The 67,063-nt window shown below is 46.3% G+C and overlaps 1 protein-coding gene across 1 annotated transcript; it reads left to right on the top strand.

Annotated features, from left to right (window-relative positions):
• The first annotated feature begins 16,064 nt into the window (after positions 1 to 16,064).
• LOC129865876 (arylsulfatase J-like) lies at positions 16,065 to 43,535 on the top strand. Its single transcript, XM_055938945.1, has 2 exons — positions 16,065 to 17,101; positions 41,506 to 43,535. The coding sequence occupies exons 1-2, from the start codon at positions 16,797 to 16,799 to the stop codon at positions 42,872 to 42,874; spliced, it is 1,674 nt and encodes a 557-aa protein (XP_055794920.1). The 5' UTR covers positions 16,065 to 16,796; the 3' UTR covers positions 42,875 to 43,535.
• The last annotated feature ends 23,528 nt before the right edge of the window (positions 43,536 to 67,063 follow it).

Genomic DNA, 67,063 nt, shown 5'->3' with positions numbered 1-67,063 from the left:
TCTCTCCTCTAATCTCTCTCCTCTAACCTCTCTCCTCTAACCTCTCTCCTCTAATCTCTCTCCTCTAACCTCTCTCCTCTAACCTCTCTCCTCTAACCTCTCTCCTTTAATCTCTCTCCTTTAACCTCTCTCCTTTAATCTCTCTCCTCTAATCTCTCTCCTCTAACCTCTCTCCTCTAATCTCTAATCACTCTCCTCTAATCTCTCTCCTCTAAACTCTAAACTCTAAACTCTCTCCTCTAACCTTTCTCCTTTAATCTCTCTCCTCTAATCTCTCTCCTCTCTCCTTTAAGCTCTCTCCTCTCTCCTCTAACCCCTCTCCTCTAACCTCTCTCCTCTAACCTCTCTCTTGCACGTTTGCCTTTCTCTCCATTCTCTCTTCTCCAGACTCTTTTTCCCCCTCCTTTCCTGTGCCTCCTCTCTTCTCCATTCTCTATTCTCCTGCCTGCTGCTGGAGTGGAATCAGGACCCCAGGACCCACCTGGAGCTCCAGACATCGCTTCTCAGCCAGGAACAGCTTTCTCTCTCTCTTTCCTTCTCTCTCTTTCTCTAGCTCTCTGATGGGGCCTACTGTATGTTTGTTTATTTGTTATACTTTGCCACCAGAGAGAGAAAGAGAACGAGAAAGAAAGAAAGAGAGAGAGAAAAAGAAAGAGAGAAAGAGACAGGGAGACAGAGAGAGAGAGTAAGAAAGAAAGAAAGAAAGAGAGAGAAAGAGAGAGAGAAAGAAAGCAATATAGCGCTCCTGAGATCCCAGACCTTTTTGAGGAGGAGAGCAGAAGCTCCTCCAGACCAAACACTGGGCCAAAAGCCAGCAGTACGTCGCTCCAGTCTTCAAGAGCGACCCTAAATGTTTTCCCTATCAATCCATCTCTCTCTTCTCTGCTTTCTCTTGCTAGGTAGACATTAAAATTACAGGAAGGTTGTATCATCCATAAAGCTGGACAGATTTTAGAACCTTGTTTAGGAACCGTGACAACTCTCCGGTGGGTACTGCTGGCGAAGGGGGTTGCTGGCGAAGGGGGGTCGCCCTAATTCATCGTACGGACAGAGGAAACAGGTCTTGTTGATACAGTCATTCGAGTCAACTGGATAACACATTAGACCATACTAACTGGAGCTGTGCACGTGGCCAAAATAAACCATGCTGACTTAACAACATGAGCCCCCTAATAGATATTGCATAGCCGTATTGGGAAGTGATTTACCTGAGCGGTGTGTAAACTTAATTATTAACCAGTCAACTTTGTTTAAGATATTAGGTATTATTTCGATAGGTCGTTGATTTTAGTTGGGTTTTGAGTTCCAACAATAGCCTATGACATACTGAACTATGTGTACTTCTAACACCACCTGTGTTTTTCTTCAACACAGGAGCCCTATTCTGGCCGGACATGTTGAGAGATTAAGGTCAAATTGGGGCTAATATGGTCTTCGAATCAGAACACAGGGAACTGTCCTCTCTCTTCTTCTGCCAATGCTCTCCTCCTCATCCTTCAATCATTTGCCCATTTGTCTCTTTTCCTTCAATATCATCCTCACTGACTTTGTCAGGTTGTAGTTATCCATTCTTCTTACCTCCACCCCTCACACCTCCACCCCTCACACCTCCATCCCTCACACCTCCACCCCTCACACCTCCACCCCTTACACCTCCACCCCTCACACCTCCACCCCTTACACCTCCACCCCTCACCCCTCCACCCCTCACACCTCCACCCCTCACACCTCCACCCCTCACACCTCCACCCCTCACCCCTCACACCTCCACCCCTCACACCTCCACCCCTCACCCCTCACACCTCCACCCCTCACCCCTCACACCTCCACCCCTTACACCTTCACCCCTCACACCTTCACACCTCCACCCCTCACACCTCCACCCCTCACACCTCCACCCCTCACCCCTCACACCTCCACCCCTTACACCTTCACCCCTCACACCTCCACCCCTCACACCTCCACCCTTATCTTGATGTGAGATTACAAACAGAACCCACATGATCTAATAAAATGAATGGCGCCGAAGAGGATGGCAGCCGTTTTATCGGCTCTTATCCAACACTGCTACTTTGTGTGTTTTTTCACATTGTTTGTAACTTATTTTATACATAATGTTGCTGCTACCGTCTCTTATGACCGAAAAGAGCTTCTGGATATCAGAACAGTAATTACTCACCTTGAACTGGACAAAGATTTATTCTTTAATGAGTCGGACGAGAGGGATTTACTCCAAACACCCGAACAGGCCCTCATCCCCGTCATTCGCAGGAGAAAGTGACAGAGATTTCGCGGAACGAGATCGGGGTGCCTTGTGAGGATCAGGAGACGAGTGGCTATTCTGCCCTTGCCATCCGTCCTGCTAGCTAACGTTCAATCGCTGGAAAATAAACGGGATGAACTGAAAGCACGTATATCCTACCAACGGGACATTAAAAACTGTAATATCTTATGTTTCACCGAATCGTGGCTGAACGACGACATTAATAACAGCTGGCGGGTTATACACTATCGGCAGGATAGAACAGCAGCCTCTGGTAAGACACGGGGCGGGGGCCTATGTATATTTGTAAACAACAGCTGGTGCACGATATCAAAGGATGTCTCAAGGTTTTGCCCGCCTGAGGTAGAGTAATTTAAGATAAGCTGTAGACCACACTATCTACCTAGAAAGTTTTCATCTGTATTTTTCATAGCTGATGCTGGCACTAAAATCGCACTCAATGAGCTGTATACCGCCATAAGAAAACAGGAAAACGCTCATCCAGAGGCGACACTCCTAGTGGCTGGGGACTTTAATGCAGGGAAACTTAAATCAGTTTTACCAAATTTCTATCAGCATGTTAAATGTGTAACCAGAGGGGAAAAAAACTCTAGACCACCTTTACTCCACACACAGAGATGCGTACAAAGCTCTCCCTCGCCCTCCATTTGGCAAATCTGACCATAATTCTATCCTCCTGATTCCTGCTTACAAGCAAAAACTAAAACAGGAAGCACCAATGACTCGGTCTATAATAAAGTGGTCAGATGAAGAAAACAGGTCAACATTCACAAGGCCGCAGGGCCAGACGGATTACCAGGACGTGTACTCCGAGCATGCGCTGACCAACTGGCAAGTGTCTTCACTGACATTTTCAACCTGTCCCTGTCCGAGTCTGTAATACCTACATGTTTCAAGCAGACCACCATAGTCCCTGTGCCCAAGAACACTAAGATAACATGTCTAAATGACTACCGACCCGTAGCACTCACGTCTGTAGCCATGAAGTGCTTTGAAAGGCTGATCATAGCTCACATCAACAATATTATCCCAGAAACCCTAGACCCACTCCAATTTGCATACCGCCCAAACAGATCCACAGATGATGCAATCTCTATTGCACTCCACACTGCCCTTTCCCATCTGGACAAAAGGAACACCTATGTGAGAATGCTATTCATTGATTACAGCTCAGCATTCAACACCATAGTGCCCTCAAAGCTCATCACTAAAGACTAAAGACCCTGGGACTAAACAGCTCCCTCTGCAACTGGATCCTGGACTACCCGACGGGCCACCCCCAGGTGGTAAGGGTAGGTAACAACACATCCACCACGCTGATCCTCAACAAGGGGACCCCTCAGGGGTGCGGGCTCAGTCCCCTTCTGTACTCCCTGTTCACTCAAGACTGCACGGCCAGGCACGACTCCAACACCATCATTACGTTTATCAATGACACAACACCGACAATGATGAAACAGTCTATAGAGAAGAGGTCAGAGACCTGACCATGTGGTGCAAGGACAACAACATCTCCCTCAACGTGATCAAGACAAAGGAGATGATTGTGGACTACAGGAGAAGGAGAACTGAGCATTCCCCCATTCTCATCGAAAGGGTTGTAGTGGAGCAGGTTGAGAGCTTCAAGTTCCTTGGCGTCCACATCACCAACAAACTAACATGGTCCAAACACACCAAGACAGTCGTGAAGAGGGCACGACAAAACCTATTCCCCCTCAGGAGACTGAAAAGATTTGGCATGTGTCCTCAGATCCTCAAAAGGTTTTACAGCTGCACCATCGAGAGCATCCTGACAGGTTGCATCACTGCCTGGTATGGCAACTGCTTGGCCTCCGACCACAAGGCACTACAGAGGGTAGTGCGTACGGCCCAGTACATCACTGGGGCCAAGCTTCCTGCCATCCAGGACCTCTATACCAGATGGTGTCAGAGGAAGGCCCTAAAAATTGTCAAAGACTCCAGCCACCCAAGTTATAGACTGTTCTCTCTGCTACCACACGACAAGCGGTACCGGAGCGCTATGTCTAGGTCCAAAATGCTTCTTAACAGCTTCTATCCCCAAGCCATAAGACTCCTGAACATCTAATCAAATGGCTACCCAGACTATTTGCATTGCCCCCCTCTTTTATGCTGCTGCTACTCTGTTATTATCTATGAATAGTCACTTTAATAACTCAACCTACATGTACATATTACCTCAATTACCTTGACACCGGTGTCCCCGCACATTGACTCTAAACCGGTACCCCTGTATATAGTCTCGCTATTGTTATTTACTGCTGCACTTTAATTATTTGTTATTCTTATCTCTTACTTTTTGGGGGTATTTTCTTTAAACTACATTGTTGGTTAAGGGCTTGTAAGTAAGAATTTCACTGTAAGGTCCTGTTGTATTCGGCGCATGTGACAAATACAATTTGATTTGATTTGATTTAATCAGGTCTTTTGGTTATTGGCTGAAAGCTAGCTATGCTTCTACAGCCTCTTGTCTTCGTCTCGTATTCCCAATGCACAACACAGCTAAGGAGATTGTGCAGCAAGCACAATGAGGGAGATGAAACAACTGAACCTGCTGATCTCAGATCAGATAACACCAGCATGTGTGTCCACTTAGCAGGGATTACTTTCACACAACACCCAATACCTGAGTGGGCAACCAGACATTGCTGTCAAGAAAAAATGGACATTTCTCAATTTCGGTTGAGTAGACAAAGACTTTGTTGCAAGTAACACCTCCAACTCAACCGACCTTACAGGTGGGACTTCGTGCTTGTTCTCGTCCACCACCATAGTAATAATCACAGCCAGACAGTGATTCTATTAGGAAAATAGCATACCTGAATTCACCAGAGCACGACCAAACAAGGCTTTTTCCTCTCAGCCCGGTCGGTGAGTCGTCTAGTCTATGCTGGGGCATGTCTGACACGCCAACAAAGCAGTAGGGAGCTGGCTTGGACAGCCGCCCATCGATGGAAAGGAGAAAACAAGCATCATGTCACCATCGTGTCTCATTAAACACCATCTATAGAGGTGGGTGACACCCTCAATCTCCTTAACAGGTCTGAATATCAACAGGTCTGAATATCAACAAGTCTGAATATCAACAAGTCTGAATATCATATCTACAGTATATTGATAACGTCATAGAGAAAACTTAATTTCCATTTCTCTGCTCCTGACTAGAACAGGAAACTTCTTAAGTTTTCTCCCCATTTTCAGATGGGGATGATTGGCGCGTTTGGCGGACAGGAAGCGCTCCACAAAACAGCTAGTTTTGGCCCATTAAACCCAGGAGCTGGCCTGTGATTGGTACTGAGAGGAAATAAACTCTGTGTTCCTACTGCTGTTTTTAAATCAGCCCTGTAGTGTGCCTGTAGCCCATTATAACCATAATGATCTGTGATTGGATTAGCCAGCCATTTTGAATGGATAGCCACAGGGGTCAAGCTCAGTCAGGAGATCAGCTGACTGACTCATTACATTTGTCGGAGGGATGGATAAGTTATTTCCAGATGATCGGGTCAGCCGCTTGACCGCACACCGTCTCTTTTGATGAAGGCGGTTCACATTCCCTCCATATCGGCAGATCAGGGATAGTTCTATACAGGACATATCGCCGTAGGGACCTTCACCTCCCACATTGGTATTTCCCATAACACACTCTGGAATGTCTGACAATGACAGTCCTGCTGGCTGAGTGCTTCAGGTCATGTGGGTCACACTCAGTCACTGACGGACCCATCTGTAATCTCAATGTCAACACCTGAGCATGAAAATAACATGGAGATTTATCTCCTCTTTACTGTTAACAAAAAGGGTCATTTCAGTGTTAGCCCTGTTAGACTAAACATTTTGAGTGTAAGTTATTATTAACGATGCAACTTGGTAAAAAGTCTCACAGCTATTCAAAGGCAGGAAATCATGAATGTCTTGTGTAAATGTCTATAATTGTTGGTGCAGAGAGCTATCAGAAGGTGGGCCGGATTATCACAGAACCTGTCGTTCCGCGAATCAAATACGCTTTCTTCAAAGCCTCAGCAGGAAGCTTCATTATTCTTTGGCAGTTTGGGGAGGCTTTTTTCATCCTCCCCTCCATATGTAAAATGAGTCACCTCAACAGGGAGGCAATTATGCAGGAAGACAGCTCAGTGGGAATGTGCTGAGAGGTTGGTTCCTGGAACAGAGATTGTGGGCTGGCAGCCCCCAGCATCTGCCAGTGTCTGTGTGGGGTGGCAGGCCCCAGCATCTGCCAGTGTCTGTGTGGGGTGGCCTACATGCATGGGCATTTGCACTTTAAGTCTAAAATTCGCCATAAAACAAATCCCTTGGAAATAGGACTTGCAAAGTCTTCCAATCTTCCAAAGCCAAGGGTATTTTTCCTCACACACACACACACACACACACACACACACACACACACACACGTCTGGCTCCTTGCATCCTGTATGCCATTGCATCATCATTGTGGGCCGGTCCGGCTGGTGCATCATCATCGTGGGCCAGTCCGGTCGGTGCATAGAGTGGAAGCAAGTACAGTCACCGTTTGTGCCTAGTTACATCCACATTTGGATTGCTAGACATTCTGGAGCCATTCTCCTATTTACACTAAGTCGTTGGTGTCTGTCAACCTTGTTTGCCAAGCAGAAAAGGAATTCACGTCTCAGACACCTTCTCTCGCAGTCGTTATGTGGGTACATGCATTAACTCTCACTGGATCCTAGAAAGTCAGAGTCTGTTTCAGAGGCTTTCATGGACACACACGCACGCACGCACACACACACACACACACACACACACACACACACACACACACACACACACACACACACACTACAATCCCACCACTGCCTCCTCCCCAGACACCTCTGGCCCAATTCACAAACTCACCAGCTCTTTATATAAAACTCAGTCAGTATCATAATACTAACACTAGTTTCGTAGTACTACTTGATTTAACCGGCAGCTGAGTCCCTCTAAGAAAATAAACAGTTTTTCTCTGACACCAAGTCTACTCCAGCCAAGTGGGCTGCACATTATGCCCTAGCACTACACAGCTGATTCAAATAATCAAAGCTTGATGATAAGTTGGTTATTTATAATGTCGCCCGGAGGAGATGGCTGCCGTTTTACGGGCTCCTAACCAATTGTGCTATTTTGTGTGTTTTTTCGCGTTGTTTGTAACTTATTTTGTACATAATGTTTCTGCCACCATCTTTTATGACCAAAAAGAGCTTCTGGATATCAGAATGATTACTCACCTCGAACTGGACAAATATTTTTTCTTTAACGAGTCGGACGCGAAGGATTTACTGCTGATAGCGGACCAGGCCCAAATCCACATTATTCACATGAAGAAGAGACGCCTATACAGGGGACGCAGGTCGGGGTACCTTGTGTGTCACGGCCGTCAAAAGAAGTGGACCGCAGTGCAGCGTGGTAAGCGTACATTTCTCTTTTTATTAAAAATGTCGCCAACAAAATAACAAACGAAACACCACCGTGAAGCTTACAAGGGCTACAGTACCCAAACAAAGACAACTTCCCACAATGACACAAGGGAAAAAGGCTGCCTAAGTATGATTCCCAATTAGAGACAACAATGGACAGCTGTCCCTGATTGAGAACCTTACCCGGCCAAAACATAGAAATACACAAACCTAGAAAACAACATAGAATGCCCACCCCAAATCACACCCTGACCAAACCAAATAGAGACATAAAAAGGCTCTCTAAGGTCAGGGCGTGAAAGTACCCCCCCCAAAGGTGCGGACTCTGGCCGCAAAACCTGAACCTATAGGGGAGGGTCTGGGTGGGCATCTATCCGTGGTGGCGGCTCTGGTGCGGGACGTAGACCCCGCTCCACCTCTAGCTCACCCCACTTTGGTGGCAACTCTGGTGCAGGGATCCTCGTCGCCGACCCCGGACTGGGGACCCTCGTTGCGGGCCCCGGACTGGGGACCCTCGTTGCGGGCCCCGGACTGGGGACCCCCGATGGCGGCTCCGGACTGGAGGCCGTCGCTGGAGGCTCCGGACTGGAGGCCGTCGCTGGAGGCTCCGGACTGGGAACCGTCGCTGGAGGCCTGGTCCTTGGAGGAGGCACAGGATGAACCAGGCTGGGGAGACCTACTGGAGGCCTGGTTCTTGGAGGAGGCACTGGATGGACCGGGCTGTGGGGGAGCACTGGAGATCTGGTGCGTATCCCTGGCACCACTCTTCCCGGCTGAATGCCCACTTTAGCCCGGCACCTCCAGAGCGCAGGCACAGGTTGAACCGGGCTGTGGGAGAGCACTGGAGATCTGGTGCTTACCACTTGCACATCTCCTCTTGGCTGAATGCCTACTTTAGCCCGGCACGGGCGGAGTGCAGGCATAGGACGAACCAGGCTGTCACGGCGCACTGGAGACACAGTGCGCAGAACTGGCGCAGGATACCCTGGGCCGAAACAGCGCACCGGAGACCAAGCACACTGAGCTGCCACAATCTGCCCTGGCTGGATGCCCACTCTAGCGTGGCACTTGCGGAGAGCTGGCATATAGCGCACCGGGCATAGAAAACATAGAAATACACAAACCTAGAAAACAGAACATAGAATGCCCACCCCAAATCACACCCTGACCAAACCAAGAGACATAAAAAGGCTCTCTAAGGTCAGGGCGTGACATTGTGAGAATTCGTCGGCGAGTGGGTAACCCGCCTCGACCATCTATACTATTGACCAATGTGCAATCACTGGAAACTAAACTGGATTAGCTCCGTTCAAGACTATCCTACCAACAGGACATTAAAAACTGTAATATCTTATGTTTCACTAAGTCGTGGCTGAACGACGATATGGATAATATACAGTTGGCTGGGTTGTCCGTGCATCGAGGGGTGGAGGGTTGTGTCTATTTGTCAATATCAGCTGGTGCACCAAATCTAATATTAAGGAGGTCTCAAGGTGTTGCTCGCCTGAGGTAGAGTATCTCATGATAAACTGTAGACCACACTATTTACCAAGAGAGTTTTCATCTATGTTTTTCGTAGCTGTCTATTTACCACCACAGATCGATGCTGGCACTAAGACCGCACTCAACGAGCTGTATAAGGCCATAAGCAAACAAGAAAATGCTCATCCAGAGGCGGCACTCCTTGTTGCTGGCGACTTTAATGCAGGGAAACTTAAATCTGTTTTACCTAATCTCTACCAGCATGTCACATGTGCAAAAGCCTTGAGACAATTGAGACATGGATTGTGTATGTGTGCCATTCAGAGGGTGAGTGGGCAAGACAAAAGATGTAAGTACCTTTGAACAGGATATGGTAGTAGGTGACAGACGCACCGGTTTGTGTCGAGAACTGCAACGCTGCTGGGTTTTTCATGTGTATCAAGAATGGTCCACCACCCAAAGAATGTCAAGTTTTATTTAATCCATTTTAGAATAAGTCTGTTACGTATCAAAATGTGGAAAAAGTCTGGGGTCTGAATACTTTCCGAATGCCCTGTATCTACAGTTGAAGTCGGAAATTTACATACACTTAGCTTGGAGTCATTAAAACTCATTTTTCAACCACTGCACAAATTTCTTGTTAACAAACTATGGTTTTGGCAAGTCAGATAGGACATCTACTTTGTGCATGACACAAGCAATTTTTCCAACAATTGTTTACAGACAGATTATTTAATTTATAATTCACTGTATCACAATTCCAGTGGGTCAGAAGTTTACATACAGTAAATTGACTGTGCCTTTAAACAGCTTGGAAAATTCCAGAAAATTATGGCTTTAGAAGCTTCTGATAGGCTAATTGACATCATTTGAGTCAATTGGAGGTGTACCTGTGGATGTATTTCAAGGACTACCTTCTGTCACGCTCGTCTGAATGAATGGATCAAGGCGAAGAGTACTTAGAGTTCCACATGTTTAATAAATATGAAACTCACCAAAAAAAAACAATACAGAAGAAAAACTAAACGTGACGTTCTGGGCTGCTCACAGGCAGCTACACAAAAACAAGATCCCACAAACAGCAGGTGGCAAAAGGCTGCCTAAATATGATCCCCAATCAGAGACAACGATAGACAGCTGCCTCTGATTGGGAACCATACCAGGCCAACATAGAAAATAAAAAACTAGACTACCCACCCCAGTCACACCCTGACCTAAACAAAAGAGAGAAAAAAAGGTTCTCTAAGGTCAGGGCGTAACAGGTTCATCGTTGGGAGCGATTTCCAAACGCCTGGAGGTACCACCTTCATCTGTACAAATATTAGTACGCAAGTATAAACACCATGGGAGGAAGCAGCCGTCATACCGCTCAGGAAGGAGACACGTTCTGACTCCTAGAGATGAACGTCCTTTGATGTGAAAAATGCAAATCAATCCCAGAACAACAGCAAAGGACCTTGTGAAGATGCTGGAGGACACAGGTACAAAAGTATCTATATCCACAGTAAAACGAGTCCTATATCGACATAATCTGAAAGGCCGCTCAGCAAGGAAGAAGCCACTGCTCCAAAACCGCCATAAAAAAAGCCAGACTACGGTTTGCAACTGCACATGGGAACAAAGATTGTACTTTTGGAGAAATGTCCTCTGGTCTGATGAAACAAAAATAGAACTGTTTGGCCATAATGACCATTGTTATGTTTGGAGGAAAAAGAGGGAGGCTTGCAAACCAAAGAACATCATCCCAACCGTGAAGCACGGGGTGGCAGCGTCATGTTGTGGGGGTGCTTTGCTGCAGGAGGGACTGGTGCACGTCACAAAATAGATGGCATCATGAGACAGGAAATTATGTGGATATATTGAAGCAACATGTCAAGACACCAGTCAGGAAGTTAAAGTTTGGTCTTCCAAATGTACAATGACCCCAAGCATACTAGTTGTGGAAAAATGTCTTAAGGACAACAAAGTCAAGGTATTGGAGTGGCCATCACAAAGCACTGATCTCAATCCTATAGAACATATGTGGGAAGAACTGAAAAGTGTGTGAGTAAGGAGGCGTAGAAACCTGACTCAGTTACACCAGCTGTGTCAGGAGGAATGGGCCAAAATTCACACAATGTCACGATCGTGTGGCGGATTGACGGACCAAAACGCAGCATTTGGAAAATAAGCCATCTTCTTTTATTTTAAAGACGACGAAAAATAAACACGAAACACTTAATACAAACTAACAAAACAACAAACGATCGTGAAGCTAATAAACGATGTGCACACACAGGCTACAAACGTATCACATAGACAAAGACGAAAACGAACTATACTGGATATAACTAACAAAATAACAAAACGATGTAGACCGACCTGAACAAACGAACTTACATATACACGAAGCACGCTGACACAGGAACAGACTACATAAATGCACGAAACAAACCGAAACAATCCCGTATGGTGTAACATCGACACAGACACAGGAGACAATCACCCACCAACAAACAGTGAGAACACCCTACCTAAATATGACTCTTAGAGGAGAACGCAAAACACCTGCCTCTAATTAAGAGCCATACCAGGCAACCAAACCCAACATAGAAACAGATAACATAGACTGCCCACCCAAAACACATGCCCTGACCTAAACACATACAAAAACAACATAAAACAGGTCAGGACCGTTACAGAACCCCCCCCTCAAGGTGCGAACTCCGGGCGCACCAGCACAAAGTCCAGGGGAGGGTCTGGGTGGGCAGTTGACCACGGTGGTGGCTCCGGCTCTGGACGCTGTCCCCACACCACCATAGTCACTCCCCGTTTCTGTCTTCCCCTCCCAATGACCACCCTAAAACTCACATCCCCTAAATAAACGGCCAGCACCAGGAGAAGGGGCAGCACCGGGACAAGGGGCAGCACCGGGACAAGGGGCAGCACCGGGACAAGGGGCAGCACCAGGATAAAGACCAGCACTGGGATAAGGGGCAGCACCGGGACAAGGGGCAGCACCGGGACAAGGGGCAGCACCGGGATAAGGGGCAGCACCGGGACAAGGGGCAGCACCGGGATAAGGGGCAGCACCGGGACAAGGGGCAGCACCGGGACAAGGGGCAACACCGGGACAAGGGGCAGGTCCCGGCTGATATACTCTGGCAGATCCCGGCTGTGGGACTCTGGCAGGTCTATGCAGGCTGACGGCTCTCGACGCTCATGGCAGGCTGACGGCTCTCGACGTTCATGGCAGGCTGACGGCTCTCGATGCTCATGGCAGGCTGACGGCTCTCGACGCTCATGGCAGGCTGACGGCTCTCGACGCTCATGGCAGGCTGACGGCTCTCGACGCTCATGGCAGGCTGACGGCTCTCGACGCTCATGGCAGGCTGACGGCTCTCGACGCTCATGGCAGGCTGACGGCTCTCGACGCTCATGGCAGGCTGACGGCTCTCGACGCTCATGGCAGGCTGACGGCTCTCGACGCTCATGGCAGGCTGACGGCTCTCGACGCTCATGGCAGGCTGACGGCTCTGGCTGCTCATGGCTCGCTGGCGGCTCTGGCAGATCCTGTCTGGTTGGCGGCTCTGGCAGATCCTGTCTGGTTGGCGGCTCTGGCAGATCCTGTCTGGTTGGCGGCTCTGGCAGATCCTGTCTGGTTGGCGGCTCTGGCAGATCCTGTCTGGTTGGCGGCTCTGGCAGATCCTGTCTGGCGGGCGGCTCTAGCGGCTCCTGTCTGGCGGGCGGCTCTAGCGGCTCCTGTCTGGCGGACGGCTCTGTAGGCTCATGGCAGACGGGCGGCTTTGCAGGCTCATGGCAGACGGGCGGCTTTGCAGGCTCATGGCAGACGGATGGCTCAGATGGCGCTGGGGAGACGGATGGCTCAGATGGCGCTGGGGAGACGGATGGCTCAGATGGCGCTGGGGAGACGGATGGCTCAGATGGCGCTGGGGAGACGGATGGCTCTGGCCGGATACGGCGCACTGTAGACCTGGTGCGTGGTGCCGGAACTGGAGGCACCGGGCTAAGGATAAGCACCTTCCTACTAGTGCGGGGAGCAGGGACAGGGCACACTGTATTCTCAAAGCCCACTCTATACCTGATGCGAGGTACCGGCACTGGTGACACCGGGCTGAGGACAAGCACATCAGGATTAGTAGGGGGAGAAGATACAGTGTGTTCAGGGCTCTGGAGACGCACAGGAGGCTTTGTGCGTGGTGCCGGAACTGGAGGCACCGAACTGGATACACACACTACAGAGAGAGTGCGTGGAGGAGGAACTGGGCTCAGGAGACGCACTGGTAGCCTAGTGCGTAGTGTAGGCACTGTAGGTACTAGGCTGGGGCGGGGAGGTGGCGCCGGAAATACCGGACCGTGGAGGCGTACTGGCACTCTTGAGCATTGAGCCTGCCCAACCTTACCTGGTTGAATGCTCCCGGTCGCCCGACCAGTGCGGGGAGGTGGAATAACCCGCACCGGCCTATGTAGGCGAACCGGGGAAACCATGCCTAAGGCCGGTGCCATGTATGCCGGCCCGAGGAGACGCACTGGAGACCAGACGCGTTGAGCCGGCCTCATGACACCTGGCTCAATACCCAATCTAGCCCTACCAGTGCGGGGAGGTGGAATAACCCGCACTGGGCTATGCACTCGTACAGGAGACACCGTGCGCTCTACTGCGTAACACGGCGCCTGCCCGTACTCCCGCTCTCCACGGTAAGCCTGGGAAGTGGGCGCAGGTCTCCTACCTGCCCTTGGCCCACTACCTCTTAGCCCCCCCCCAAGAAATTTTTGGGAATTACTTACGGGCTTTTTGGGCTTCCGTGCCAGACGCGTTCCCTCATAGCTCCGGTTCCTCTCTCCGGTAGCCTCTGCTCTCCTTAGTGCCTCCAGCTGTTCCCATGGGAGGCGATCCCTACCAGCCAGGATCTCCTCCCATGTGTAGCAACCCTTTCCGTCCAATATATCGTCCCATGTCCATTGCTCCTTCTTTTCCTGTCCCTTACTCCAATTACTCCGCTGCTTGGCTCTATATTGGTGGGTGATTCTGTAACTGCGTTCCTCTCTCTCTTCATACGAAGAGGAGGAGTAGTGATCGAGCCAAGGCGCAGCAGGTTGTGAATACATAATGATTTATTAAATAAATAAAATAGACAAAGACGAAAACGAACTATACTGGATATAACTAACAAAATAACAAAACGATGTAGACCGACCTGAACAAACGAACTTACATATACACGAAGCACGCTGACACAGGAACAGACTACATAAACGCACGAAACAAACCGAAACAATCCCGTATGGTGTAACATCGACACAGACACAGGAGACAATCACCCACCAACAAACAGTGAGAACACCCTACCTAAATATGACTCTTAATTAGAGGAGAACGCAAAACACCTGCCTCTAATTAAGAGCCATACCAGGCAACCAAACCCAACATAGAAACAGATAACATAGACTGCCCATCCAAAACACATGCCCTGACCTAAACACATACAAAAACAACATAAAACAGGTCAGGACCGTTACACACAACTTATTGTGGGAAGCTTGTGGACGGCTACCCGAAACGTTTGACCCAAGTTAAACAATTTAAAGGCAATGCTACCAAATACAAATTGAGTGTATGTAAACTTCTGACCCACTGGGAATGTGATAAAAGAAATAAAATCTGAAATAAATCATTCTCTACTATTATTCTGACATTTTACATTTTTAAAATAAAGTGGCTATCCTAACTGACCTAAGAGAGGGAATTTTTTGGATTAAATGTCAGGAATTGTGAAAAACTGATGTATTTGGCTAAGGTGTATGTAAACTTCCGACTTCAACTGTATCTGATATTGGCAGAGAGCTTAAATTCTTGTTAATTTAACTCCACTGTCCAATTTACAGTAGCTATTACAGTGAAAGAATACCATGGTATTGTTTGAGGAGAGTGCACAATTTTGAACATGAAAAGTTATTAATAAACAAATTAGGCACATTTGGGCAGTCTTGATACAAAATCTTTAACAGAAATGCAAGGGTTCATTGTATCAGTCTAACACTTTGCAAATACACTGATGTCATCTAGTGGTCAAAATCTAAATTGCATCTGGGCTGGAATAATACATAATGTCCTTTCTCTTGCATTTCAAAGATGATGGTACAAAACAAATACAAAAGAACGGTTGGTTTTTCCTTTGTATTATCTTTTACCAGATCTGTTGTGTTATATTCTACTACATTCCTTTCACATTTCCATAAACTTCGAATGGTACCAAGAATGTGCATATCCTTGCTTCAGGGCCTGAGCTACAGGCATTTCGATTTGGGTATGTCATTTTAGGCGAAAATTGAAAAAAAGGGGCTAATCCTTAACAGGTCAAGTCAGCCATATCAGTTATGTTTTTTTAAGGCAGTAAATAAGGCTGAATTAACTGTTTCGCTGCCAGACAAGGCTCCGCTGATAACCAGGTGTAGCAATAGTAAAGTGTTGGGACTCTGCTGTTGGCCCTAACAGTTTGTGGGCACCATTTGTCACCGTTATAATGAAATTCATGTATTGTTTGTGTTGTGTTGTCTAGTGGCTTTGCTGGCATGCATCTAAAACATTTTTGTTCGAGTTTGCCCCTCCAAGATGTACATGCTAAAATCGCCAATGCAAATGTCACTCCTTGCAGGTCTGAAAATCCAGAGAAGTAAAACATGTTGCTTTCCACTAGAAGTTATGGGGAAACAAATCAATTCTATTCGACAAGACAGTTGAAATGGATCCCATTATTTGCATTGACACTGTCACTCACAACCCAATAGGTTGACGCAGATGTTTTATCGTAGCCCACTGCCCAACTCCCATTTACATATGTGGACTTTGGGAGAGAGAGTCAAACAGGGATGTTGAAATGACAGAACGCAGAGGTAGTGTCAAAATGCTGCAGGAATTGAGCTTTCAGTTCTGCGGTGTTGAGCAGTTGACAGTGGAGAGCGAACACACGGAACAGCCCCCCGAGCTGGCAGTGCGTGCTGGCATGTCAGGGTGGTTCTTGAAAAGCAGATTCGCCGTTGCTGAGAGAGGAGGACCATTCGGATGGAAAGAAACTGAGCTCCAAAAACCAACCTGTCGAGCGATGTCCCACGTCCCAGACGAAACAATCAGGTTCGTGATTGCTTTTTGGACTGTTTGCAGAGCATGACAGGGACGTAAATCCAATGACTTTGGTAAGAACCACGTTTCAAACGAGGAATAAAACATTACGACGGAAAGATGTGTTTTACATTCCACAAGTTTAGATGAACGTTTAGGTGACTTCAAAGAGACTAATTGCAGAATTTGAAGTGACTGGACTGGTATATCGTCGGCTTCCGAACATAAACACTATCATTTGTCTAGAGTAGGAGAATAGTCTATTGAGAACAATGCGAACCCACTTCTGTTATCCCGGAACATGTGCAGCGCGCCACTGCACTCACGCTGTGTCCATTATGACAACCAGCAACTTTGTTGCAATGTGCAATGTAGCAAACAATAATGCTTTTCTTTTTTCGAGAGAGTGATACAATAATTCGAATGTTTTGGTTTTGATGCAGCGTAAACCGAGGGGGTGAAAATGTTTCTCTTCAGTGTCCTGGCAAGTTTATTCGCGTTTACTTCACCAACATGTGGCTATCAGATGTCATGGGAAAATCGGAATGGCAATTTGCAAAACCGAGTGAATGAACTTGACAGTCCAACTACTCAACCTCACATCATTTTCATCCTGGTTGATGACCAAGGCTTCCGGGATGTTGGTTACCATGGGTCCGAGATCAGAACCCCAACTCTGGACAGGCTGGCAGCGCAGGGAGTGAAACTGGAGAATTACTATGTGCAGCCTCTCTGCAGCCCCTCCAGGAGTCAATTAATGACTGGCAGGTACGTTTATCCTACTGTCTAGTGGCCATTCAGTTGTGGTCAATGCACAATGCAAGTGTTATAAAAGTGTTAAAAATGTGTTATAAAAGTGTTATAAATGTGTTAAAGTCAAGAGGTGAGTAACATCACGTGCATGTTGATCTTGTCCATCCACACCAACACCATCATGACAGGTTAAAATATCAAAACCAACCGTGAACCAACTACATTCATTTGATGGCAGGTCGAAACACACTTGAAACATTCATGTACATTTAGCTAGTTAGCTGTTGCTAACTAGTTTGTCCTAGGAGATGAACAGTGCATTGTTATTTCATTTGACATGCATATGGGCCTCTTTTTAGCTGGTTATTTGTCTAACTTTTACCAGGAGTCATAAAAAAAATAGTGTGTTTTTCTACTTCCATGATTAATCAACATATAAAAAGGGAAACCTAGTTTGTTTTTAGATAGTGGTCTTTAATATTTCCCGAGTGGTGCAGAGGTCTAAGGCTAGTGTGCTAGAAGTGTCACTAAAGACCCTGGTTCGATTCCAGGCTGTATCACAACCGGCCGTGATTGGGAGTCCCATAGGGCGGCGCACAATTGGCCCAGCGTCGTCCAGGTTAGGGTTTGGCCGCCGTAGGCCGTCATTGTAAATAAGAATTTGTTCTTATCTGACTTGCAGAGTTAAATAAAGGTTAAATAAAATAATAAAAAATAATCTTTCAAGCATCCATGAGGGCTTGTATCTTCCTGAAGTTCTATTTTAGCGCTTAGCTATGCAGGCGCTCGGTCATGCGCATGAGCGGTGTGGGTAAAATGATTGAATAACATGTATGTGTGGGTAAAATGATGGAATAACATGTATGTGTGGGTAAAATGATTGAATAACATGTATGTGGACGCAACGTGGCTGGTGAGGTTTAATCCATCGTCATCCCAGGCCGTGTCTGGTAATTGTGTCCTCTCATTCAAACCTATTAACTAATTTCCACAAATTCTACCTTAATACAGGCGAGGCGGTCGAACGGTCTACATGTAGTAGTGTATCGAAGGCATAATTATTTTAGACTTGATTACTAGAGAGTTAAAATCCCTTGGAGCATTAGAACTGTTTTGCACTGGAGTTTAATAGAAGGGCCCTGAGAAATGCAATGTGACTTGAAAGTCTATGCAGACCGCCTGCAGAGTCACTGTATGTTTTCAACACACTGAAATGCAAAAGCACACCGTATAAAAATGCTGGAAGCGCAACAAGATTAAAGCAAATTAAATTACAAAACACATAATTGGATGCCGGAGAACAAAGGTGCATGTCAGCACAGTAACAACTGAACTGTTTGCAAGTGGAGCCACTCTTGGCTTTCTCTATAGCAACCACTTTGCGTTTTGGGTCCACGGAAGGCAACGCTACAGATATATTAAAGAGCAGGGGTGAATACATTAGGGTAGCCTGATTGCGGTTTCACTTTGTAGTGTAGTTTATATACCCCCCTTTATTTATCATACAATGTTTCACATCAGCATTTGTTTCACACACACACACACACACACACACACACACACACACACACACACACACACACACACACACACACACACACACACACACACACACACACACACACACACACACACACACACACACAGGACTGTCCCTATAGAGATGCCTGCCTACACCAGCATCTGTTTTGCTCCTTAGGAAACGGGAAGGTTGCTAGGCACCTCTTCTGGCTAGCGTCCGGGAAAATAAGGAGAAAAGTGTCTCCCCTTTTGCCCACTCCACTCAACCCCTCTTGTACAGTAAAAAGGGCTGATACTGTGGTAGTAGCATCCATATGGAAATTAAGGTGTATATTCCATTATGTTACCAGGTTACTTCTGGGAGGATGATTGCAAGAGAGTGGTGGTGGGGGGGTTGTATCTATGATTCAAAACAGAAGGAGATTATGGGCCCTTTAGAAGTGGTGTGTGTGTGTGTGTGTGTGTGTGTGTGTGTGTGTGTGTGTGTGTGTGTGTGTGTGTGTGTGTGTGTGTGTGTGTGTGTGTGTATGTGTGTGTGTGTGTGTGTGTGTGTGTGTGTGTGTGTCACTAATGTGGTCAGAAATGTGTGGACAGCTATGTTAATGCAGTGTGCTATATGTTGTAGGGACCAGACTGTGTTGATTTACCCTCCATGCCTTGCGGTGGGACTTCAGCAGATTGTCTGGCCAATGATCCGTTCAAATGGGGGGGGGGGGGGGGGGTTCAAATGTCAAGCTGTTCATGCTTTTCCCCGTTTGCGGACTACAATAAAGTACCTTGAATATAGTGCTGAACATATGGTTAATGTGATCTTTAAACTTTTGCTCGACACTTATCCTCTGTATTGTACTGTACTCTACTGTACTGTATTGGACTCTACTGTACTGTATTGTACTCTACTGTATTGTACTGTACTGTATTGTATTGTACTGTACTCTACTGTATTGTACTGTACTCTACTGTACTGTATTGGACTCTACTGTACTGTATTGGACTCTACTGTATTGTACTGTACTGTATTGTATTGTACTCTACTGTACTGTATTGTACTCTATTGTACTGTACTCTACTGTACTGTATTGTACTCTACTGTACTGTATTGTACTCTACTGTACTGTACTCTACTGTATTGTACTGTACTCTACTGTATTGTACTGTACTGTACTCTACTGTACTCTGTTGTATTGTACTCTACTGTATTGTACTGTACTGTACTCTACTGTACTCTATTGTACTGTACTCTACTGTATTGTACTGTATTGTACTGTACTCTACTGTACTGTATTGTACTCTACTGTACTGTATTGTATTGTACTCTACTGTACTGTACTGTACTGTATTGTACTGTACTCTACTGTATTGTACTGTACTGTACTCTACTGTACTCTGTTGTATTGTACTCTACTGTATTGTACTGTACTGTACTCTACTGTACTCTATTGTACTGTACTCTACTGCATTGTACTGTATTGTACTGTACTCTACTGTATTGTACTGTACTCTACTGTATTGTACTGTACTCTACTGTATTGTATTGTACTCTACTGTATTGTACTGTACTGTATTCTATTGTACTCTACTGTACTGTATTGTACTCTATTGTACTGTACTCTACTGTATTGTATTGTACTCTACTGTATTGTACTCTACTGTACTGTATTGTACTCTACTGTATTGTATTGTACTCTACTGTATTGTATTGTACTCTACTGTATTGTACTCTACTCTACTGTATTGTACTCTACTGTATTGTACTGTACTGTATTGTATTGTACTCTACTGTACTGTACTCTATTGTACTGTACTCTACTGTATTGTACTGTATTGTACTGTACTCTACTGTACTGTATTGTACTCTACTGTACTGTATTGTATTGTACTCTACTGTACTGTACTGTACTCTACTGTACTCTGTTGTACTGTACTCTACTGTACTGTACTGTACTGTACTCTACTGTACTCTGTTGTTTTGTACTCTACTGTACTGGACTGTACTCTACTGTACTGTATTGTGCTGTACTGTACTGTACTGTACTCTAATGTACTCTACTGTATTGTACTGTACTTGTACTGTACTCTACTGTATTGTACTCTACTGTACTTTATTGTACTGTACTCTACTGTATTCTACTGTACTGTATTGTACTGTACTCTACTGTACTCTACTGTACTCTACTGTATTGTACTGTACTCCACTGTACTGGACTGTACTCTACTCTACTGTACTGTACTCTACTGTATTGTACTGTACTCTAATGTACTCTACTGTACTGTACTCTACTCTACTGTACTGTATTGGACTGTACTGTACTGTATTGTACTGTACTCTACTGTACTGTATTTTACAGTACTGTACTGTATTGTACTGTACTGTATTGTATTGTACTCTACTGTACTGTACTGTATTGTACTGTACTCTACTGTACTGTATTTTACAGTACTGTATTGTATTGTACTCTACTGTATTGTACTGTACTCTACTGTACTGTATTGTACTCTACTGTATTGTACTGTACTGTATTGTATTGTACTCTATTGTACTGTACTCTACTGTATTGTACTGTATTGTACTGTACTGTATTGTACTCTACTGTACTGTATTGTACTCTACTGTACTGTATTGTATTTTACTCTACTGTACTGTATTGTACTCTACTGTACTGTACTTTACTGTATTGTACTGTACTCTACTGTACTGTATTGTACTCTACTGTATTGTACTGTACTGTATTGTATTGTACTCTACTGTACTGTATTGTACTCTATTGTACTGTACTCTACTGTATTGTACTGTATTGTACTATACTCTACTGTACTGTATTGTACTCTACTGTACTGTATTGTATTGTACTCTACTGTACTGTACTGTACTCTACTGTATTGTACTGTACTCTACTGTATTGTACTGTACTGTACTCTACTGTACTCTGTTGTATTGTACTCTACTGTATTGTACTGTACTGTACTCTACTGTACTTTATTGTACTGTACTCTACTGTATTGTACTGTATTGTACTGTACTCTACTGTACTGTATTGTACTCTACTGTACTGTATTGTACTGTACTCCACTGTACTGGACTGTACTCTACTCTACTGTACTGTACTCTACTGTATTGTACTGTACTCTATTGTACTCTACTGTACTCTACTGTACTCTGTTGTACTGTACTCTACTGTACTCTACTGTACTGTACTCTACTGTACTCTGTTGTATTGTACTCTACTGTACTGGACTGTACTCTACTGTACTGTATTGTGCTGTACTGTACTGTACTGTACTCTAATGTACTCTACTGTATTGTACTCTACTGTACTTTATTGTACTGTACTCTACTGTATTCTACTGTACTGTATTGTACTGTACTCTACTGTACTGTACTGTACTCTACTGTATTGTACTGTACTCCACTGTACTGTACTGTACTCTACTGTATTGTACTGTACTCTAATGTACTCTACTGTACTGTACTCTACTCTACTGTACTGTATTGGACTGTACTCTACTGTACTGTATTGTACTGTACTCTACTGTACTGTATTTTACAGTACTGTACTGTATTGTACTGTACTGTATTGTATTGTACTCTACTGTACTGTACTGTATTGTACTGTACTCTACTGTACTGTATTTTACAGTACTGTATTGTATTGTACTCTACTGTATTGTACTGTACTCTACTGTACTGTATTGTACTCTCCTGTATTGTACTGTACTGTATTGTATTGTACTCTACTGTACTGTATTGTACTCTATTGTACTGTACTCTACTGTATTGTACTGTATTGTACTGTACTGTATTGTACTCTACTGTACTGTACTCTACTGTACTGTATTGTATTGTACTCTATTGTACTGTACTCTACTGTATTGTACTGTACTCTACTGTACTGTATTGTACTCTACTGTATTGTACTCTACTGTACTGTATTGTACTCTACTGTACTGTATTGTACTCTATTGTACTGTACTCTACTGTATTGTACTGTATTGTACTGTACTCTACTGTACTGTATTGTACTGTATTGTATTGTACTCTACTGTACTGTACTGTACTCTACTGTATTGTACTGTACTCTACTGTATTGTACTGTACTGTACTCTACTGTACTCTGTTGTATTGTACTCTACTGTATTGTACTGTACTGTACTCTACTGTACTCTATTGTACTGTACTCTACTGTATTGTACTGTATTGTACTGTACTCTACTGTACTGTATTGTACTCTACTGTACTGTATTGTATTGTACTCTACTGTACTGTACTGTACTCTACTGTATTGTACTGTACTCTACTGTATTGTACTGTACTGTACTCTACTGTACTCTGTTGTATTGTACTCTACTGTATTGTACTGTACTGTACTCTACTGTACTCTATTGTACTGTACTCTACTGTATTGTACTGTATTGTACTGTACTCTACTGTACTGTATTGTACTGTACTGTATTGTACTGTACTCTACTGTATTGTACTGTACTCTACTGTACTGTATTGTACTCTACTGTATTGTACTGTACTGTATTGTATTGTACTCTACTGTACTGTATTGTACTCTATTGTACTGTACTCTACTGTATTGTACTGTATTGTACTGTACTCTACTGTACTGTATTGTACTCTACTGTACTGTATTGTACTGTACTGTACTGTACTCTACTGTACTCTGTTGTACTTTACTCTACTGTACTGTACTGTACTGTACTCTACTGTACTCTGTTGTATTGTACTCTACTGTACTGGACTGTACTCTACTGTACTGTATTGTGCTGTACTGTACTCTACTGTATTGTACTGTACTCTAATGTACTCTACTGTACTGTACTGTACTGTACTGTACTCTAATGTACTCTACTGTATTGTACTCTACTGTACTTTATTGTACTGTACTCTATTGTACTGTACTCTACTGTATTGTACTGTACTCTACTGTATTCTACTGTACTGTATTGTACTGTACTCTACTGTACTCTACTGTATTGTACTGTACTCTAATGTACTCTACTGTACTGTATTGGACTGGACTGTACTGTATTGGACTGTACTCTACTGTACTGTATTGTACTGTACTCTACTGTACTGTATTTTACAGTACTGTACTGTACTGTATTGTACTGTACTCTACTGTATTGGACTCTACTGTACTGTATTGTACTCTACTGTATTGGACTCTACTGTACTGTACTGTACTGTATTGTACTGTACTCTACTGTATTGGACTCTACTGTACTGTATTGTACTCTACTGTATTGGACTCTACTGTACTGTACTGTACTGTACTGTATTGTACTCTACTGTATTGTACTGTACTCTACTGTACTGTATTGGACTGTACTATACTGTACTGTATTGTACTGTACTCTACTATACTGTACTGTACTGTACTGTATTGTACTCTACTGTACTGTACTGTATTGTACTGTACTGTACTGTACTCTACTATACTGTATTGTACTGTACTGTATTGTACTGTACTGTATTGTACTGTACTGTATTGGACTGTATTGTACTGTACTGTATTGTACTGTATTGTACTGTACTGTACTGTACTGTATTGTATTGTACTGTACTGTATTGTACTGTATTCCGATAGTTGCAGTAATTCCGTTACAGATTGTTTTGCTCCCCCATTGTAAACCACCCTTATACACCAGAGAGCCATAGATTTGAAATGTGTTTTTCTCAACTGTCACTATATGTACAGGTTGTCTTGCCTCATAAATATTCAACTCTTGCTATTCAACTCTTGCTCTTCAACTCTTGCTAGAATATGACTGACAGGTCAAGGTAAACATCCAGATATCCCAGGGCACGTTGACATGTACGGTAATGAAGTTCAAGTAGAGCGAATATCAGCCATTTCTTCATTCTTATTCCCCATGTCACTGCCACTGACTGGCCATTACAGGGAAGAGGTTAGCACTTTATTCTGGTGAGAAAGAAATAGATTACCGTGTGTTTCATCTACTGTGTTTGCATAGTAGGAGCTGGCGTTGAGGCCTTTCAGTGGAAAGACCAGCTGAAGAAACATCCTTGCATGAAGCCCGATAAAGCATATTTCTGGCCTGTGAAGCACTCTCTATTGAATATGCGTTTTAGTTCAGGAGTAGGTCTGCACAATCATCCCAAAATCTCTCTCAACCCTCTTGTTCAACCCCGATGCTCTCCCTCCCCCTACGACCATGCCCACACACTATCATTGCGGTCGCAGATCCTAAAAAAGAGAAGCTATCATTGTGACGGTGACAATGTTCTATGGTTAGCAAGGGTTTTTCTCAGAATCAACTGGTTCAGTAGAGTTAGAGATGGTCAGATCGGATGTTTTCTGTCCCACTCAACCTGGACACCAGAAAGAAGCTCAGCTTGATCCTTCACACAGACACAGGTGCCCACTGTCTCCTGCCCTCTGGGCCTTCTTTATCAGACATCAGTGACCTGCTGACAGCATGCAAGACTGCCCCTGCTCCTTTAAAAAAAAACGTATTTCAGTCTTCACCTCCTTCAACCTCATCAGGTTATCTAGACTGAGATAACGTTATGGAGTCAGTCATGGAGAAGAGTAGGAGACAGACAAGTGAAACCTCATTGTGCTGCTGAGGTAAAGCACTTAAAACGTCCCCCATGACAGGAGCTGCAGAACAGATTGGTATGGTACCTGACCCCTCGGCAGCAGCTCTGAACGCGAGCGCCACAACCTATTAGACGATTGGAGGCTGTAGTGGAGCGTTTTCCTCCAAGTTCAACGACTAATTTGACTCTTCAAACCCTGTGAACTCTCGCTGTACTCAGTTATTCACTGGTCTCCCGGAGAGTCCAACGAGTTATGCCAAGGAAAAGGCAGAGGTTGCATTGGCCTGGCAGTGGGTCTGGTGTTCTTTTAAAGTTGAAGAATGTGGACTATGTCTGCGGAATGCGAGAGACATGGCAAGACAATGGATGATGCTGAAGATCAGTTTCTCTGAAATACCTTCTCAGCGAAACAAGGCGGCTGGGACAAAGGAACTTTGTAAACACTTCTGTCAGTGTCAAAGATTGAGTATTTTAACAGCTTGAGAGACGACAACAAACGTGTCCAGACAGAGCAGACGTGTGGCCTCCGTCGCAGGTTTTTAGAGCACGGATGTGGATTAAGGCATTCAGAAAACACACCTCATTTACTTTGTCAAAACTTTGGAAACTTCGAACAGATGTAGGATTTTAACTTGATCACCCTGTTGCTGATGAACTTCCAGGGTGGCACTGCGTCTCAGTGCAAGAGGCGTCACTGCAGTCCCTGGTTCGAATCCAGGCTGTATCACATCCAGCCGTGATTGGGAGTCCCATAGGGCAGCGCACAATTGGCCCAGCATCGTCTGGGGTACGCCGTCATTGTAAATAAGTAATGTTAAACTTGTAGTGTGAGGTTTTAAAAGGCTTCTGACGTTTGTAATTTCCACTTTGAAATTTCAGACTTTATTTTTACCTTACGAAAAATGGTCAATCCCAACAAAAATTTCAATTAATTATAATCCACATAATAATTCACATTTCCTGTTGCTGCAGGATTATGTTCCTGCTGTAGCAAACTGGTTCAAATTAAGATCCTACATCTGTATAACTCCACATGGACATCCTCAGACACACTCCTTTAATATCGATTTATACGTGGCCAGCCTAATAAAAACGATTGTAAAGGGAGCCAGAAGACCTTCCCTCCTCCATCTCCTGAAACATATACTCCCCCCTCTTTCTATCTCTCACTCCCTTCCCCCTCTCTCTTTCACTCCCTCACTCCCTGCTTCCCACGGGGGACGACTCAGCGGTCACTCTTGACAACCTGCCAAGCAGGAGGAATCGACGTAAAGCTAAATGAAATATTCCTATCAAAGGCCCACATCTCTGATGAACCGCTGTCAGTCAACAAACAAATAATTAGGAATGCACCGCAGGTGCCTTCTGGGTCATGTGGAGGAGATTGCCAACGTAGATAGCAACCAACTTTTAAGGGCAGCTTTGTAAGACCAAACACTGTGTTCTCTTACAGTGTCAAGGCGCTGTAAGTTGTAACTATCAAACCGCAGGCAGTGTCGTAGTTTATTTGCACAGAGTTACTTTTATCCCTTTTACCTCTCACCCCAGTCAAGTTTCATCTTCCACTTCTCCAGACCCTATGCTGACTCTGTCCACAGTCTCCCAGCTTCTCTCACTCACCCACCTGTCGCTGACTCTGTCCACAGTCTCCCAGTTTCTCTCACTCACCCACCTGCTGTCGCTGACTCTGTCCACAGTCTCCCTGCTTCTCTCCCTCACCCACCTCCTGTCCCTGACTCTGTCCACAGTCTCCCAGCTTCTCTCACTCACCCACCTGTCCCTGACTCTGTCCACAGTCTCCCTGCTTCTCTCACTCACTCACCTGTCCCTGACTCTGTCCACAGTCTCCCAGCTTCTCTCACTCACCTCCTGTCCCTGACTCTGTCCACAGTCTCCCTGCTTCTCTCACTCACCCACCTCCTGTCCCTGACTCTGTCCACAGTCTCCCTGCTTCTCTCACTCACCCACCTCCTGTCCCTGACTCTGTCCACAGTCTCCCTGCTTCTCTCACTCACCCACCTCCTGTCCCGACTCTGTCCACAGTCTCCCTGCTTCTCTCACTCACCCACCTGTCGCTGACTCTGTCCACAGTCTCCCAGCTTCTCTCTCTCACCCACCTCCTGTCGCTCCACTGAGCATTCCGTTTTTTTTTTCTCTCTCCTTCACCCCATATACTCACTCCATCCCTGCACACTGGGTTACAGAGTTAATACACACTGGGTTACAGAGTTAATACACACTGGGTTACAGAGTTAATACACACTGGGTTACAGAGTTAATACACACTAGGTTGTAGAGTTAATACACACTGGGTTACAGAGTTAATACACACTGGGTTACAGAGTTAATACACACTGGGTTACATAGCTAATATACACTGGGTTGTAGAGTTAATACACACTGGGTTGTAGAGTTAATACACACTGGGTTACAGAGTTAATACACACTGGGTTACAGAGCTAATACACACTGGGTTACAGAGCTAATACACACTGGGTTACAGAGTTAATACACACTGGGTTACAGAGCTAATACACACTGGGTTACAGAGCTAATACACACTGGGTTACAGAGTTAATACACACTGGGTTGTAGAGTTAATACACACTGGGTTACAGAGTTAATACACACTGGGTTGTAGAGTTAATACACACTGGGTTGTAGAGTTAATACACACTGGGTTACAGAGTTAATACACACTGGGTTACAAGGCTAATACACACTGGGTTGTAGAGTTAATACACACTGGGTTACAGAGTTAATACACACTGGGTTACAGAGTTAATACACACTGGGTTACAGAGCTAATACACACTGGGTTACAGAGCTAATACACACTGGGTTACAGAGTTAATACACACTGGGTTACAGAGTTAATACACACTGGGTTGTAGAGCTAATACATACTGGGTTGGTTGATGAAGTGAACCTGTGGATAAGTGAAGCAAGGCCAACGTGTGAATAAGCGAATGAAGAAGGTGTCAGGTAGGGTCTGAACGGTTGAGTTTGAGTCCTAGAAGAGAACGTATGATGGAGTTTAAAGAGGAGTGTCAAGGCGGTAGCAGCAGAGTTAGATTGAAGGGGTGGTGTCAGTCAGAGAGATAGTGGAAGGCTGAGTGAATAAACCAGAGAGCCACACTGTTCCAAGGCTGATTTGTATAAGCTTTAGAAAGCCGAGGAGAGGCTGCTTATTTGAACCATATGTAGGGAGGACGTGGAACAGTTACATGGTTGGCCCATGCAGCCAGGCCCGGGCCCAGGGATAGTGATGCTTTGGAAGCTGGTACAGGCCTAGAACTCTGAGACTGGGTGGCCTAGTAGTTGTTTCCCCTTGTGCCTTGTGGGACTCTGTGTTTGCAAGCTGCGTTTGGTGATTTGTGTTTAATGGCGTGTGTGTTTTGTTGGCATAGCGGTCCAGTGGTTGTGTAAAGAAACCAAAGAGACAGCTAGTGTGATTACAGGGAAGGGAAAGTAGAAAACAACTGCTCAAGGTTTTTACTGCCTGGCATGACTCCTTGTTGGGCATCGAAAGTGGAGCTGGCTGGCCTTCAGCCCTCAACCTTTGACACCTAGAGGCCTGTTCATGCCATGAAATATGTTTAAAGGTGTTTGTAAATGGGCTGTATTCAACACGGGGTGGGGCTGGGGGAAGTGAGGCACATCTTGAATATGCTCATGACTCCAGTCATCTTTTTAAAGGGCCTAGAAAGACTAGAAAGTAGAACTGTTCTTCAACCACTAAAGACCCGTACAAAGTCCAGGCCAATGCACCATTCCCTTGAAATCCCCAAATCCTATAGGTATAGATAGATATAGACCAGAATACTTTGGAATTCCTGGAGTTCTACCCTGTACCAGTCCACATCAAGATCTTCTGTTCAGATGACTGATCTGTGTAGGAATCAGAGATTCCATGCACGGCATGACATTCTCATTACACGTCAGTAACCGTTTGGTATGTGAGCACCAGCAACGCACAAGACTCCGGAGGGTTAGGAGTATATGATGAACTCACAAGCTTTCTTGCTCACACAAGCACCCTCCCTCCCTCCCTTTCGCATGAACACAGACACACACAGCTCTAGGATGCATCTGCACTTGTAGTTGTGTCCCATTGTGATTTTGTGGGGCTTGATCATCTGGAAGTCAAGATACCCTCAGGGAGATATTGTTCTTTCCTCTCAATCCTAGATTTCAATCCTTGGCTTTAACACGAAGCTGGACAAATAAAAACAAATGAAGTGACGGCATGGAATGGAATATTGATTATATGCGCCGGGAGAATCTAAACAAACTGGTCCATGTCTGGCAGAGAGGGAAGATAATGTAGCAGAAAACCTCCAGAAACAAAGTTTTATCGGCATTTATCGACAAAGGAAGAGAATAAATATAAACATGTCATTGCTTGTGAAAAGAGCTATATGGAGATAACGGCCTATAGATGGAAACTAAAGCCTTTTATGAAGGATTGCTCTGCACATTCTATCTAGCGTTGTAAAGTCCTTTGAGATAAAGTCCACATATGTCGATTAATATATTATAGCTATAGTCGAAGCCTACAAGCTCAGCTCCACGTTCCACTACGGACCTCCAAAGAGCTCACTTCATTGAGTCTCTCTGGTCTCTACCCTAAGACAGATGTTGGTTCCCCCTCCTCTCTCTTTTCCAAATCCATCTATTAGTTCTTTGTTTACATATTGGATCCAGATAATGATATTCAGTCAGCACAACAATGCTTCCTTTATTCCCCAGTGAGTGTGTTTGTTGTGGAGTGGTGGGCAACAGTCCCCTGCTCAGACTACTAACTGGTGAGAAGCCATCATGCCAGGCCCACATGAAACCAACAAACACTCTGGTTCCCAGATCATTTCAGGCCCACATGAAACAAACAAACACTCTGGTTCCCAGATCATTTCAGGCCCACATGAAACAAACAAACACTCTGGTTCCCAGATCATTTCAGGCCCACATGAAACAAACACTCTGGTTCCCAGATCATTTCAGGCCCACATGAAACAAACACTCTGGTTCCCAGATCATCCCAGGCCCACATGAAACAAACACTCTGGTTCCCAGATCATTTCAGGCCCACATGAAACAAACACTCTGGTTCCCAGATCATTTCAGGCCCACATGAAACAAACAAACACTCTGGTTCCCAGATCATTTCAGGCCCACATGAAACAAACAAACACTCTGGTTCCCAAATCATTTCAGGCCCACATGAAACAAACAAACAATCTGGTTCCCAGATCATTTCAGGCCCACATGAAACAAACACTCTGGTTCCCAGATCATCCCAGGCCCACATGAAACAAACAAACACTCTGGTTCCCAGATCATTTCAGGCCCACATGAAACAAACACTCTGGTTCCCAGATCATGTCACCTCTCTGGTGCCAGTATGGATTCCTCTCTGGTGCCAGTATGGGTTCCTCTCTGGTGCCAGTATGGGTTCCTCTCTGGTGCCAGTATGGGTTCCTCTCTGGTGCCAGTATGGATGCCTCTCTGGTGCCAGTATGGGTTCCTCTCTGGTGCCAGTATGGATTCCTCTCTGGTGCCAGTATGGATTCCTCTCTGGTGCCAGTATGGGTTCCTCTCTGGTGCCAGTATGGGTTCCTCTCTGGTGCCAGTATGGATTCCTCTCTGGTGCCAGTATGGATTTCTCTCTGGTGCCAGTATGGATTCCTCTCTGGTGCCAGTATGGGTTCCTCTCTGGTGCCAGTATGGATTCCTCTCTGGTGCCAGTATGGATTCCTCTCTGGTGCCAGTATGGATTCCTCTCTGGTGCCAGTATGGATGCCTCTCTGGTGCCAGTATGGATGCCTCTCTGGTGCCAGTATGGATTCCTCTCTGGTGCCAGTATGGATTCCTCTCTGGTGCCAGTATGGATTCCTCTCTGGTGCCAGTATGGATGCCTCTCTGGTGCCAGTATGGATTCCTCTCTGGTGCCAGTATGGATTCCTCTCTGGTGCCAGTATGGATGCCTCTCTGGTGCCAGTATGGATTCCTCTCTGGTGCCAGTATGGATGCCTCTCTGGTGCCAGTATGGATTCCTCTCTGGCGCCAGTATGGATGCCTCTCTGGTGCCAGTATGGATTCCTCTCTGGTGCCAGTATGGATGCCTCTCTGGTGCCAGTATGGATGCCTCTCTGGTGCCAGTATGGATTCCTCTCTGGTGCCAGTATGGATTCCTCTCTGGTGCCAGTATGGATGCCTCTCTGGTGCCAGTATGGATTCCTCTCTGGTGCCAGTATGGATTCCTCTCTGGTGCCAGTATGGATTCCTCTCTGGTGCCAGTATGGATTCCTCTCTGGTGCCAGTATGGATTCCTCTCTGGTGCCAGTATGGATTCCTCTCTGGTGCCAGTATGGGTTCCTCTCTGGTGCCAGTAGGGATTCTTCTCTGGTGCCAGTATGGATTCCTCTCTGGTGCCAGTATGGATGCCTCTCTGGTGCCAGTATGGATGCCTCTCTGGTGCCAGTATGGATTCCTCTCTGGTGCCAGTATGGATGCCTCTCTGGTGCCAGTATGGATTCCTCTCTGGTGCCAGTATGGATTCCTCTCTGGTGCCAGTATGGATTCCTCTCTGGTGCCAGTATGGATTCCTCTCTGGTGCCAGTATGGATTCCTCTCTGGTGCCAGTATGGATTCCTCTCTGGTGCCAGTATGGATTCCTCTCTGGTGCCAGTATGGATTCCTCTCTGGTGCCAGTATGGATTCCTCTCTGGTGCCAGTATGGATTCCTCTCTGGTGCCAGTATGGATTCCTCTCTGGTGCCAGTATGGGTTCCTCTCTGGTGCCAGTATGGATTCCTCTCTGGCGCCAGTATGGATTCCTCTCTGGTGCCAGTATGGATTCCTCTCTGGTGCCAGTATGGATGCCTCTCTGGTGCCAGTATGGATTCCTCTCTGGTGCCAGTATGGATTCCTCTCTGGTGCCAGTATGGATTCCTCTCTGGTGCCAGTATGGATGCCTCTCTGGTGCCAGTATGGATTCCTCTCTGGTGCCAGTATGGATTCCTCTCTGGTGCCAGTATGGATTCCTCTCTGGTGCCAGTATGGATTCCTCTCTGGTGCAAGTATGGATTCCTCTCTGGTGCCAGTATGGATTCCTCTCTGGCGCCAGTATGGATGCCTCTCTGGTGCCAGTATGGATTCCTCTCTGGCGCCAGTATGGATTCCTCTCTGGTGCCAGTATGGGTTCCTCTCTGGTGCCAGTATGGATTCCTCTCTGGTGCCAGTATGGATTCCTCTCTGGCGCCCCTATGGATGGTGAACATTAAATGATCATTTCCATTTCTATCCTCACGGTCTCGACTTTAAAGAATAATTCTGATATATCAATATCTTAAATGTAATAAATAAAAATGTATATATCATTTTAAGGTCTCCATTTGTTATTTGCCAGTGTTGAGAATCTCAGGACCCATTCAGATGTACTTAACATCGATGCTTCCTCAGTGTCTTCTACAACATACAGCCCTTTCCTTTAAAAAGACACTAGGCGCTCCATTTGTGGCTGGCGTTAAGCCAAGCACACTCGTTAGTGATTTTGACCCGGTAAAGCCGTCGCTCATCTATTTTCTAACCCTAGAGCCAGGATTGGTAATTGACCTGTTTTATATGAGCTGGCTTGTGCTGAGGTGGGGAGGCAATATCTGAGGTGTGTCCTTAAAAACGTGTGCCGAAGTGACAATTTCAGTCAGCTCTGGTGGGGATATTTAAGACCTGCTTAAGAAGCTGCTTTTAACGGTAACGGGTTGGCTACGGCATGGATTTGGACAGCAGAAGCCCTGCCTATCCAGCCGTGACGCACAGTAACCATATGCACATGGAACAAGACATATGGGCTTTTTTTTGTTCCCAATTTGTTCCCAACGCCAATTTCAGCCTTTCCCCAACCACTTTTTAAAAAAAGTATGCCTTCATGTGAGAAGTTGTGGGTGAGGGAAGTTATCATGAATATTCATTTTGGGGGTGGGTAAACGTAGTTGTGCCTGATCCCAACACTTTCTCACTAAAGCATACTTACCAGAAGTCCAGTGGTACGCTCTGATAATACAATGATGTGCATCAAGAGCAAATATGGTTCTGTACAGTTAGCTCACAGTGATATGGTTCTGTACAGTTAGCTCACAGGGATAAGCCTCTGTACAGTTATCTCACAGGGATAAGCCTCTGTACAGTTATCTCACAGTGGTAAGCCTCTGTACAGTTAGCTCACAGTGATAAGGCTCTGTACAGTTATCTCACAGGGATAAGGCTCTGTACAGTTATCTCACAGGGATAAGGCTCTGTACAGTTATCCCACAGCGATAAGGCTCTGTACAGTTATCTCACAGCGATAAGGCTCTGTACAGTTATCTCACAGGGATAAGGCTCTGTACAGTTATCCCACAGCGATAAGGCTCTGTACAGTTATCTCACAGCGATAAGGTTCTGTACAGTTATCTCACAGTGATAAGGCTCTGTACAGTTATCTCACAGGGATAAGGCTCTGTACAGTTATCTCACAGTGATAAGGCTCTGTACAGTTATCTCACAGTGGTAAGACTCTGTACAGTTATCTCACAGTGTTAAGGCTCTGTACCATTATCTCACAGTGATAAGGCTCTGTACCATTATTTCACAGTGATAAGACTCAGTACAGTTATCTCACAGTGTTAAGGCTCTGTACAGTTATCTCACAGGGATAAGACTCTGTACAGTTATCTCACAGGGATAAGGCTCTGTACAGTAATCTCACAGTGATAAGGCTCTGTACAGTAATCTCACAGTGATAAGACTCTGTACAGTTATCTCACAGGGATAAGGCTCTGTACAGTTATCTCACAGGGATAAGGCTCTGTACAGTTATCTCACAGTGATAAGGCTCTTTACAGTTATCTCACAGGGATAAGGCTCTGTACAGTTATCTCACAGTGTTAAGGCTCTGTACAGTTATCTCACAGTGGTAAGGCTCTGTACAGTTATCTCACAGTGGTAAGGCGCCGAGTTCCTGACATCTATTGCCACTTGCGGTGTAAATTCCAATCCCTCATGGGGCACAAAAAAATATTTGAAATGTAGACTCACATTTATTGCGGCATTGTGTTGGGAAGAAAGGTGCAACCATCACCTTAAATGAAGAGATGGGGCTCAATTCAATCTGCATTGCAGTATTTACACAGTAGCTCTTTTTCCAATAGTCCAATTAACTCACAGATTGGTCTTGGGTACTGTATAACCACCTACTACCAGGGCGACCCCTCTCACAGGTATGCTTTCACTTTTCACAGTTAGAAGAGTGTGGCCACGGGATGAATATTGTAAATAAAAGATATTAGAACTATGAGCAGACTGCACCACCAGTAATATCATTTAGAAAAAATACAACTAGTTGACATGATTGCCGTGTATTTCTTGTTATGATGGATGCAGCTACGAATATAAACGAACAGTTCTCATATCCTACATGTTTTTTTCTTCTTCGTAAAAAGCACAGAAATGTGTATGAAACGGTAAGCAAAAATGTTTCATTTGGTCATATGCGGAAATATGCCTTTTGAATTTTGTGTAACGTCAGTAGTCTAGTGAAGGAAACATCATGCAAATATATTGTACCACCCAGCACATCTAGAAGGGAATGTATGTCATACCGACCACTCCCTTGAGAAGATGTGCCTCTACATCGAGAAGGGAATGTATTTCATACCGACCACTCCCTTGAGAAGATGTGCCTCTACATCGAGAAGGGAATGTATGTCATACCGACCACTCCCTTGAGAAGATGTGCCTCTACATCGAGAAGGGAATGTATGTCATACCGACCACTCCCTTGAGAAGATGTGCCTCTACATCGAGAAGGGAATGTATTTCATACCGACCACTCCCTTGAGAAGATGTGCCTCTACATCAAGAAGGGAATGTATTTCATACCGACCACTCCCTTGAGAAGATGTGCCTCTACATCGAGAAGGGAATGTATTTCATACCGACCACTCCCTTGAGAAGCTGTGCCTCTACATCGAGAAGGGAATGTATGTCATACCGACCACTCCCTTGAGAAGCTGTGCCTCTACATCGAGAAGGGAATGTATTTCATACCGACCACTCCCGTGAGAAGATGTGCCTCTACATCGAGAAGGGAATGTATGTCATACCGACCACTCCCTTGAGAAGATGTGCCTCTACATCAAGAAGGGAATGTATTTCATACCGACCACTCCCTTGAGAAGATGTGCCTCTACATCGAGAAGGGAATGTATTTCATACCGACCACTCCCTTGAGAAGATGTGCCTCTACATCGAGAAGGGAATGTATTTCATACCGACCACTCCCTTGAGAAGATGTGCCTCTACATCGAGAAGGGAATGTATTTCATACCGACCACTCCCTTGAGAAGATGTGCCTCTACATCGAGAAGGGAATGTGTTTCATACCGACCACTCCCGTGAGAAGATGTGCCTCTACATCGAGAAGGGAATGTGTTTCATACCGACCACTCCCTTGAGAAGATGTCCCTCTACATCGAGAAGGGAATGTATTTCATACCGACCACTCCCTTGAGAAGATGTGCCTCTACATCGAGAAGGGAATGTGTTTCATACCGACCACTCCCTTGAGAAGATGTGCCTCTACATCGAGAAGGGAATGTGTTTCATACCGACCACTCCCGTGAGAAGATGTGCCTCTACATCGAGAAGGGAATGTGTTTCATACCGACCACTCCCTTGAGAAGATGTCCCTCTACATCGAGAAGGGAATGTATTTCATACCGACCACTCCCTTGAGAAGATGTGCCTCTACATCCGGAAGGGTGCAATTGCAGCCTGCAATTTGGGAAGTTCCTGCGTCTGCAGGAACCCCTGTTTAAACTTCTATTGGTCCATTTTTAAGTTTTGACAGGTGGGATGTGGGGCGCTCCAGTACAGTAGGTGGTGATAATGCACAATAACATTGGATGCCAGCCGCCGATAAACCCCACAGATGTCGGGGGAAGGGGCCGGACATCTGTTTTCCCGCAGTTCTGTTAACGACGACGATCGCAGGCTAGCACACGGTGTCGCCCCAGCCTCCCACCTGCTGCGCTAGCGGGGGCGACCGGTTCTAGACAGTGTCCTTCGCCCCCGCCTGTCGGGTACTGTTTTCCCACAGTTAACAACTGTGAGGGCAGGCGGGAGTGAAGGACGGCGTCTAGCAGTGTCACTCCCACTAGCCAGTAAGCAGGACTCTAGGAGGTGGGGCTGGGAAAACTCTGATAATACTGTTATTTGCCTTTAGACCCAAAAGTGTTACACATGACTATGTCGTGCTCGGGGAGGGGGCGTTCATAAAGGAACCAATGGGATGCTCGAGGGGGGAATGCCCACATGCAGGAACGCCCAGAATTGCAGGCTGCAGTGGCACACTATTGTCTTTGTCACGATTTCAATGGTCAAGTCCAACCGCTAGGGTCCAAAATAGCTAGATTTAATACTAAAAGACCAAAATATATCACTTTTACAATAAACTGTCAAAATGAAGCCCAGAATTGACGAGTTTCACTATAAATAAGCCTAAAACATCTGGTTTTACATGAAAATAAAATATGTTCATGAAAGTTACTCTTTAAAAGCCAAGCATAGCCTCTCCTCCTCTCAATAAAGTTTTTTTTTGTCATACCCAATGCAGTCGCCAAGTAGTCCAGACTATCGATAAAGGGTTTCTCGTGAGACCATGATCACTAAAGCTTTATTAAAATGTCAAGTTTGACAAAACAGTGAGCGGACATCCCCTTTTTATCTACGTAGGCGATTACATTATTTTAGACAGCTCCTGTTGTTATTGTGGATGTACGTACAGTACAAACCCCTCCATGTAGGTTATATGCCCATCATGGAATGAGATAACCCGGTGACATTCTTTGGAAACATTTAAGTTATTTTCCTTTCACAATTTGTATTGTATTTTTTTTAATTAAAAAGCAAGCCCCTTACCCTGCTATAACGAAAGCTGATCCAACAACAATGTGCCTGGTTTTTCTGATCCTGGCCATGCGTTAGCCAAGGAGCCGATACATTAAAGGTTTATGCTTGTGAGGCTTTTGCCGACATGCTTTTGCATTATTCCTAATTGACATAGGCCTACCTGCAGTGAATACTCCATTCCGCTTGTATATATCGATCCCCATTTCCAAACGGCGCCTCTTGTCCGGTTACCAATCACATGCTCCTCCAAACAAAAGCTTCAGTCCTATAACACCATATCAACAGCAGGCCTAGGCTACGTCTGGCTTATTGAGAACATAACTCACACATGTCTCACACATGTCTCACACATGTCTCACACAATTTACGGGAGCTTAGTATTTTTTATTTGAGGAGAGTGCGATGCCTAAGGCCTATACTCGTTGAAGCCAATTACAACAATGTTGACTGTCAACAATCCAAACATATTGAGCCAACACTGGATGTTTTTGTTTTATGTTGCTATCACTCGTTACTGTAGCCTATGCTATTTAATAAACTGTAGTATCGATCCACAATGGACCAGGAGAAGAATATTCCGTGTCCCCAGACCAATTGGAGAGGATGATAACTCAAAGACCGTCAATAAACGACAAAACTTGAGACAAACACATGCTGTATAAAACAATGGAACGCCTTAATTGACCAGTGAGTGGCCAAGCCCTCATCACACCTACAACTTGTTTATTTATCAAAACCCAGCTCTTTTCACACTACCGGCAGCTATTGAGCTCACAATAATGGCTATGAAAATCGTGAAAATATTTCGGACACAGGACCAGAAGTGCTACCACCAAGGTTTATATTTCTCACTGTGTTAGGTTTGTTAAAATAGAGCCCTTGAGGATCTTGTGGTTTAAATGACAGATGTTGGGTATACTATGTTGGGTATACTATGTTGGGTATACTATGTTGAGTATACTATGTTGAGCATACTATGTTGAGTATACTATGTTGGGTATACTATGTTGAGTATACTATGTTGGGTATTGTAACGGGTGTCTAGATCTTCCTCCTCCTCGGACGAGGAGAGAAGGATCGGAGGACCAAAATGCAGCGGGTTGTGAATACATAATGATTTATTTACAGACGAAGACGAAACACGAAGAACACTTGAAATGATTACAAAATAACAAAACGAAAACGTAGACAGACCTGAACTATGAGAACTTACATATAACACGAAGAACGCACAAACAGGTACAGACTACAGCAAACGAACGAACAAACCGAAACCGTCCCGTATGGTGCAACATACACAGACACGGAAGACAATCACCCACAAACAAACAGTGTGAACAGCCAACCTATATATGATTCTCAATCAGAGGAAAAGTCAAACACCTGTCTCTGATTGAGAACCATATAAGGCTAATTACCAACCACCTAAACATAGAAACACAAAACATAGAATGCCCACCCTAACTCACGCCCTGACCAACTAAACACATACAAAAATAACATAAAACAGGTCAGGAACGTGACAGGTATACTATGTTGGGTATACTATGTTGGGTATACTATGTTGAGTATACTATGTTGAGTATACTATGTTGAGTATACTATGTTGGGTATACTATGTTGAGTATACTATGTTGGGTATACTATGTTGAGTATACTATGTTGGGTATAATGTCCCTATCTCTGCTTGTTGAATGTACTGTAATTACACTACACTCTTAAGGAGATGGGAACAAACAGCAACACTGCTACCAAGTGTGTTGTTAACGATCGATATTCGCTACCATAGCGGCCATGCAGCGTTCGTTGAGAGACACATCTGCCACACAGCGGTTTAGGAGGAGAAGGAGAGGTGCAGGAGGAGGTAGAAGAGAGGAGGAGGAGGAGAGGTGGAGAAAGAGAGGTGGAGGAGAAGGAGAGGTGGAGGAGAGGAGAAGGAGAGGTGGAGGAGGAGAGGTAGATGAGAAGGAGAGGTGGAGAGGAGGAGGAGAAGTGGAGGAGAAGGAGAGGTGGAGAGGAGGAGAGGTGGAGGAGAGGAGAGGTGGAGGAGAGGAGGAGGAGAGGTGGAGGAGGAGAGGTGGAGGATGAGGAGAGGTGGAGGAGAGGGGAGAGGAGAGGTGGAGAGGAGGGAGAGGTGGAGGAGAGGTGGAGGAGAAGGAGAGGTGGAGGAGAGGTGGAGGAGGAGAGGGAGAGGTGGAGGAGGAGGTGCTCCATGTGTTCAGTTGTTCACTGAGACAGACAGTCCTCCCACCTGACTGACTCCTGAGGCATAGTATACTGTACTGTATGGAGTTACACCTTGTGGAACAGCGGGGACTCTGAAGCAACACAAACACACATGCATACACACACATAATAACATACACACTATACACACGTACACATAGATTTTGTGTTGTAGATATGTGGTAGTGGAGTATTGGCTTGAAATCTGTTATGAAATCTGTTATGAATGTATGAATTGTAATGTTTTAAAAATGGTATAACTGCCTTAATTTTGTCAGATCCCTGGAAGAGTAGCTGCTGCCTTGGCAACAGCTAATGGGGATCTATAATAAACCCCAGGAAGAGTAGCTGCTGCCTTGGCAACAGCTAATGGGGATCTATAATAAACCCCAGGAAGAGTAGCTGCTGCCTTGGCAACAGCTAATGGGGATCCATAATAAACCCCAGGAAGAGTAGCTGCTGCCTTGGCAGGAACTAATGGGGATCCTTAATAAATACAAATACAAACAGAGACTACACCATTACCTTCACCCCCACTTTTTTCTGATGTCCATTAGCTAATCCCTGTTCTGTCATTTAGCATGCGAACACACACGCAGGCATACGCACACTAACGCACACACCCACGCACACATACGCAAACCACACACACACCTAATGTCATTTTGCAAACCCTGGTCAGCATCTGTCTGACAGGTTAATGCTGTGTGAAAATGTTAAGTGAATTACCTCGGGGAACAACCAATTCAAACTAAAACCACTAAGAACATTCCAATGTTTCATCAACTAAACTAAATGTTTTCGAGGGGAATGAATAGCCAGTTTCCCTAAAACACATACAGTAATGCTATCTGCTATTAAAGTTCAAGTCAAGGGCAAGATGTCACTGCAGTGAGTAGACTATAGTATTTGCACTTCCAAGATACAGTTTGCTAAAATGACATGCAAAGACTTGAATAGAACTGTGTCCAAGTGTGAATAAAGCGAGTGTTTGGTGCTGTGGATACGTTTGAAATCATTTAAGATACAGCTCAGAAAGCCCTGGTTCGCCAGACCACCACATTCCTTCGCTCCAAATGAAGTGCACACCGACCGCTTATGTTATGTACCATTTCCCTGGTGACTGATTGCCTTTTTGCCACTGGCCACAGCAGAGAACGAGGGATGAGTGAGAAGGAGAGGAGGGGAAGGCAAGAAGGAAGGGAGAGAAAAAAGGGATTGAGGTAGTCTGGCTTTCTCTGTCTGATAGCAGGAGAGTCAGACAATGATGAAGTCAGTCCAGGGGTAATTGTAGCTGTTAAGTCATTTCACCACTACAATGACTTCATCCTCTGGCATATTGCTCTTGGACATCTCCTGTCAAACTTGCTCAGCTGTCTGTCTATACCTGTTGGCTTTGGATTAAGTCCATTGGATTTAGAATTTGATTGAATAATGAATACTGTGTGTAATACAAAGCTGATTCTGTGCCATCTCATTGCATTTAAAATGTCTGTGAAAGGATTCATTGTCAAGTGAAAGAAACGACCAAATCTGGCGTTTTAGAAAATTAAACTGGATGAATTGTCAATGTATTACCAGAACCTTGGCAGACTTTTTGGTTTATTTGATTGGAAATCATACCGTATCATATTCAAATTGTATAAAAATTATCTTTCTAGTATAGCCTCGATCTATCTGGAACTATTTCTGTGCACATCATATACCATAGAACTCTACAATTCAAGCATAGAATTCCAAGGATTCGAGGTTTAGGAAGTCAAGCCAACGGGTGTATGTCAGATAGTGAGGAAGGAGAAATCCAAACACCATGGTGGAATCATTGCAGGCACATGTATGGACCTGTCGTACCACAATACTGCATCCAACTATATTATATTTAACTGTAAATGTTAGCAAATGCTTTATTTGATGTACGACTGGTTTTGGATACTCTGACTGGCCAGATGAGGATGGTCTCTCCCTCTGCGCTCTGGTTCTTCACAATGTTTATCCAAACTAGCTATGTTTCCTAGACACTGTCACCTTGGCCTTCTCTTTAGAGGTGTACTTTGTAGCCACGGTCATAGATACGATTTGCTTTGTCGATTGGTCGATTGGTTGATTGGTTGATTGACTAACAGCCTTTCTTTTCTCTGTGTCACATGCAGGTACCAGATCCACACGGGCCTCCAGCACTCGGTCATCAGGCCCACCCAGGCCAACTGCCTGCCCCTGGAGAATGTCACACTACCCCAAAAGCTCCGGCAGGCAGGCTACGCCACCCATATGGTGGGAAAGTGGCACCTGGGCTTCTACAAGCGTGGCTGCATGCCCACTCAGCGCGGCTTCGACACATTCTTTGGGTCCCTATTGGGTAGTGGTGACTACTACAGCCACTATAAATGTGACGGTCCCGGCATGTGTGGCTATGACCTGTACGAAGGGGAGGAGGCAGCCTGGGAACAGGATCGGGGCCGATACTCAACCTTGATGTTCACCCAAAAAGCTGTGGACATCCTGGCACACCACAACCCCCAGAAACCCTTATTCCTCTACTTGGCCTTTCAGGCAGTCCATTCCCCGCTACAGGTGCCCGCTCGCTACTTGGAGCGCTATAAGTCCATCCCTAACTTACATCGTCGCAAGTACGCCGCCATGGTGTCCTGCCTGGATGAGGCCGTCCACAACCTCACACTGGCACTGAAGCGCTACGGTTTCTATGACAATACAGTGATAGTGTACTCGTCAGACAACGGGGGTCAGCCCATGGCCGGGGGCAACAACTGGCCTCTCAGGGGGAGCAAGGCCACCTACTGGGAGGGGGGCATCCGGGCCGTAGGCTTCGTTCACAGTCCCCTGCTACTGAACAAGGGGACCCGATGCCGGGCGTTGATCCACATCACAGACTGGTTCCCCACCCTGGTGTCCCTGGGGGAGGGGACCCTGGACGAAGACCTCAACCTGGATGGCTACGACGTGTGGGAGGCCATCAGCGAGGGCCGCCAGTCCCCCCGCCACGACATTCTGCACAACATCGACCCCATCTACACCAAGGCAAAGAACGGCTCATGGAAGGCCGGCTATGGCCTCTGGAATACGGCCATCCGAGCCGCCCTCCGGGTGGGCCACTGGAAGCTGCTCACGGGGGTGCCTGGCTACAGCGACTGGGTCCCTCCGCAGACCTTCTCCAATCTGCTTCTGACCAACCGCTGGCATAACGAATATGTCCGCTGGGACCAGGGGAAGTCCGTCTGGCTGTTCAACATCATAGCCGATCCCTACGAGAGAGTGGACCTGTCTCTACGCTACCCACACATAGTGAAGAAGATGCTAATGCGGCTGGCACAGTATAATAGGACGGCCATCCCGGTGCGCTACCCGGCTAAAGACTCCCGCTCCAATCCTAACTTCAACGGAGGGGTGTGGGGACCGTGGTACAAAGAGGATGAAGATGATAGAGAGACTAATCTCCTTACCAACAACCTGGCCAAGAAGAGACGGAAGAAGAAAGCGAAGAAGAGGAAGCTGAAGGACTGAAAGAAAGGTGGAGGACTAGTCTTATTATTTATTGCTGTGACTTTTTGTTGTGAAAGACTTAGATGGTCAGATCTCAGGGATTGACACACGATCGGTCTTTAAAGATTATCCTGCTCAATGATTTGAAGACTTTAATGGACTGGTGCTTTGGATATTACATGAACTCAATGGACAAATGGACCTATATTTGCCTCAGAGAGTAGGCTTTAAGGAAACAACCTACTTTAATAACTACTGTCAGACCCAACACCTATGACCTCAACACTTTGGGTTAGGGCCTTTAAATAATGTTTATTTTTCTAGTTTTTGATCGCATGCTTGAACTTCTGTGACCTTCCGATTTTTATTAGATTTCTGACATTTAGGCAAAGAGAAAATAAATATAGAATGAATCTTTGTAGACAGCACCATATATTTGGGCTAAATAAAAAAGATGAATAGTTATATTATATTAGCTGTTGATTGTAGTGTTGCAAGAAAATGAAAACAAAATGTAGGATTTCTGTTGGATAGTCAACTGAGATTTACTCTGTTTCACGAGTACAGTCCGTCTGAACTTTAGAACAATCTATGTTCTCCCCATTAGTTCTGTCTAGTCTGGCACCAGGTAAACCTGAATGTAAAACAAATTAGCTAACAAAATAAAATAACTTGACACAGATCCGTTTGTCTCATTCTCTCATTTGTCTCATTCCACCTCTTGTCTTTCTCACCACCTTTCTCTCTCTGTACTTCCATCTCTCTCTCTCTCTCTCTCTCTCTCTCTCTCTCTCTCTCTCTCTCTCTCTCTCTCAACGTCTCAAGCATTTATGGATATTTTTATCAGATCCATTTCTCTCATATTTCGGCCGGCAGTCAGTGTTTATTTGTGACCAGAAAAATGTCTAGTGAAAAATACTATAAAACTCAAATGTATCAGATTTATCAGTCTTAGTGTTGAACAGTAAAAAGTTCAAGGGAAAAACAGAAATCCCATTAATGGGAACAACTCACATGGGATGGGCAGAGGAACGTAACTCGCAACCAATACGTCAAAGTGTTTCATTGGACTTCCTGTTCCACGGCGTGATCAATAGACGTGTACACATGCACGAACACACACTTATTTATTTTCTTTTGTATTTTGAGCTTCTTTTTTTTTTACTCCTTTATCTCCCCAGTTTTGTGGTATCTAATTGGTAGTTACGGTCTTGTCTCATCGCTGCAACTCCCGTACGGGTGCGAGAGAGGCAAAGGTCGAGAGCCGTGCGTCCACCGAAACACAATCCAACCAAGCCACACTGCTTCTTGACACAATGCCCACTTAACCCGGAAGCCAGCCGCACCAATGTGTGGAGGAAACACTGTACACCTGGCAACCGTGTCAGCGTGAACTGCGCCCGGCCCACCACAGTAGTCGCTAGTGCGCGATGGGACAAGGACATCCCTGCCGGCCAAACCCTCCCCTAACTTGAACGACGCTGGGCCAATTGTGCGCCTCCCCATGGGTCTCTCAGTTGTGACCAACTGCGACACTCGAACCCAGAATCTCTAGTGGGACAGCTAGCATTGCAATGCAGTGCCTTAGACCACTGCGCCACTCGGGAGGCCGAACGCACACTTTTGATGAGGTACGCACCCCAACGCTTAAAACACAAAAGAGGTGCCGTTGCTTCGTTTTATTTGTATTTTATGGCCAAATCAGTCATTTAATGATGCTAAATGACTGCTAAATGCCCGCTAAAGCTATAAACAATGCTTGACGATGATAGATCCCTACCTAAATGTATTTCTATAAAAGTGTGTTGTTGTTAAGTGCTGCTCTTTACATGCATTCCACATGCTCGTATTAATGTGAACCTGGTGCTTGATGCTATTCCTGGTGGTGCTACAATTGAGCAATGAGACCCATTTCTGTAGCTTTTTCTTTTCTCTCCTGTAAATCTAAAACGTTGTTTTTAATCATGACCAGATCCCCATGCTAAGCCGCTCTCCCCATGGGATGCACGGCAGGTCATAGCTCAAGAATGTAACCAGGACGACCAAATTGTTTGCCACTTAAAATCCAAATGACAAAGTAGAATTCCACAAATTGGAATACCGGAATGCTAGCTCGGATTCCAACTAACCCAACCAGGTCTAGAAATACAATCTTTCCATACTATTGGATGGTCCCCATCCAGACAGCCAGAGATAGGGGCTCGCCGCTGGAACCCTCCCCAGGGTGTAATGCACTCTTCTCCCTTACAGACCATCCCACCTCCCCCTAAACCAATCCGTGCCAAGTCATGATCTCAAGCTACACCACATAAACCCCCCTCTATGGTGGGTTTACCGGGGCTAACCGACCGAGAAGTGTTTCCAATTCACATGACCCGACAAGAAAAACCCCAGCCCTATTGTCATAGCACAGATGAAAAGGGAACCCATCTTCAATAATAAAAATAATATTTTGTCATAGAATATAAATAGGACCCAGAGTTTTACCTGACCAGGTCATGAGATCAGGAAAAACTCCAGGCTCCAGAAAAGACAGGTAGGAATTTTGCCACACCACTTTTGAACCTGTGGTGTCACCTCTGTTTTTATCCATATATACACTATATATACACACTATATATACACACACCTCTGTTTTATCCATATATACACTATGTACACTATATATACACACTATATATATACACACCTGTTTATATCCATATATACACTATATATATATATACACACACCTCTGTTTTTATCCATATATACACTATATATACACACTATATATATACACACCTGTTTTTATCCATATATACACTATATACACTGCTCAAAAAAATAAAGGGAACACTAAAATAACACATCCTAGATCTGAATGAATGAAATATTCTTATTAAATTATTTTTTCTTTACATAGTTGAATGTGCTGACAACAAAATCACACAAAAATTATCAATGGAAATCAAATGTATCAACCCATGGAGGTCTGGATTTGGAGTCACACTCAAAATTAAAGTGGAAAACCACACTACAGGCTGATCCAACTTTGATGTAATATCCTTAAAACAAGTCAAAATGAGGCTCAGTAGTGTGTGTGGCCTCCACGTGCCTGTATGACCTCCCTACAACGCCTGGGCATGCTCCTGATGAGGTGGCGGATGGTCTCCTGAGGGATCTCCTCCCAGACCTGGACTAAAGCATCCGCCAACTCCTGTACAGTCTGTGGTGCAACGTGGCGTTGGAGGATGGAGCGAGGCATGATGTCCCAGATGTGCTCAATTGGATTCAAGTCTGGGGAACGGGCGGGCCAGTCCATAGCATCAATGCCTTCCTCTTGCAGGAACTGCTGACACACTCCAGCCACATGAGGTCTAGCATTGTCTTGCATTAGGAGGAACCCAGGGCCAACCGCACCAGCATATGGCCTCACAAGGGGTCTGAGGATCTCATCTCGGTACCTAATGGCAGTCAGGCTACCTCTGGCGAGCACATGGAGGTGCGGCCCCCTAATGAAATGCCACCCCACTCCATGACTGACCCACCGCCAAACCGGTCATGCTGGAGGATGTTGCAGGCAGCAGAACGTTCTCCACGGCTTCTCCAGACTCTGTCACGTCTGTCACATGTGTTCAGTGTGAAGCTGCTTTCATCTGTGAAGAGCACAGGGCGCCAGTGGCGAATTTGCCAATCTTGGTGTTCTCTGGCAAATGCCAAACGTCCTGCACGGTGTTGGGCTGTAAGCACAACCCCCACCTGTGGACGTCGGGCCCTCATACCACCCTCATGGAGTCTGTTTCTGACCGTTTGAGCAGACACATGCACATTTGTGGCCTGCTGGAGGTCATTTTGCAGGGCTCGGGCAGTGCTCCTCCTTGCGTCATTATATATACACTATATATATACACCTCTGTTTTATCCATATATACACTATATACACACCTCTGTTTTATCCATATATACACTATATACACACCTATGTTTTATCCATATATACACTATATACACACATACACTATATATGCACTATATATATACAGTATATATACACACCTCTGTTTTATCCATATATACACTATATAACACTATATATACACACTATATATACAAACACCTATGTTTTTATCCATATATACACTATATACACACACACCTCTGTTTCTTTCCGTATATACACTCATATTGATTCCATGGGTTTAGAAGGCTGCCAGTAGGGAGCTCTGATACACTGTCATGAATTAAACATCTTAAGCACAGCCTCGCTGACAAAAAAGCTTCTATATAAAATACTAACAGAAGTGAGAGGGGAAGCATCTAAGCTTAACATCTATCGTCAGATTTCTACTGCTAGGTGACCTATATTCTTCTTCACCTTCTTACCAAGATGGCATAGCAGTCAGACGTCCTTCGTCCTCGTCTTGTCGTGTCCAGTGTATATATATATTTACATCTTTCTTCGCATATCTTTTATATATTTTCTTTTCCAAAACCTCAACTTCAAAACACTCTCCTGCAACCCGCCTCACCAACTTAAAAAAAATATATATTATTTACCTCAAATCTGAAATCCACAATAGAAGCTAGCCAGAAGCTAGCCAGAAGCTAACCAGAAGCTAGCCAGAAGCTAACCAGAAGCTAGCCAGAAGCTAACCAGAAGCTAGCCAGAAGCTAACCAGTTTACTGGCTAACGTTAGTATTCAGCTAACCACGATTTGTGGTCATCAGCTATCCTTTAGCTCGAAAAACTATCGGCAGTTTTGTACAACGCGACTCAGACCAGAGCATACCGGACCTATTTTCTCTCCATAACCCCGGATTTCAACTGCAAGCTCATGACATTTACAACTGGATCTCGCAGCTAGCTAGCTGCTATCCGTGTGACTATTGGCTTACGTCGATCCCGGAGCAAACATCCATTATTCCGGAGCTAGCCAGCTGAAGAGTTCCATCAGCCACTCCTGGGCTACAATCACCTATCCGGACCCGCTTTACTGCCGATGCGGAGCCCCACCGGGCCTTCACGACTGGACTACCGACGTTATCTGCCCGAGGGAGTTATCCAACTGGCCCCTCCGTCGCGACGTTACCTGAACGCCCATCTGCGGCCCGCTAATCATTAGCTGTCTTATCGGCTGCTATCTGAATAGGTCTATCGGACTATTTTTCTTGGGTCACTATAACTATATCTATTTTGCCAATTGGATTGATTCCCTCTACCACACGGAACCCCACTAATCTACAGACGGAAACGCACGAGGTGGCTAAAAACAGACCTCCATCCTCTGCTAGCTTGCTACCGATGGCCCGGCTAGCTGTCTGAATCACCGTTACCCCAACCAACCTCACTTCTCACTGGACCCTTATGATCACTCGACTAAGCATGCCTCTCCTTAATGTCAATATGCCTTGTCCATTGCTGTTCTGGTTAGTGTTCATTGGCTTATTTCACTGTAGAGCCTCTAGCCCTGCTCAATATACCTTATCCAACCTTTCAGTTCCACCACCCACACATGCAATGACATCGCCTGGTTTCAATGATGTTTCTAGAAACACGGATGTTCTAGCCGTGTCTGAATCCTGGCTTAGGAAGAACACCAAAAATTCGGAAATCTCCATCCCTAACTACAACATTTTCAGACAAGATAGAACGGCCAAAGGGGGCGGTTTTGCAATCTACTGCAAAGATAGCCAGCAGAGTTCTGTCCTACTATCCAGGTCTGTACCCAAACAATTTGAACTTCTACGTTTAAAAATCCACCTCTCTAAAAACAGGTTTCTCACCGTTGCCGCCTGCTATAGACCACCCTCTGCCCCCAGCTGTGCTCTGCCCCCAGCGGTCAAACGACCTCCACTCATCACTGCCAAACGCTCCCTGAAACACTTCAGCGAGCAGGCCTTTCTAATCGACCTGGCCGGGGTATCCTGGAAGGATATTGATCTCATCCCATCAGTAGATGCCGGGATGCCTGTTTTTGTTTTTTTAAATGCCTTCCTCACCATCTTAAATAAGCATGCCCCATTCAAGAAATGTAGAACCAGGAACAGATATAACCCTTGGTTCTCTCCAGACCTGACTGCCCTTAACCAACACAAAAACATCCTATGGCGTTCTGCATTAGCATCGAACAGCCCCCGTGATATGTAACTTTTCAGGGAAGCTAGAAACCAATATACACAGGCAGTTAGAAAAGCCAAGGCTAGCTTTTTCAAGCAGAAATTTGCTTCCTGCAACACAAACTCAAAAAAGTTCTGGGACACTGTAAAGTCCATGGAGAATAAGAACACCTCCTCCCAGCTGCCCACTGCACTGAAGATAGGAAACACTGTCACCACCAATAAATCCACTATAATTTAGAATTTCAATAAGCATTTTTCTACGGCTGGCCATGCTTTCCACCTGGCTACCCCTACCCCAGTCAACAGCTCTGCACCCCCCACAGCAACTCGCCCAAGCCTTCCCCATTTCTCCTTCTCCCAAATCCAGTCAGCTGATGTTCTGAAAGAGCTGCAAAATCTGTACCCCTACAAATCAGCCGGGCTAGACAATCTGGACCCTTTCTTTCTAAAATTATCTGCCGCCATTGTTGCAACTAGTCTGTTCAACCTCTCTTTCGTATCGTCTGAGATTCCTAAAGATTGGAAAGCGGTCGCAGTCATCCCCCTCTTCAAAGGGGGAGTCACTCTAGACCCAAATTGTTACAGACCTATATCCATCCTGCCCTGCCTTTCTCAAGTCTTCAAAAGCCAAGTGAACAAACAGATCACCGATCATTTCAAATCCCACCGTACCTTCTCCGCTATGCAATCTGGTATCCGAGCTGGTCATGGCTGCACCTCAGCCACGCTCAAGGTCCTAAACGATATCATAACCGCCATCAATAAAAGACAGTACTGCGCAGCCGTCTTCATCGACCTGGCCAAGGCTTTCGACTCTGTCAATCCCCATATTCTTATTGGCAGACTCAACAGTCTTGGTTTCTCTAATGACTACCTCGCCTGGTTCACTAACTACCTCAGATAGAGTTCAGTGTGTCAAATCGGAGGGCCTGTTGTCTGGACCTCTGGCAGTCTCTATGGGGGTGCCACATGGTTCAAATCTTGGGCCGACTCTTTTCTCTGTATATACAGTTGAAGTCGGAAGTTAACATACACCTTAGGAAAATAAATTTAAACTCAGTTTTTCACAATTTCTGACATTTAATCCTAGTAAACATTCCCTGTCTTAGGTCAGTTAGGATCACCACTTTATTTTAAGAATGTGAAATGTCAGAATAATAGTAGAGAGAATGACTTATGTAAGGCCTGGTTGTCGGAGTGTGAAGGAAAGGCGCAGGAGCAGCAGGTGCAAATACAAATGTTCTTTAATGAACACGGAACAAACTAGGCCACCCTACTAACACACTGGGTGTATACTATAAACTACCCCAGACACGGGGGGAATGAACACAGTCCAGATAAACGTGAATCACAAAACCAACACCACACTTACATACAAACAATCCCGCACAAAGAAACGTGCGGGCCGGCTGACTAAATAAGCCCAACTAATTAACCCTAATACAAAACAGGTGCGCCCAATAACCACATAGGGAGGGGGAGAAAAGGATCAGTGGCAGCTAATAGGCCGGTGACGACGACCGCCGGACGCCACCCGAACGGGAAGGAGAGCCTGCCTCTGTCGAAGTCGTGACAACTTATTTCAGATTTGATTTCTTTCATCACATTCCCAGTGGGTCAGAAGTTTACATACACTCAATTAGTATTTGGTAGCGTTGCTTTAAATTGTTTAACTTGGGTCAAACGTTTCGGGTAGCCTTCCACAAGCTTCCCACAATAAGTTGTGTGAATTTTGGCCCATTCCTCCTGACACAGCTGGTGTAACTGAGTCAGGTTTGTAGGCAGCCTTGCTCGCACACGCTTTTTCAGTTCTGCCCACAACTGTTCTATAGGATTGAGGTCAGGGCTTTGTGATGGCCACACCAATACCTTGACTTTGTTGTCCTTAAGCCATTTTTCTACAACTTTGGAAGTATGCTTGCGGTCATTGTCCATTTGGATGACCCATTTGCGACCAAACTTTAACTTCCTGACTGATCTCTTGAGATGTTGCTTCAATATATCCACATAATTGTCATTCCTCATGATGCCATCTATTTTGTGAAGTGCACCAGTCCCTCCTGCAACAAAGCACCCCCACAACATGATGCTGCCACCCCCGTGCTTCACGGTTGGGATGGTGTTCTTCGGGCTTGCAAGCCTCCCCCTTTTTCCTCCAAACATAACGATGGTCATAATGGCCAAACAGTTCTATTTTTGTTTCATCAGACAAGAGGACATTTCTCCAAAAAATACGATCTTTGTCCCCATGTGCAGTTGCAAACCGTAGTCTGGCTTTTTTTATGGCGATTTTGGAACAGTGGCTTCTCCCTTGCTGAGCGACATTTCAGGTTACGTCGATATAGGAGGTTACGTCGATATAGGACTCGTTTTATTGTGGATATAGATAATTTGGTACCTGTTTCCTGCAGCATCTTCACAAGGTTGATTTGCACTTTTCGCACCAAAGTACGTTCATCTCTAGGAGACAAAACGCTTCTCCTTCCTGAGAAGTATGACGGCTGCGTGGTCCCATGGTGTTTATATGTGCGTACTATTGTTTGTACGATGAACATGGTGCCTTCAGGCGTTTGGAAATTGCTCCCAAGGATGAACCAGACTTGTGGAGGTCTACAATTTTTTTTATGAGGTCTTGGTTGATTTCTTTTGATTTTCCCATGGTCTCAAGCAAAGAGGCACAGAGTTTGAAGGTAGGCCTTGAATACATCCACAGGTACACCTCCAATTGACTCAAATTATGTCAATCAGCCTACCAGAAGCTTCTAAAGCCACAGTTGACTGTGCCTTTAAACAGCTAGGAAAATTCCAGAAAGTATCTCCCTGACTAACTTTAAGCGTCAGCTGTCAGAGCAGCTTACCGATCGCTGCAGCTGTACACAGCCCATCTGTAAATAGCCCATCCAACCAACTACCTACCTCATCCCCATATTTGTTTTTCTGCACTTTTGCACACCAGTATTTCTACTTGCACATCCTCATCTGCACATATATCACTCCAGTGTAAATTGCTAAATTGTAATTACTTTGCCACTATTGGCCTATTGATTGCCTTACCTCCTTACTTCATTTGCACACACTGTTTCCAGATTTTTCCTATTGTGTTATTGACTGTACGTTTGTTTATCCCATGTGTAACTCTGTGTGGTTGTTTTTGTCGCACTGCTTTGCTTTATCTTGACCAGGTCGTAGTTTTAAATGAGAACTTGTTCTCAACTGACCTACCTGGTTAAATAAAGGTGAAATAAAATAAATAAATGAATAATAATATGTTGCCCATGAGAGATCAGATTCTTATTTTTCAGCGGATCCTTCCCTGGAACTCATCAATGAAATGGTTTAAGCCATGACCCTCTCTCTCTCTTTTTCTCTCTCTCTCTCTCCATTTTCTTGTGATTCTTGGAAAATAAAATCAGTATTTTTTGGGGAACAAAAACTGTGGGTACAATCCTTCCCGTAACTGTTTTGGGTAAAGGCGATCCATCAATCCAAGGTTAGGGTTAGTTCATAAAGCCTTGATAAACAGACCATTACCACCCATTTGGAATAATATAAGTTTAATAACACAGTAAAACACTTTGATCTGTGTGAAGTAATATATCCTAATGATTGTGATAACTTTTCATTCAGCACTCATGCGAACAGCCATGTCTGTACGGTTTGGGTTTCCACATGATCAAGGTGCAAATTAGAGAAGGCCGGATCAGCTGGCAATGACTACATCTGAACACCTTGGCACAGCTAAGATCCGGCTGTTCTCGCTCTCTCTCCGATGAAAGATGATACAAAATGCCGTGCAGCTGTTGTCCAACGAAGAAACAAATACAGAGATGTAATAATCCATGTAAAATCTCGTAAATGCAGCCAAAAATGGCAAATGTAATTGGCACTCTTGCAAAAGCACACACACACAGCAAACACTGCAAGTCTGCACTCCCATATCTCTTGGCAGGAATGTCACATTCCAATCAGAAGAAGTAATGGAGTTTTTAATAAGGGGTTCTATGGGATTAAAGATGGCCGCCGCCACACTCATATTTGTCAATGTTGTAATGTAGTTTCCACTAGTTACTACAGCCACAAAGTAAAAATGTGCTATACTGTATTGTAAAAATTCATGAAAACCAAAAATATAATTTGGGTCTTAATTGAAGGTTAGGGTTAGGCATAAGGTTAGCAGTGTGGTTAAGTTTAGGTTAGGTCACTGTTCTGCAACAATCTTAAACAATGGAAGTATTTTCTGTGTTAGACCTAAGGGTTAATGTTTGCTTTACAAATGTTGCTTTACATTCTAAATCTAGAAAAACATGCCAAAATGCTAACAAAATTAGCTCTGGAGCATTATACAGTGATATAAAACAAAACAAAAATAAGTTTGGAGATTTGTATTACATATTTGAATAATCAAATGTTTGAATTAAACAATCAAGGCCTTTAAACACTTGTTGGGCAATAAATGAAATGCCTTACATGGAGTTGTGATGATTCAATAGTTTTTGTATTTTATTAAGATGTTGTACCTTTACATAGTGTGATAGCTGATACTTTGGTCTACCAAAATATATAATTAAATTTTTTTAAATATTAAGACAAATATTTGTGGGAAAAAAGTTGAGATTGTGCCGTCTTTCAATAAATCCTGAGCTCTAAAACAGCAACATGTTCTCTAATCCTAATGGCAAAATGTGTAAAAAACCATGGGATTAGTTTTAATACTGTTCATCTGTCTTTCTTCCCCATAAAAAAATGAAAAAGAATGATCATTTGGTGGGGGGGACGCTCTGCCCAGGAGGAAGACGCTCCGCCCAGGAAGTGTCTTCAAGGTTAGTGATTGATGTGTTAGGATGTTACATCCATTGCCTGTGGGAACAGGAGCTGCCTTGCTTTGTTATGATGGGAAGTTTATGTAGGAACACACAGTCACACATTGTACACACACACTTTGCGTGTCATACCTGCAGCTGGAAAAACATAGAGTTCTGTTTGTAATGTAAAATTACAGCTCCACATACACAACTGAGTTAAGCCTAAATATTAACAGTGACATTTATTGGTCCTTGTGTGGAGGTGTGGAGTGTGGGCGTTGGTGTGTGTGTGTGCTTAAGTACATGTACGCTTCTGTCTGTATAGTGTGTGTGTGTTTGTGTGTATGGGGACGTATGTGTTTTGCAGAGACTGCATTCACGGTAAACACTGAATAGGTCGGCTCAGTGTGAAATTACCTTTACATTTCAATCGCACTATATCGCAGATCTTTGATTGAATCTATCCCCTAGTTCTATCCCTCTCCCCTCACTTGTCAACGTTAGTCACCTTCTCCCTCTCTTTCAATCCCTCACTCTCTTCTTTGTCTACTCTTCTCCTGCTTGTCTTTCCATAGTCTTCTCCCTCTCTCCTTTCTCCCATTCTAACACAGGCCCAGGCCTGTGGTGGTGCTAGCCCTCCAGCTGTGCTGTCAGCTTTAAGCTCTCTCCAATGAGGGCCCCAACACCCCCACCCCCAGTGGACCTATCCGTCTCTCAAAAGCATGCTCCCTATCAGATCCGCTGACCACACGCCCTGCTCCGCCCACTGAGAGCTGGGCCGTACCATTAGCCACGGGGGGGGGGGGGGGGGACGCCTTCTACTCCCATATAGAATACACCATGACAACGGCCAGGAGGATTTCCTCCTCCACTCTGACCCGGAGTCACTGATTATACTGGCAAGAACACTCGAACGACTACACCCTCAATAATGAATGCTGACCAAAAGTTAAGGTTGAACCAATTCATCAACTCACAAGTCACACGCATCACTCAGAGGTGTGATGATGTCATAGATTACGGCTTTCTGTAACTTTGGTTGCAGGTTCGCGTGACGGGCCATGAGAAAGGAATATCTTGTTCTCTCCTATATCATAGGATATGCAGGAACTAGTGCTTCTGTTTGCAATGATGTCATGGGTGACCCCTTCCGATCCCAGCCGTCCCTTGAGCGTGGCCACTACCCATAGCTGACAATGGAAGGCAGGTCCAAGCGTGGAACAAGCATGTTTCCCAGGTTGAAAGGCAGATTTATTTTGCCAAATGACCAATGATGTAACCTGTGATGGTTGATGATTCACTGGCTCCTCCTTCTTCGATTAATCACATTCAGTTTCTCAAAACACACATTGACTGTTTAGTTTGTCCATTGAGAGACTATACAGAAATATGCTAATTAAGGCAAACATGCAGACTATTTACTCTTGTGTCCTTCATTGGCAGATGAAGGAAATTATGAATATCTATTATGAATATGAATGTATTATGAATGTATTATGAATATTCCCAATCCAAATGATGCGTATGAGATCAGTCTTCCGCTGTTTCTCTGTCATCATGTATGAAACAGAAAGCAGACTGAACACCAGCAGGTTTTCACAGCGTTGTCTATATCAGTGGTTCCCAAACTGTAGGGCGCATCGCAATATATATATATATATATATATATATATATATATATATATATATATATATATATATATATATATATATATATACACTGTATTTTAAAGGAACTCAGTCCAGCTTTCAACTTACTTTTGAAAGTTGTAATAGTAGAACGCACAAGGTGCCATTTTTTAACTGGGTAGTGCATCATCAGTTCCTCTTGTCAGGTCAGTCATTGCAGACCTTAGAAAGCTATTTATAACTTGTCAGAAATGTCCAGATCAACTACTCCATGCCAGCTAACATTTATTTTTTTAACCCATATATTGTTGTAATGTTTGAATCACTCAAATATCACATGAATACAAATTAGACGTGGCAAAATGCATAGAATTGCAAGAAAATGAGCTTTAAAAACGGCAATATTTTCTCTGCACTCAATGACAAAATGTGTAGAATTGCATAAAATGAGCTTTGAACCTGCAAAAATGTCTCTCCACCAACAAGAGTGGTGTGAACAGTTTGTGTCATGAACAGTGCTTGGACAGCTCTCTGTCAACTGACTCAGGAAGTGGAGGAAGTGTTGGACAGCTCTCTGTCAACTGACTCAGGAAGTGGGGGAAGTGTTGGATAGCTCTCTGTCAACGGACTCAGGAAGTGGAGGAAGTGTTGGATAGCTCTCTGTCAATTGAGTCAGGAAGTGGAGGAAGTGTTGGATAGCTCTCTGTCAACTGACTCAGGAAGTGGAGGAAGTGTTGGATAGCTCTCTGTCAACTGACTCAGCAAGTGGAGGAAGTGTTGGATAGCCCTCTGTCAACTGACTCAGGAAGTGGAGGAAGTGTTGGATAGCTCTCTGTCAACTGACTCAGGAAGTGGAGGAAGTGTTGGATAGCTCTCTGTCAACTGACTCAGGAAGTGGAGGAAGTGTTGGATAGCTCTCTGTCAACTGAGTCAGGAAGTGGAGGAAGTGTTGGACAGCTCTCTGTCAACTGAGTCAGGAAGTGGAGGAAGTGTTGGATAGCTCTCTGTCAACTGAGTCAGGAAGTGGAGGAAGTGTTGGATAGCTCTCTGTCAACTGAGTCAGGAAGTGGAGGAAGTGTTGGACAGCTCTCTGTCAACTGAGTCAGGAAGTGGAGGAAGTGTTGGACAGCTCTCTGTCAACTGAGTCAGGAAGTGGAGGGAGTGTTGGATAGCTCTCTGTCAATTGAGTCAGGAAGTGGAGGAAGTGTTGGATAGCTCTCTGTCAACTGACTCAGGAAGTGGGGGAAGTGTTGGATAGCTCTCTGTCAACGGACTCAGGAAGTGGAGGAAGTGTTGGATAGCTCTCTGTCAACTGACTCAGGAAGTGGAGGAAGTGTTGGATAGCTCTCTGTCAACTGACTCAGGAAGTGGAGGAAGTGTTGGATAGCTCTCTGTCAACTGACTCAGGAAGTGGAGGAAGTGTTGGATAGCTCTCTGTCAACTGACTCAGGAAGTGGAGGAAGTGTTGGATAGCTCTCTGTCAACTGACTCAGGAAGTGGAGGAAGTGTTGGATAGCTCTCTGTCAACTGACTCAGGAAGTGGAGGAAGTGTTGGATAGCTCTCTGTCAACTGACTCAGGAAGTGGAGGAAGTGTTGGATAGCTCTCTGTCAACTGACTCAGGAAGTGGAGGAAGTGTTGGATAGCTCTCTGTCAACTGACTCAGGAAGTGGAGGAAGTGTTGGATAGCTCTCTGTCAACTGACTCAGGAAGTGGAGGAAGTGGAGGAAGTGTTGAATAGCTCTCTGTCAACTGACTCAGCAAGTGGAGGAAGTGTTGGATAGCTCTCTGTCAACTGACTCAGGAAGTGGAGGAAGTGTTGGATAGCTCTCTGTCAACTGACTCAGGAAGTGGAGGAAGTGTTGGATAGCTCTCTGTCAACTGACTCAGGAAGTGGAGGAAGTGTTGAATAGCTCTCTGTCAACTGACTCAGCAAGTGGAGGAAGTGTTGAATAGCTCTCTGTCAACTGACTCAGGAAGTGGAGGAAGTGTTGGATAGCTCTCTGTCAACTGAGTCAGGAAGTGGAGGAAGTGTTGGATAGCTCTCTGTCAACTGACTCAGGAAGTGGAGGAAGTGTTGGATAGCTCTCTGTCAACTGACTCAGGAAGTGGAGGAAGTGTTGAATAGCTCTCTGTCAACTGACTCAGCAAGTGGAGGAAGTGTTGGATAGCCCTCTGTCAACTGACTCAGGAAGTGGAGGAAGTGTTGGATAGCTCTCTGTCAACTGACTCAGGAAGTGGAGGAAGTGTTGGATAGCTCTCTGTCAACTGACTCAGGAAGTGGAGGAAGTGTTGGATAGCTCTCTGTCAACTGACTCAGGAAGTGGAGGAAGTGTTGAATAGCTCTCTGTCAACTGACTCAGCAAGTGGAGGAAGTGTTGGATAGCTCTCTGTCAACTGAGTCAGGAAGTGGAGGAAGTGTTGGATAGCTCTCTGTCAACTAGGCTGGAATGTTCCTCAGAGAAGCCAGTCATTTAAAATCATCCTTTTCAAGCACACACCCTATTCATTAATAATCCAGGATGAGGCAGCATTTAACAAATAAATGCACTGACTGTGCATGTGTGCGCACAAGTGAGTGTGTGTGTATAGTGTACTTGCGATGTACTGCATGTAGTGTGTGTGTAAAGAGCCTGGAGCACCAGGGAGTACGGTACTCCTACAGCCCTCTATGTCCTTCTGGAGGTGAGGGCACCAGGGAGTGCGGTACTCCTACAGCCCTCTATGTCTTTCTGGAGGTGAGGGCACCAGGGAGTGCGGTACTCCTACAGCCCTCTATGTCTTTCTGGAGGTGAGGGCACCAGGGAGTGCGGTACTCCTACAGCCCTCTATGTCTTTCTGGAGGTGAGGGCACCAGGGAGTGCGGTACTCCTACAGCCCTCTATGTCTTTCTGGAGGTGAAGGCAACAGGGAGTGCGGTACTCCTACAGCCCTCTGTGTCTTTCTGGAGGTGAGGGCACCAGGGAGTGCGGTACTCTTACAGCCCTCTATGTCCTTCTGGAAGTGAGGGCACAGCTGGGGTGTGTCAGCGCCAACCAGAGCCGACGTCATAGTGCCAGTCCCCTCCCTCCCACGTGTCCACCCTTCACCCGTCAGACGAAAACCACTCAGGAGTCTCATTGCCTCTGAGGGCTCCAACCAGTTTATTTGGCAGCCAAGGTTTCCTATCGCCGAAAGTCTTAACAGAGGGAGGGAGAGTTAGAGCAGCGAGAGAGCGGGGAGGAGAGGTGGGGGGACCGACAGAGAGAGAAAAAGAGGGAGGTAATGAAAGTGAGAGGGGGAGAGGAAAAAGTAAAAGTGGAGTTGCGGCCCTCCAAAGATACAACAGCAGTATGGGCAATAGGCAGGGCAGCAGTATGGGCAATAGGCAGGACAGCAGTATGGGCAATAGGCAGGGCAGCAGTATGGGCAATAGGCAGGGCAGCAGTATGGGCAATAGGCAGGGCAGCAGTATGGGCAATAGGCAGGGCAGCAGTATGGGCAATAGGCAGGACAGCAGTATGGGCAATAGGCAGGGCAGCAGTATGGGCAATAGGCAGGACAGCAGTATGGGCAATAGGCAGGGCAGCAGTATGGGCAATAGGCAGGGCAGCAGTATGGGCAATAGGCAGGGCAGCAGTATGGGCAATAGGCAGGGCAGCAGTATGGGCAATAGGCAGGACAGCAGTATGGACAATAGGCAGGACAGCAGTATGGACAATAGGCAGGACAGCAGTATGGGCAATAGGCAGGGCAGCAGTATGGGCAATAGGCAGGGCAGCAGTATGGGCAATAGGCAGGGCAGCAGTATGGGCAATAGGCAGGGCAGCAGTATGGGCAATAGGCAGGGCAGCAGTATGGGCAATAGGCAGGGCAGCAGTATGGGCAATAGGCAGGGCAGCAGTATGGGCAATAGGCAGGGCAGCAGGCAGGGCAGCAGTATGGGCAATGGGCAGGGCAGCAGTATGGGCAATAGGCAGGGCAGCAGGCAGGACAGCCGTATGGGCAATAGGCAGGACAGCAGTATGGGCAATAGGCAGGACAGCAGTATGGGCAATAGGCAGGGAAGCAGTATGGGCAATAGGCAGGGCAGCAGTATGGACAATAGGCAGGGCAGCAGTATGGGCAATAGGCAGGGCAGCAGTATGGGCAATAGGCAGGGCAGCAGTATGGGCAATAGGCAGGACAGCAGGCAGGACAGCAGTATGGACAATAGGCAGGGCAGCAGTATGGGCAATAGGCAGGGCAGCAGTATGGGCAATAGGCAGGGCAGCAGGCAGGACAGCAGTATGGGCAATAGGCAGGACAGCAGTATGGACAATAGGCAGGGCAGCAGTATGGGCAATAGGCAGGGCAGCAGTATGGGCAATAGGCAGGGCAGCAGTATGGGCAATAGGCAGGGCAGCAGTATGGGCAATAGGCAGGGCAGAAGTATGGACAATATGCAGGACAACAGTATGGACAATAGGCAGGGCAGCAGTATGGGCAATAGGCAGGGCAGCAGTATGGGCAATAGGCAGGACAGCAGTATGGGCAATAGGCAGGGCAGCAGTATGGACAATAGGCAGGGTAGCAGTATGGGCAATAGGCAGGACAGCAGGCAGGGCAGCAGTATGGGCAATAGGCAGGACAGCAGTATGGGCAATAGGCAGGACAGCAGTATGGACAATAGGCAGGACAGCAGTATGGACAATAGGCAGGACAGCAGTGTGGACAATAGGCAGGGCAGCAGTATGGACAATAGGCAGGGCAGCAGTATGGACAATAGGCAGGGCAGCAGTATGGACAATAGGCAGGGCAGCAGTATGGGCAATAGGCAGGGCAGCAGTATGGGCAATAGGCAGGACAGCAGTATGGGCAATAGGCAGGACAGCAGTATGGGCAATAGGCAGGACAGCAGTATGGACAATAGGCAGGGCAGCAGTATGGGCAATAGGCAGGACAGCAGTATGGGCAATAGGCAGGACAGCAGTATGGGCAATAGGCAGGACAGCAGTATGGGCAATAGGCAGGACAGCAGTATGGGCAATAGGCAGGGCAGCAGTATGGGCAATAGGCAGGGCAGCAGTATGGGCAATAGGCAGGGCAGCAGTATGGGCAATAGGCAGGACAGCAGTATGGGCAATAGGCAGGGCAGCAGTATGGACAATAGGCAGGGTAGCAGTATGGGCAATAGGCAGGACAGCAGGCAGGGCAGCAGTATGGGCAATAGGCAGGACAGCAGTATGGACAATAGGCAGGACAGCAGTATGGGCAATAGGCAGGACAGCAGTATGGACAATAGGCAGGACAGCAGTATGGGCAATAGGCAGGACAGCAGTATGGACAATAGGCAGGGCAGCAGTATGGACAATAGGCATGGCAGCAGTATGGGCAATAGGCATGGCAGCAGTATGGGCAATAGGCAGGACAACAGTATGGACAATAGGCAGGACAACAGTATGGACAATAGGCAGGGCAACAGTATGGACAACAGTATGGACAATAGGCAGGGCAGCAGTATGGGCAATAGGCAGGACAGCAGTATGGACAATAGGCAGGACAGCAGTATGGACAATAGGCAGGGCAGCAGTATGGACAATAGGCAGGACAGCAGTATGGGCAATAGGCAGGGCAGCAGTATGGGCAATAGGCAGGGCAGCAGGCAGGGCAGCAGTATGGGCAATGGGCAGGGCAGCAGTATGGGCAATAGGCAGGGCAGCAGGCAGGACAGCCGTATGGGCAATAGGCAGGACAGCAGTATGGGCAATAGGCAGGACAGCAGTATGGGCAATAGGCAGGGAAGCAGTATGGGCAATAGGCAGGGCAGCAGTATGGACAATAGGCAGGGCAGCAGTATGGGCAATAGGCAGGGCAGCAGTATGGGCAATAGGCAGGGCAGCAGTATGGGCAATAGGCAGGGCAGCAGTATGGGCAATAGGCAGGGCAGCAGTATGGGCAATAGGCAGGACAGCAGTATGGGCAATAGGCAGGACAGAAGTATGGACAATAGGCAGGACAGCAGGCAGGACAGCAGTATGGACAATAGGCAGGGCAGCAGTATGGGCAATAGGCAGGGCAGCAGTATGGGCAATAGGCAGGGCAGCAGGCAGGACAGCAGTATGGGCAATAGGCAGGACAGCAGTATGGACAATAGGCAGGGCAGCAGTATGGGCAATAGGCAGGGCAGCAGTATGGGCAATAGGCAGGGCAGCAGTATGGGCAATAGGCAGGGCAGCAGTATGGGCAATAGGCAGGGCAGAAGTATGGACAATATGCAGGACAACAGTATGGACAATAGGCAGGGCAGCAGTATGGGCAATAGGCAGGGCAGCAGTATGGGCAATAGGCAGGACAGCAGTATGGGCAATAGGCAGGGCAGCAGTATGGACAATAGGCAGGGTAGCAGTATGGGCAATAGGCAGGACAGCAGGCAGGGCAGCAGTATGGGCAATAGGCAGGACAGCAGTATGGGCAATAGGCAGGACAGCAGTATGGACAATAGGCAGGACAGCAGTATGGACAATAGGCAGGACAGCAGTGTGGACAATAGGCAGGGCAGCAGTATGGACAATAGGCAGGGCAGCAGTATGGACAATAGGCAGGGCAGCAGTATGGACAATAGGCAGGGCAGCAGTATGGGCAATAGGCAGGGCAGCAGTATGGGCAATAGGCAGGACAGCAGTATGGGCAATAGGCAGGACAGCAGTATGGGCAATAGGCAGGACAGCAGTATGGACAATAGGCAGGGCAGCAGTATGGGCAATAGGCAGGACAGCAGTATGGGCAATAGGCAGGACAGCAGTATGGGCAATAGGCAGGACAGCAGTATGGGCAATAGGCAGGACAGCAGTATGGGCAATAGGCAGGGCAGCAGTATGGGCAATAGGCAGGGCAGCAGTATGGGCAATAGGCAGGGCAGCAGTATGGGCAATAGGCAGGACAGCAGTATGGGCAATAGGCAGGGCAGCAGTATGGACAATAGGCAGGGTAGCAGTATGGGCAATAGGCAGGACAGCAGGCAGGGCAGCAGTATGGGCAATAGGCAGGACAGCAGTATGGACAATAGGCAGGACAGCAGTATGGGCAATAGGCAGGACAGCAGTATGGACAATAGGCAGGACAGCAGTATGGGCAATAGGCAGGACAGCAGTATGGACAATAGGCAGGGCAGCAGTATGGACAATAGGCATGGCAGCAGTATGGGCAATAGGCATGGCAGCAGTATGGGCAATAGGCAGGACAACAGTATGGACAATAGGCAGGACAACAGTATGGACAATAGGCAGGGCAACAGTATGGACAACAGTATGGACAATAGGCAGGGCAGCAGTATGGGCAATAGGCAGGACAGCAGTATGGACAATAGGCAGGACAGCAGTATGGACAATAGGCAGGGCAGCAGTATGGACAATAGGCAGGGCAGCAGTATGAACAATAGGCAGGACAGCAGTATGGACAATAGGCAGGACAGCAGTATGAACAATAGGCAGGGCAGCAGTATGGGCAATAGGCAGGGCAGCAGTATTGGCAATAGGCAGGGCAGCAGTATGGGCAATAGGCAGGGCAGCAGTATGGGCAATAGGCAGGGCAGCAGTATGGACAATAGGCAGGGCAGCAGTATGGACAATAGGCAGGACAGCAGTATGGACAATAGGCAGGACAGCAATATGGGCAATAGGCAGGACAGCAGTATGGGCAATAGGCAGGACAGCAATATGGACAAAAGGCAGGGCAGCAGTATGGGCAATAGGCAGGGCAGCAGTATGGGCAATAGGCAGGGCAGCAGTATGGGCAATAGGCAGGGCAGCAGTATGGGCAATAGGCAGGGCAGCAGTATGGACAATAGGCAGGACAGCAGTATGGACAATAGGCAGGACAGCAGTATGGACAATAGGCAGGACAGCAGTATGGACAATAGGCAGGACAGCAGTATGGGCAATAGGCAGGACAGCAGTATGGGCAATAGGCAGGACAGCAGTATGGGCAATAGGCAGGGCAGCAGTATGAGCAATAGGCAGGGCAGCAGTATGGGCAACAGGCAGGACAGCAGTATGGGCAATAGGCAGGACAGCAGTATGGGCAATAGGCAGGACAGCAGTATGGGCAATAGGCAGGACAGCAGTATGGGCAATAGATAGGACAGCAGTATGTCCAATAGGCAGGACAGCAGTATGGGCAATAGGCAGGGCAGCAGTATGGGCAATAGGCAGGGCAGCAGTATGGACAATAGGCAGGACAGCAGTATGGGCAATAGGCAGGACAGCAGTATGGACAATAGGCAGGACAGCAATATGGGCAATAGGCAGGACAGCAGTATGGACAATAGGCAGGACAGCAGTATGGGCAATAGGCAGGACAGCAGTATGGACAATAGGCAGGGCAGCAGTATGGGCAATAGGCAGGGCAGCAGTATGGGCAATAGGCAGGGCAGCAGTATGGGCAATAGGCAGGGCAGCAGTATGGGCAATAGGCAGGGCAGCAGTATGGGCAATAGGCAGGGCAGCAGTATGGGCAATAGGCAGGGCAGCAGTATGGGCAATAGGCAGGGCAGCAGTATGGGCAATAGGCAGGACAGCAGTATGGGCAATAGGCAGGGCAGCAGTATGGACAATAGGCAGGACAGCAGTATGGACAATAGGCAGGACAGCAGTATGGACAATAGGCAGGACAGCAGTATGGACAATAGGCAGGACAGCAGTATGGACAATAGGCAGGACAGCAGTATGGGCAATAGGCAAGACAGCAGTATGGGCAATAGGCAGGACAGCAGTATGGGCAATAGGCAGGGCAGCAGTATGGGCAATAGGCAGGACAGCAGTATGGACAACAGGCAGGGCAGCAGTATGGGCAACAGGCAGGACAGCAGTATGGACAACAGGCAGGACAGCAGTATGGGCAATAGGCAGGACAGCAGTATGGGCAATAGGCAGGACAGCAGTATGGGCAATAGGCAGGACAGCAGTATGGGCAATAGATAGGACAGCAGTATGGACAATAGGCAGGGCAGCAGTATGGACAATAGGCAGGACAGCAGTATGGGCAATAGATAGGACAGCAGTATGGGCAATAGCTAGGGCAGCAGTATGGGCAATAGCTAGGGCAGCAGTATGGGCAATAGGCAGGGCAGCAGTATGGACAATAGGCAGGGCAGCAGTATGGGCAATAGGCAGGACAGCAGTATGGACAATAGGCAGGGCAGCAGTATGGGCAATAGGCAGGACAGCAGTATGGACAATAGGCAGGACAGCAGTATGGACAATAGGCAGGACAGCAGTATGGACAATAGGCAGGACAGCAGTATGGACAATAGGCAGGACAGCAGTATGGGCAATAGGCAGGACAGCAGTATGGGCAATAGGCAGGACAGCAGTATGGACAATAGGCAGGACAGCAGTATGGACAATAGGCAGGGCAGCAGTATGGACAATAGGCAGGGCAGCAGTATGGGCAATAGGCAGGACAGCAGTATGGGCAATAGGCAGGACAGCAGTATGGGCAATAGGCAGGACAGCAGTATGGGCAATAGGCAGGACAGCAGAATGGGCAATAGGCAGGACAGCAGTATGGACAATAGGCAGGACAGCAGTATGGGCAATAGGCAGGACAGCAGTATGGACAATAGGCATGACACCAGTATGGACAATAGGCAGGACAGCAGTATGGACAATAGGCAGGACAGCAGTATGGACAATAGGCAGGACAGCAGTATGGGCAATAGGCAGGGCAGCAGTATGAGCAATAGGCAGGACAGCAGTATGGACAATAGGCAGGACAGCAGTATGGGCAATAGGCAGGGCAGCAGTATGAGCAATAGGCAGGGCAGCAGTATGGGCAATAGGCAGGGCAGCAGTATGAGCAATAGGCAGGACAGCAGTATGGACAATAGGCAGGACAGCAGTATGGGCAATAGGCAGGACAGCAGTATGAGCAATAGGCAGGGCAGCAGTATGGGCAATAGGCAGGGCAGCAGTATGGACAATAGGCAGGACAGCAGTATGGGCAATAGGCAGGACAGCAGTATGGACAATAGGCAGGACAGCAGTATGGACAATAGGCAGGACAGCAGTATGGACAATAGGCAGGACAGCAGTATGGACAATAGGCAGGACAGCAATATGGGCAATAGGCAGGACAGCAGTATGGGCAATAGGCAGGACAGCAGTATGGACAATAGGCAGGACAGCAGTATGGACAATAGGCAGAGCACCAGTATGGGCAATAGGCAGGGCAGCAGTATGGGCAATAGGCAGGGCAGCAGTATGGGCAATAGGCAGGGCAGCAGTATGGGCAATAGGCAGGACAGCAGTATGGGCAATAGGCAGGGCAGCAGTATGGACAATAGGCAGGACAGCAGTATGGACAATAGGCAGGACAGCAGTATGGACAATAGGCAGGACAGCAGTATGGACAATAGGCAGGACAGCAGTATGGACAATAGGCAGGACAGCAGTATGGGCAATAGGCAGGGCAGCAGTATGGACAATAGGCAGGGCAGCAGTATGGGCAATAGGCAGGACAGCAGTATGGGCAATAGGCAGGACAGCAGTATGGGCAATAGGCAGGACAGCAGTATGGGCAATAGGCAGGACAGCAGTATGGGCAATAGGCAGGACAGCAGTATGGACAATAGGCAGGACAGCAGTATGGGCAATAGGCAGGACAGCAGTATGGACAATAGGCATGACACCAGTATGGACAATAGGCAGGACAGCAGTATGGACAATAGGCAGGACAGCAGTATGGACAATAGGCAGGACAGCAGTATGGGCAATAGGCAGGGCAGCAGTATGAGCAATAGGCAGGACAGCAGTATGGACAATAGGCAGGACAGCAGTATGGGCAATAGGCAGGGCAGCAGTATGAGCAATAGGCAGGGCAGCAGTATGGGCAATAGGCAGGGCAGCAGTATGAGCAATAGGCAGGACAGCAGTATGGACAATAGGCAGGACAGCAGTATGGGCAATAGGCAGGACAGCAGTATGAGCAATAGGCAGGGCAGCAGTATGGGCAATAGGCAGGGCAGCAGTATGGACAATAGGCAGGACAGCAGTATGGGCAATAGGCAGGACAGCAGTATGGACAATAGGCAGGACAGCAGTATGGACAATAGGCAGGACAGCAGTATGGACAATAGGCAGGACAGCAGTATGGACAATAGGCAGGACAGCAATATGGGCAATAGGCAGGACAGCAGTATGGGCAATAGGCAGGACAGCAGTATGGACAATAGGCAGGACAGCAGTATGGACAATAGGCAGGGCAGCAGTATGGGCAATAGGCAGGGCAGCAGTATGGGCAATAGGCAGGGCAGCAGTATGGGCAATAGGCAGGGCAGCAGTATGGGCAATAGGCAGGACAGCAGTATGGGCAATAGGCAGGGCAGCAGTATGGACAATAGGCAGGACAGCAGTATGGACAATAGGCAGGACAGCAGTATGGACAATAGGCAGGACAGCAGTATGGACAATAGGCAGGACAGCAGTATGGACAATAGGCAGGACAGCAGTATGGGCAATAGGCAAGACAGCAGTATGGGCAATAGGCAGGACAGCAGTATGGGCAATAGGCAGGGCAGCAGTATGGGCAATAGGCAGGACAGCAGTATGGGCAATAGGCAGGACAGCAGTATGGGCAATAGGCAGGACAGCAGTATGGGCAATAGGCAGGACAGCAGTATGGGCAATAGATAGGACAGCAGTATGGACAATAGGCAGGAC

The sequence above is a fragment of the Salvelinus fontinalis genome, chromosome 11 (assembly GCF_029448725.1).
Source record: "Salvelinus fontinalis isolate EN_2023a chromosome 11, ASM2944872v1, whole genome shotgun sequence".
Lineage (NCBI taxonomy): Eukaryota > Metazoa > Chordata > Actinopteri > Salmoniformes > Salmonidae > Salvelinus > Salvelinus fontinalis.
This window is presented reverse-complemented; position numbering and strand designations above follow the sequence as displayed.

Coding starts and splice junctions, on each gene's coding strand:
- LOC129865876 (XM_055938945.1), top strand. CDS start 16,797: ATGTTTCTCTTCAGTGTCCTGGCAAGTTTATTCGCGTTTACTTCACCA. Junction 17,102..41,505: donor AGTCAATTAATGACTGGCAG/GTACGTTTATCC, acceptor TGTCACATGCAG/GTACCAGATCCACACGGGCC.